This window comes from Artibeus jamaicensis, unplaced genomic scaffold, assembly GCF_021234435.1.
Source record: "Artibeus jamaicensis isolate MK-2021 breed Jamaican fruit bat unplaced genomic scaffold, CSHL_Jam_final scaffold_474, whole genome shotgun sequence".
Lineage (NCBI taxonomy): Eukaryota > Metazoa > Chordata > Mammalia > Chiroptera > Phyllostomidae > Artibeus > Artibeus jamaicensis.
Window position 1 is genome coordinate 11,714,070 of NW_026522046.1, and position 72,089 is coordinate 11,786,158.

The following is a 72,089-nucleotide window of genomic DNA, read 5'->3' on the forward strand; positions in this document are numbered from 1 at the left end:
TGCAAACAAACTATTTGTTTCTTTACAGAAACAAATAGTTCTGTAAAGATGGTGATTGTGATGTAATGCAATCTTTATTGTTATCTTTTTGAATATTTGTCTATAAACACTTGCTGGTTCAAAAAGAACATAATCATTCTTAAAAATATACAGCTAATCTACTTACTATCTATCAATAGGAAATGTCAATCTAGAACCCTCTTTACTTGAATGTTCTTAACTATCCATTCATAATCATTAATAATTGGAACATTTTACCCTTGCAATAAAAATATACCTTTTTATTTTACATGGACAGAGATTTCATGTGTTAAACACATTATGTGTAGAATGTTTACCTGCATTTTAATATGATTATTCAGAAGAACATGTTTTCTCCCTATCACTGGTTTTATTCTGCCAAGTATACATGATGATAACTAATACAATTGCTCAAACATTGATCATCTCAAGTATAGAGGTGCCATTTATAAATTGAAGTAGGACATTTGGTTACTCAGCCTTAAAGGCCATGGTCAAGGTCGAAGCTAAAGCCCAATAGGCAATATGATCTAATACTGTACTGAGAGATTGAAACAAAAATGTAGTGCATTCCTACATGGATTGAATTGACATAAACTGTATTGAATCATAGTATAAGTTAATCAGGCTGAAAATAAAAAGTGAGTCCATAAATACAAGAAGACATATATACTTCATCATATAGTTAGATAAGGAAAAGCACTGATACTATGGATGTGGAGTTCTCATTCACACAAACGACAAGTCTATACACTTACACACTCCAGGAATCATCACTGCAGTAATCCTAAAGGTCCAATTTTCCAGTCCCAAAAATTCAGCCTCCCAGCTGTAACCACCCCTTTCCTTGGTAGGTTTCTGAAGCTGTAGTTCAGCAACTTGAACTAAAGTTGCAAGGATGTAACTCTGCCTTTTCATTTTTCCTGCCTAAAGATTTTTTTTGGAAACCTGATCATTTACAAGAAATTTTCGGCAAGGCAGCCTCTCCAGCAGGACTGGCGCCCTTCCTGGGCCCGCCTGTAACTTCATGACGAATGCTTTAATAATCTGCCCGTTTGCTGCCTCTCACCCTTCAGTGCTTTGCTCTAAAGACATGTGTTTTTTAAATCCAGTTGAGGAAAAAGCCCTGAACAAAGCTGCTTTTTTTCATGATTCTTTCCATGGCCTGCCCATGGGTCAGCATTTAGCAATGCCAATGCCTGAAAGAATAGTTATTAGATGAGCTATTTCCTCCTGAGGCAGCATGAACTGTTTCTTTCATAAGGTAAAATGTATGCACGGTTCCATAATCAAACAAGTGGGGAAAATTGCTACTTAGCATAGGCACAGCCCAGAAAACAAATTCTAACACCAATTAGTAACGATATGAATTTAAGTCAGAATAGCCAGTTTGCTGGTGTGAAAAATCTCAGCCAGGAGAATGTTTCTTTCTTTTCTACCATATCAGTCCTCATGCAAAAATAATAGGGTACCTGGGAATTAGAGGACTTCCATTATTATTTTTAATTGCTGCCATGTATAGCCATTGCCTCCATAGCAGCATCTACCTAGGGTATAAAAACCTGCTGGCTATCTAATGGGCACCATCATTACAGCACCAAAAGCTTAGACAGTACTCAGTAGAAAGAGCACTGGAGTTGATCAAGGTCTAGTTGAGCTCTTCCTCTACCTGGCTGTGAGGAACTGAGCAAGACAATTACCCTCTCCAAGACTTCACTGTCTCCATGTAAAATGGGGGAAGTAACGTGTAGAGCTAAAATACCCTCCAAAGGTAAGAGATGATCAGTAACAGAGTCACAGCATAGTTTCCCATCAAGGCTAAATAACAATATGAGCAACACAGCCCCAAGTCTGATGCTATGGTGTGGGGCTGGCTAGGAGTTCACTGGAAATAGACCCCCTACTGGGTTTCACCCCTGTGTCCTTGCAAGAGTAGTTTTCTTTCTCCTGCATTTTAGGCTTTTGGAAATCAACGTTCCCAAAAATTACTTGAAGTCACAGAATGAAGTCCCAGCCAGAGTATGCACACCTGCTTCTCAGGACAAGTGCTACTTCTCTTACAGGCATGGGATTCAAGAACTGGAGGCTGAGACCCGTGGCTATTCCCATATTCTGTGGGGACTACATAGTGGTATCCTTCATGGAAAATGGATTCTTTTAGTTGGACCCAGTTAGTACAATATTCAGATTTACAAATTTGTACTTTATTTCCTCTGATGAATACATACTAATATATAATAAAGATCTAATCAATCAAAGATACTTTCAGATTTTGAGAGACTGAGTTGTAAGGAGTAAAAAGTCAAATACAGTTGACCTGCCATATCTGTGGGTATCTTAGCAACATACAAAGGTCTTGCTAAGGAACTTGAGCATCTGTGGATTGTGGTATCCAAGGGGGTCCTGGAACCAATTCCATGCAGTTGCCCAAGGATGACTGCATAGAAATTTAGATGATATAAGTGAAGTAAAGAGAGTCTGGAAGCATTGTTCAGTGAAGAAAAAAGATACTAACTATAGATGAAGAAAATAAGTTGAGCTGAATGAAGTAAAACAAAGAAAAATTTAGACAACATCAAAAAGACTAATGACATTCATTGAGTAAATAATTATCTTTGAGAAATTACCAGAGTTGTACTAATGTTAAATTATTAAAACCTCCAAGAATACGTGGAATTCAACTAAAAATTCCCTGTGGGAACTGGTTAGAGGACAGGGGCCCAAGCCCCTGGGGAAGAGGAATGCAGGGGGTCTAGTCCTGCAGGACTTCCGGCCAGCCACTTGACTTCTGGTTTTCACGTCTATCGCATGAGGGGTCAGACTAATCAAAAGTAGCAAACGGGAGATCAGTAGGCTGATCACTGAATGAGCCCCACTGAAACATTTTGGAAACATTATACAAAAATCTGGCCTGCAGGGTGTTCCTGAAAAATTGAAGTAGCACCTAACTTGGGTCAACTTCCTACCTGGCAACTGGTTATCTGCCAAGATGCTCCCCAGTTCCTGGAGTGGCCGGTGCCCGGAGCCTCCAGACACGCCCGCGCACCTACGCTTCACTGTGCAGCTGTGCTCTATCATCCCACTCAGTTCTCAGACTCCCTAATTCTTCAAAACTCCACACCTGCAATGAAAGCTCCAGCACCCTAAATCCTCTTCTTACTGTATCATTTCGATCATCCCATCAGTTGGAGAAAAGCACTTACAGATTTAGATCAAAAACTGAAACTAACATACTGATGATCTAAAAACTCTGGGCTTCTGCCTCCCCCACGTTGCTATGGTGTTTACCTTCCTGCTCATCCGCTTGGCTATCCGTCCAATTTGATTTCTGTTTTACAGTCACGGTTACATAGACTTTCCAGAGTAATTAATTTCAAAGCAGAGCATTAAACCGGCTCCCTTCGAACAAAACACATCAGAAAACAAAAATGCTTACTTAATAAAAATAATAGCTGGATGCCAAACACGGAATTCTGGAAGCTTAGACAAACTTGAAGCATTTCCTGCCAACACTAAATCTCTGTCTTTTGGCCCCTTTTACAACTACATTCATAAAAGCAAACCTATTCTGTTTTGACCAGACTGCGCACAAACAGGAGGTTAATAACGTTTCCTGACACTTTCCAATGGCCCTGCTTTGAATGCAGCAGTCTGTTTTTGCTGCCATATTTCTTTCAAACAGGGTGCTTTGTGAGAACTTTAGATTCATCAGAATACCTATGAGCAAATTTTTAGTCGAAAGTGTTAGCTAGCTGCTTGCATGTTTTTGAATGTGAGATATTTTACCATATGTTGCCATATCATTTAGATTATGTCTAAGTGATGCCAAAAATCTGGAGGGGAAAAAGAGATTCTATTATCTACATGGTTTCCCTTCAAGTCACCAAACAGCTAGTTGCTTCAGCTTACCCAGCTGTGTGGCACAGAGCACCTAAAACATCTGGGTGACTGGCTGAATTACTCATTTTCATCAAGATATTTTGTTCTCCTGCAGACGCTATTTGAGCTCTACACGTGGACGTGCACAGTATATGCTTGTGTTTCCATACACACACGTTTCTAAAATGACAGATCAAAGCAACTGCTCCAAATGTAAAATGCAGGATCAGACACCTCCTGGACAGTTCTAACAATCAATGTCTCTTTTCTACCTGGGCCCCTGCAGTCCTCAGGGAGCAAAGGTGAAAGGTCAGCCCAGGTGAAGCTGAGGAAGGGGACGGCACTCCCATTCCCTACAACCCAGAGCCAAGGGTTCTAACCCTGGGCACACACAAATGCAGGCAATGAGGCACCTTTAGAAGAATGTGGAAGGGGCTGGAGGAATCACAGATTTATACAGCATTATTATTTAAGGACCCTGTATTAGGCACCAGACTGAATGCCTCGCCCTGCATATCTCACTTGCTTCTCACAACTCGATGAGGCAAGATCTATTGCACTGGCCAAACAGTTCATTCGATCTTCTGTAAGATGGCAACTAAGGTGGCTTAGCTGTCTTTAACTTCATTCGAAATAATTTTGTTAGATTGTATTGTGACAGCTGTCATATCAGTGTGTATTTAATAAACATCAAAATTGGTGAGTTTTTGTGTAGCTAGAGATGCTCCATAGCACAGGTGGCAAACACAAGGTCCATGGGCCGAATCCAGCCTTTCACCTGTTTTATCCAGCCCTCCACCTGGTTCCTACCCAGCGACAGTGCTGAGCTCTCCTTTAACTGTTAAGGAGCAGTTACTTTTACACTGTCCTAAAATTACATTCGGCCCTTCGAAGGGCAACAGCGAGGGTGGTATGGCCCCTCATGAAAATGAGTTTGACATCCCTGCTATACAGTGAGGTAAACCAGTTGAAGTCGACAGCAATCAAATCAAGCCATTAATTGAGAACAATCAGTGTTATACCACATGGGAAACATCCAACATACTCAAAATATCCAAATCAATGAAGTTATTGGTGGAAATAAAAAAGGTATCTTTTATTTCACAGAAAAAAAAGACACACAGACTTTTGGGCCAGCCCAGTAGTATTTCCTGCCCCTCCTTTTGTACAAATAACTCAGAATAGTTGACTAGCTACTAAGTAGTACTGTTTGCATCTGAAGATGTGTCTGACTTCCAAACCCAACTTGTAACAGTGAGCTACCCTGTCTTGTCTGGGTCATGACGGGCCGCCCTCCTCCAAGTCACACAGGAGCACACTCAAAGAATGTCATCCCAGGCTAGGAAGGTGGTCCTCGGTAAGGCCCCGCCTGCCAAGCTTACAGAGTGACAGTGACGAGCAGCCCTGGAGGATCCAGACCTTCACTACCAGAACCTTAGTTAACCCCCAGACACCTCTGGCAGGGTTTGAGAAGGAGGGGGACCCGCAGTGACCCCGTTTTCATAGCCACAGCACAGGACACTAAGCTGGGCCGGCACCAAAGTGTCTCAAGCTGCCATGTCTCATGAATTTCCAAACAAGTCTAATCCCAATGGCTATCTCTCATTCTCAGCCTATACATGTGGATTTGGGGTTTATGAAATTAGACTGCTAAACTCCATGAGGGACGTGACCTCATCTACGGTCTTGGTATGTTTAAACTATTTGAGTTATGGATGGCTGCAATTATTTTTAATGCTCACAATGGTACTTTCAATATATCTTCATTAAACTCTGTGGTTAAGGAGGTATTCTCCTGAAGAAAAAAAAAAGATTTTTTTCTTCTTGAAATCTAGGCAAGCATGATATATCACACAATGGTACCGTGAAGCAGACAATAGGAAAAAAATGGAACACAGAAAACTTTTGAAACCAAACAAGCAAACGATTGTCTTCCCAATTATTTCGTTATGGCTGGCAACAGAATAGCACAAAAGACAGAACAGCCCCCAGAATGGCAGAGCAATCATAAGAGAATCAAGACACAAAGAGTATTTCTAAGAGACGGCAGAATTCCTACATGTACAGGAAAACCTTGTTGCTCTGATCACAGCTTTTTTTTCTCCAAATAGTATATAATTCAAAACAATTCCCACTCTTAAACTGTCTAGATTGTCTTATTGTTATTTTGTTAAGCTACAAGCTCATTTTAACCTGACTAATTCAAAGCCAAATTTTGCCAGCCCCTTATGTGATAACTATGAGATTTTACTTCTACTTTGTTCCATTTTCTGAGCTCTAACTATCTCCAAATTGGTTTCACAAATGCAAGTGTATAGAATAAAAGAAAATCACCACACTGAATGGTAATAACATAGGAAAATGTACATTAAAGATCTGTTCTTTTGTGAGATTTCAAATCTTCACTTTTTAAACTTCCCTTATATTTAGATATTAAACTATGAACAATTCAAAGTATATGATTTATAAGAAGGGGATAAAGAGATTAAATTTTTCACTAGTAACAAAATCCATTAACATCTAATAATAATAATGTCTCAGAGACAATACAAGTTATTGGCACTGACTACATGCAATGAACTTTAAGTATATTATCTAAGAGAGTCCTTACAGTGAGCACAAATCAAGGATTATCAACCTCATTTCATTGGCGGAGAAAGAGAGGCACAGAAATGTTAAACAACTTGCCCAGGCTGCACAGTTCCCACATGGCCAGGACTTGGACTTGGCCAGGACAGGAGCGTAGGCCCATGTGCAGGAGGACAACACTAAAGCTGCGTAAGTCCAGAGGTGGAAGTCCATCTCCTTTCCTCCCACCTCCACTCTTTCATCATAGCATCACCACTGTCACCACCCTGCCGTCACCATCCCAGCCCCGTGGAAAAACCAAACCTCTAGGCTTCCCACACCATTCTCAAGTTGCCTTCCTCAAAACATTAGAGAAGTCCGAAATCCCAATACAATAACGATCCCTTTAGTAGTCAAGCCAACTCCAAGAGGTTTTTTCCAGCCAGCACTTAAAGAACAAGAGAAGAGCGAGCAACCCCCGAGTATGGAGTCCTATGTGCACCTCTAGCCCCTCACTATTGGCACCCAGGTAAGCCAGAGCCTACCAGAGGCCAGTTGATTCCCGCTGCTGCACTCTGCTCTGAAACCTATTGTGTCCCACTACTTAGAACATTCAGGGGGGCCCTCCTAACCCTTTTCCCCAGCATTATTTTGATTGGACACTAATTCCCAATACTACAGATAAGTTATTGCTGGAGCGTAGTGAGTGCTTTGCTGCTCGCCAATATTCCTTGCATCAGGTTGATGAACCCAGTCCCCAGCTGTCAGCTGCAAAGAAGGCACAACTATGCTCCTCTCTGGAGAATTGCCCTTGGCCAAATGGAGCTGCCTCCCCTTGGGGGTTATGCCAGTGGCCAATGATCAGCTGCCTGGGGCATGAAAGGCTGGCCCTCTGCCTTGAGGGGCAGTCAGCTGGGGTATGACTTAGCCCTCACAAATCCCCGCTGAGCATAGACTCCAGCTAAGACCACATCCTTCCTAGGTTTCTCTCCCTGCTCTCCAGCTTCCCTCGCCCTCCTTCCCAGCGCCACCTCAGTAAATCATGGAAACAAGAATCCCTGCCTCAGACTTTGCTTCTGGAAACTGACAAGGCTTTTAGCTGCTCTTCCAGGCCCTGACCCCACCCTCTGCCTCTAAAATATCTTTTCTCAAACACAATTTTCGACTCACTCACAATCCTGCATCACCTCCCTCCTGCCTAGAAACTCCTCAGCCTGGCCCACTCCAAACTTCTCCACAAGGTGTTACGGCCTTTTCAATCACCATGTAATGTTTTCCCTACCTGAAGAAATGGAAAATCTTAACTTAGTTTCCTGAGCAACTTATCCCCCAAACTTAACAGGATTTTCTTCTGCCAAGGTAGCTGCAGGCTGTGTGCTAGGAAGAATGAATATGCCCTGGTTTGGGGAGCCTCCTGTATCACTCTATTTCTTTAGGGCACTGAAGACAGGCCTGCCCCTGGTTTAATATCTAGTAAGATTACCCACGTCAGGACAATTGCTCAGTGAGGATGAATAAGATTCATTTACAGGTTAGACTGTGAGCAAAATTTTGTCAAGTCACAACTTCTGCTTTGTTGGCGCTGAGTCCAGGCCACCCTTCCAACTGTGGAAACAGGGAGATGGGACACTCCTTTCATAGCGTAACTGTAGGTGCTCAGGCATACATACCTGTATGCATGCATGAGAATATGCAAACACACACGCATAACACATACACCCTCTGGCCTACTATGAACAAGTAGCTTGGGAAGGGACCATGGCTGGCAGGGTGGGATGGCTTAGACACTTGGAAGTTTTTCACTTTCAGGCAGAAGGGCTGACAAACAGTGAATTTCTTTTCAAAGTAGTTTGAACATTGCACTGAATGAACAGTGAACATTTAAATGAATCCCATTGACCAGCTTCTGACACTTGCTGCAATAAAAAACTATCCCATTGCTATTAAAAGACTCATTGTCAAATCCAGAGAAAGAAAATCAACATTCATAAGAGCCAGACCCCAAAATGCCCGATATTTTCTTTTTCACACATGCCTTTCCATGTATTTCAAATTCTCTTCCACTTCTCTTTGAGTGTAGACACTCTGTAGCCTTGTTACAAAAGGGGGCGGGACAGTGGGCGTGAACTGGAATCAGGAAACACAAAAGCGTGGACAAGTCCTTCTATCTCTGCATCTCATTTCCTTCATTTGTGAAAACAAGAATTGACAAGGCAGATCTCAGGTCCTCTCCTCCTCTAGTGTCCTGTAGACTCTACTGGAAACACAAGCATGCAGCTGAAGAGCGTGCGATCCAAATTACCTGGATCCACACCCCAGATTCACCACTTACCGGGTATATTTTTGGGTGAGTTCCTTACTAAGCCTCAGTTTCATCACTTGTAAAATGAGACTGTAATGAGTACCTGTCTCATCAAGTCGGAGTTGAGGATTTAATGACAGCGTATATAGACCACGTCTGGCTCGTAGAAAATATTTGATAAACATTTAACTGTAGTGATTCATCCTCATTTGCCAAAAAAGGCCTTATCGGGTTGATTTACCCACTAGAAGATATGAGACATTAGCAACCCCACATATATTGTAATAACACTAACACTTATGAAGAAGTATGTGCTAGATAGTATTTAAGAAATGACAAATTATCTCATTGAAACCACATCATAATTATATGGGGTTGAAATATTTTCCTTGGCTTTAGAGATAAAGAAACTGAGGAACAAAGAGGACTAGCAATTTATTCATGGTCACGCAGAATACATATTTTAATATTTCACAAATAGCTCTCCAAAAAAAGCCCTAATTTGTAGCATGGGCCATTTGCCTTAGTGTAAATCCTTCCACCGCAGTCAGTGACAAGCCTCAGAGGTGGCATTGCTGGATGCAGATTCGGGGAAAGCTGAGCCCAGCTGGCTCACGTGAGCGGCTCTGCAGGTTTCGGAGCCGTCAGCATGTGCGGTGCAAGCCGTCCTCTCCAGGGCCACTCGGGCGACCTCTTCCCAGCATATTCCCATCTTTCTATGTCCACAAGTGCAACTTTGGAATGCAAAATAAATATGCATTCTCCTTACGAAGCGTCAAATTTAAAAAACTCAAAACTCAGATTTGGCTTGTGGTTCAGTATCTGAGTTTGAATAGAATTGTGAGCTACATTATTTATTAACCATGCATCCATTTTCTTTTTATTAGCCAAAGGAAACAATTGTTTTATTTCACAAAGACTTAGAACTGATTTATTTCTATTATTTGCTTCTGTGTGTGCCACAGTAGATGTTGTAATTTACTTGCAAGACATAATAAACATAATGTTAAAAAAAGATTTTCCTCTTCATCTATAAATTTGACCTAGTCTTCAGCAATGTATAAATTTCCTGGTTGGTTGGTATGTTTTAAAATGTTTGGATTGCACAATTACCATATATGATGAAAAATGTATATTATGTTTTCTTTCTTATTGAGTACTCTATGCAAATTAATGTTTCTCAGCTGAAATTGCTGAATCATTTCTGCTGGCTTATTAATAACACATTACCAGATGTTTCTAAATCTCTCCATACAATTCTGATTTTTGATCGAGCCTGACATACAGAATTTCCCCCAAAGAGCCTTTTCTTTCTATTCTTAATTTAGAACATGCATTGACTCAGCAATTTAAAAATTTACTGTAAGGATAAATAAATAAGAAGATTCTTAGTTTCTAATCTTTTTGTGGCGGCTGAAATACCATTTCGCGTGCCATGGAGCAGCTATGTGAATTCATTCACAGATAACGTGCTGGTAGCAAGCTTTAAAGGTAGAATCATGCATCCCCTCCAAACCACGAGGAGTTTTCTTCTGCCTCCATGAATCTCTGGCGCTCCGGGCTTCGGGAGGTCCATCGTGTTCTCTGCCGCAGGTCAGGGCGGCCTCCCCAAGCCATCTCTTGTCAGCATTAAGAAAGGCTAAGCTCCGGGTCCAGGAGGCCTGCCATGATCTTCCCAGCTCTGGGAGGAGCCCGTGATCTCTTTCAGCTCTGCAGGTCAAGGACAACAGCTCAGATAAAAGTCAAGTTTCACTAGAGCATATTCATTACTGGTATTCTTCTAGCTCCCAATGCTTCCCTCTCAGAGGTCCTCCCCTTCTGGGAGCCTCAAATAAACTAATTGAGACTTTATGTTATTGTTAATAAGGGAATCCTTAACCCCACCCCCAAATGTCTTCCTTTCAAATGACAACAGCAGAGAAAGGTCCATGATTGGCCCAAAGAAGAAGAAGGTTGTTCAGAGATGGGATTTCAGGGACTATCATTCCAGAAAGGCTTTGCCAGGAAGACATCTCCCCAAGCCTTCAAAGTACACCATGTGCACAGCTCTCTACCCACCGAAAGTACCCATTGAAAGCATCACCTCTGGCCCATCCCTCCCACTCCCCACCCTGCCTTGGCCCCTCCCCTCCACATAAACCTCATAAAGCAAGTCTCCATGGGTCAGTGAAGAGGAGGTCTCCCTCCTCCCTTCAGAGGGGAATGGTGTCAAGCTCTTTCTCTCCTCTACCACTAATAGCAGCTAACAGGTACCAATCAATCACTGTGAGTTAGACTAAATTCTAGATGTTTTACACATATAAGGTGATGTCATTCTCATTGCACTCTTGTGAAGTACCACTACCCCCTTTTTTGTGTAAGGAACGGAGGCAGAGAGGGCACTCACTCCCCAGGTGCCCACACCTGACAGGTGGCAGGGCCTGCCCACTCCAGCCATCTGGCTTCAAACCTCCTGCTTTCACACAGCACACTGAACAGCTCTTTGCTGGCAGCGAGTAATGTTAGGCCCGGAACCTCTCCTCATTTTAAACCAAGGAATTGAACTCCGTCTTCTCCCAGATATTTCCATGCTGCCACTGAGTCTCCGGTCAAGTCTGGTCACCTCACTGCGTCCACTCATGTAATGGCAGAAACCCTCACTGCTGTCATCCTTTTCCACATCGCAGCCTTCTCCTGTGTTCACAGGACACACGGCCAGGTTCCCCTCCCCCTCCGTGGTGAAAATTGTTTAATATCTTTAACAAGGCTTTTTGTTTTTCAAAAGAGAACAAATCGGAAGAAGGCGGCTTTTGCTCAGCTTTGTCACAGAAGTGGGTTGTGTCAGGGGCCCTGTGTCTATTTCTGCCTGAGCTGTTATTTCTCTGGGGCTTCAGAAGAGCCATGTCTTTCCTGAGGCTGAGTTCCCTTCCCAGGGGAAATGCAGGGAAAAGCACGGCTCTCAGATGATCTTTTAAAACTTCTGCGGAGATGCTGCTGGCTGCTCACAGCCATTTCACAGTCACTACTTAGCACTGGTTTTGCTATTAATATCCAAACATGAGGGGAACATGTGAGGAAGGATACAGTTGGACGAGTCTATTTAAAGGAAGTAAAAATGAAAAAAACAAGATGATTTTTCAGATCATTTAACTTTCCAAACAATGCTTTATCAGCAGAGAGCAATACAGAAAGATTTGTTTAGGCATGTAACAGGTACTGATTATTGAGCTACTTAAGACCAGTTCAGCAAATATCGATTGAGGGCCAATGGTGCAAAGTTTACTAAACACTTACTTTTGTGCCAGGAACAGTGTTAACCACTGTACACAGATTTTCCTATCTAATTCTTACAAGCAAATCTCTGAGCAACTATTGTTCCCATTTTACAGATGAGGAAAACTGCGGAGGATGAGTAACTTGCTTAATACAGTTGATACAGTTGAAAAGTTGGTAGAACCAAGATGTATAGGCAAAGATTTATCTGACCACATAACCTCAACTCTTAACACCATTGTGCTTTACTATCCTCCAAATAAAAGAAAAAGATAAAGATAAACAGAAGGGTTTTTTTTTCCTCAAAGAGCTTACTGGTTGACAGGGGAGGTAACACATATTCAGAAATGTCCAAAAGGCAAGGCAGAGTGTAGTCTATCACCCAAGAAAGGCAGTTATCTAAGTGAGTTCAGGAGCAAGAAGGAAGACTTCTGGCTAGAGGAATCACAGCAGGCTTCATGGATGGGGTAGTACTTAAACTGACCCCTAAGTGATTTTAACCAACAGGTTTGTGTAGAGAGCATCCAAGGCAGAGGGAGTGGTGGGTTTCCAAGGTCCACATAAGCAGAAGACCGTAGAGAAACATTGAGAGACAAAGCCAAGTCATGCTCATTGATCTGTCCCCAGTATTTATAACAGATGCCCAAGAACATGTAAACAAAATTAGTTTGGGACAGACATGAAGAACGGGCTTTGGAAATCCTTGAATGTCACAATAAGAGAGGGTATTTTTCTGTGCGCCCTGTAAAATTATCCAATGTAAAACTATCAAGAGCAGGAAATAACCTTAGCTTTACATTAACTAGGAAGTTAGTCAAAGGATAGATTGACTTATAGAGGAACTCAAGGACCACATGCCAATAAATGGTCTATGCAAGAAGGAATAAAGGAGGTACCACTGAGACAGGGAAAAGCGATGAATCACCAGGGGAAACCAGGGGAAGAACTTCCCCTTCCCCTAAAATCCCTCCTTCCTCTCCCGACCGGGAGGCAGGAGAAAATTCTCCTATTGATTCAAATAGCACTGGGTGTAAATAGTGCCTTAAACAAAGGAAAAATGGGTAGTTAATTAATTGCCTGAATATTTTGTCTGTATGATCAACCACTGAATGAATATTCCCAGACATCTGCCTGGAAGTTTCTAAATATCTGCCTGATGGGCAATAAAGACCCAACGTTCCAATTTTTGGATTATGTTTTTTGCTTTTTTGTTCAGGGCTTTTGTCTGGGATAGATAAAGCCACAGTCTCCACCTTCAGATTACCACTAGGCATTAACAATTCACAGGCCAGCAGCCATCTAGCCCAACCTTCTGGGTAGACCGAGGGTCCACCTGCACTGCTCTCAGTCTAATAATGCTGCTCACATGCTCTGAATTCTGCAGAAAAACGAAGGAACTGCATGCAGAGCCTGGCCCTACACCCTACAGTTTCATAGTTCAGAAGGGTTTCACGGCATTTAGCACTCATTCCGAGTTAAAAGAAAGGAATCTCACCAAAATACTTCATATTGATACATTAGCCAAGAACAGCAAGGTAACTAAGTAGAGGGGCTACGGGGAGGGAAAAAAACATGACCTTCCCTTCTGTCCTAATCCTCCCAGAACAGAGAGAATGCAGAAGACTACTAAGCACATGAGTGCAGTTCCTTTCTCCTGGGACTGCTGTTCCCATAAGCCCACTGCGCCTTGACGGGGAAGAGGGGGACTAGGAAGGTCTTCCCAAACCTCCTCTCTGGGGAGTAAAGGCTCCTCACAGTAGAAGTGCACTCAGGTCTAACTTAGATGAGGACTGATTCACAGAAATCATGTCTACAATGTATCATTTCAATGAAGAATGTTTCAAAGCAACATTGGGAAATACATATCCACCCCAAACCATTAGTAATGTTTAACTCTTACATGTGGGATTACGAATGTTTTTAGTTATCATTTTCTTTACCTGTACTTTCACAATCACAATTCAAAATACATTTTTATTTATATTTTAAAGTATATTTTATTGATTATGCTATTCCAATTGTCCCACATTTTTTCTTCCCTTTATTCCCCTCCACCCTTCACCTCCCCTCCCCCCAGTATTCCCCACTCCCCCCTTAGTTTATGTCATGGGTCAGGCATATAAGTTCTTTGGCTTCTCGGTTTCCTACACTATTCTAAACCTCCCCTTGTCTATTTTGCACCTAGCATTTATGCTTCTTAAATAATTCAAAATTTAAAAACTGCTTTCACAAGAAGGCTAATTTCTTACTTTTAAAAATTGTGAAAATAACTATGAAAAATATATTGACACAGCTGAGTATGCCCCAAGGTTTTATGGCAGAACAGTTTTGCGGCAACACCGTGGGTCACCCGAAGGCAAGGCCGAGACACAGCTGGGACTGTCGGAGCCCTCGGTGGCCTACAGCCCCCCATTCCTGATGCTGCCCGGTCTTCTCTGCCGTGATCATTGCCCACAAATACTACACGTGGGGCCCGCAACAGACAGCCAGTTTCCCTCAGCAGTAAGGACCAGAAAAACGGATGCTGGCTTCATCCTCTTCGCTCGCAATACATTTGTCCTCTTCCGCCCAGACCTGCTGAAAACCAGACAACATTCCCGCCCTCTCCCATCAAATTGTGCCCAAGCTGGTGACCACAGAGGCCACTTCCTCATAGCAGAGATGCCTGAAACCCAGCAACCTTTTCTTTGGCCAAGTTACAGCATTCCTTAGCAGCAAGCTTTCCTACCAACATGCTGGTCTGCACTCCAGTGATCAGTCTGAACACTGGCTTCCTCAGCTGGTGTGTAAAAGCCACGGGTGAGAACAAGGCCCTGAAAGGACACGATCACCACAGCCGGCTGCCTTCCTCCTCCCTGGCTCACCTCTCAGAGAAACAAACCAAAACACTGTGCGTGTCTTTCCAGACTTTTACGTCCTTCATGAGCAGATCAGTCACAAAAGGAACGTGTCTTAAATTTAATTTACTGATGGCGTGCAAAATGAGGTCAGCGTGTGATTTTTCAAAATGTGAAATCATTTTGTCCATTTTTCACCGAGAAAGTATCTTTTTAACCCACGTGCCCATTTAAATCTGTTTTTTTACTATTAAAATATTTTCTTTAAATATTTTAAGGTGATTTATTATGACCTCAATAAAAAGTAGAATATCGACCTATAATTTTTTTTCTAATAGGCCACTTCTAAAAATGATCAAAGTGATATGTATGTCATACAGACAGAAAGCTACCTTTTAAGATTGAGATGGGACTTTAAAAATGAAAAGGAAACCGTGTAGGTAACCCCACTAATGCTTCTCTTTATCTTCATTCTTTGTTGGGAAAAGGGGTCGATGAGGAGACAAATATGATACGAGGCATTGATTCAAGATGCTCTTGGGCTCAGAAACAGAGCCGGGAGAATTAAAGCCACCATACGGAGGCCCAGGGTGCCACTGACACAGTCTCCCAGACACCGTCTCCAGACTCAGCATTAAGTCCCAACTTCTCACAGCCTGCTGGGCTTACGTCTATCTGTGGTTTGGGCTTCACCCAACAAAAGCATGGAAATTACGTAATCTTCACATGCAGCCTCATCTTTATCTTCTCGACTCCTTAAACAAACAAACAAAAAACAATAAAAGAATATGCTCTTCCTGTTTGGTTCAACTATGAGCACAACAGTTCAAACTATCTCCCTTTCAGTGAGACCAGCTGGGGTCTAAAAATTATTTTAAGAAAGGCAGCCACCATCATGTGGGGAGCACAACTATCCTGAAGAACAGAATCATAAGTCAGAGATACAATGCAGAGATGCTAACCCGAATGCCTGCCAGGAACCCAGCAGATAACTGGAAGAATGAGGCAAACCGAGGGTAGGGAACAGGGGGAAATGGGACCAAGGGATCCTGGAGTGTAGGCTCTCTTTGAAAGGTAACAGGTGATTGTGGCCTAGTGTGACGAAGAGTTCAGTGCTATCAAATCTTATTTTTCCACAATTGAGGGGCCTCTCATTTTTCCCAGATGTTTAAAGTTAGAGTCACATTAACCTTGGAGGCTCCAAGGTTAGGCGGGTACTTTCAGAACAGAGATTCAGTTGACTGCCTGGAGGGGCCACACCCAGCGAGTGCTGGGGGAACCAGATCCGGAGGCCAGGAAGCTCTCCAAAACCTTCCCATTTCTATCTTCACTTGTAGAATTTATCACAAGGGTAAGAATTCCTAAAAGTCATTTTTGGACAAGAGTATTTTGATATTCTTCAGATTATACCAACTACTAATTGCCTACGCAGCTTGTCCCTAAGGCCCAAATCAACTTGCCTCTCCTTAGGGAAGACACCAGCTAGGCCTGTTCCAAAAAGTGGTAACTGAAACAATTGGGGAAACCAAAAGATCACCATGTAAAAAAGTGTATTTTACACAAGTCTCTTTATCATAGAAAGGCTCAACTGGAGAAGGCCTCAGGTATCTGTAGTGTCTTAATTCCTTGATTTGCATTATTTATAACACACTAAGTTAGTGACAAATCTCTGATCCATTTCTGCTATGCACAGCCAGCCACCCTGCCACTAAACCATTTAGCCAGCTGTTAAAAGGGAATGGTCTGACCAGATCTCTTCCCTCTTATGCAATGAAGTCACAAAAACTCTTGTTATTTCAAAAATGATAACTGAGCTCCTTATATGTACCAGGCCTTAGGTATTGGAAAATAAAGATAGGTGAAGCAAAGTCCTTATTCTACACGAATTCTAGTCTAAGCGGAGTCAACCATATAAAAAACTAACCAAGTGACAATGTGAGAGGAAAATGTGTACAAACAAAACCTATACTATTGCAGGCATGAGAGTCCTTAATTCTGCCTGAGAGGTAGAGAAAGGGACATTTGAGCTAGCCTTTAAATGATTGTGAAATGCAGGAATGATTGTTCCAGAACATGACACCTTGTCTAGAATTTCATAGTCATAAAACCAAGTATCTGGTTACTAAGTGATTACCAAGTAAAATTTTGGTTGGTTTTTATCTCAGGTTTTCTTTTTTTCTTTTTTGTTTCGACTTTGTTTTTATGAAGAGCACCTGGAAATTTATAAACTCTTTTACTAACTCCTATATTGTCCTTGAGTTTAGTTGGGGTCAAATTATAAATGTTTTTCATCTCTTTCCCTAGCTGCTAACTTTCTTTAAATAGGATCCCATAAAGTGACACAATGACATTTAATAACAAACTCAATGCATAAAACTGCTGAAGTCTGAAAATATAAAAGCTTTATGACAATACATATCAAATAACACTGAATATGAAAAGTTCTAGAACATTAGTGGGATCGGCTGGAAATAAACCTACCCCAAATTAACCTCAGTTTTACACAAGCAGAAATGGCAATTACATAGAAACAGAGGAAGATTTTCAAACGCCAATACTGTTTCTGTTGTTAGAGGGGTGTCCCAACCCCACGGACGGCTGACCATCACTTACTGGCTATGCCAGCCTCATCAGTCCTTGTGACCTTGATTATGGTGCTTCCCAGGAGATAGGCCATGGGTGAAAAATCACGAACTTTTTGCACAAAAACCAGCTGGAAAACAAATCTGAGATTCTATGAAAAATGAGAATACACATCATGTATTTCCAGATTTATCATGCCACATGCCTTCAAGGTAATTATCATTCATCATTTTGGGTTATACATGAAAAAATAAAATAAAACATAGGAAAAATTAAATCAGATGCTTTTAGCCAGCACTTAATGAACTCCCCCTACTAGTGTTTACATTGCTAGGGTATCTATTTGTACATCATCTGTCATTTGTTTCCAAAGGGCTCCATTTTCTGATACGATACTTACAGTGTGTTATGAATCAGCTAATTATATGAGAACCTTTACTAGAAGCAAAACCAAAATTGCATGGATTTCAGGGCAGCTATTTCTAATCCTCATTTTCAATCACATCTGTCTCTTAAATCAGGAGAAGCAAAGAGACGCAGTTGGTGAACAGCCACCTACAGCTAAAGCCAATTGATGGATTTGTTTTGTTGGACAATAAAAGTTAATAAAAACTGTGAAGCAAAAGACTTCCATTTTCATAAACTAAACGCCACATATAAACACATTATTTTCATTCCTAGTTGATGATACAAGTTGGCCCGAACTTATTATCTTTACCTAGTGAATTGCTTGTGACAGAGAGAAATAATTTCTAATGGATTCCAAACAGTCTTTGTGGAAAGAGACAGACAGGTGGTTGTGGAAGAATAATCTACCATTTCAATATTTATCTTCGTGCAAATGGGTTCGGAACCTTATTTTTTTCACTTAATGTAAGGCATCCAATAATTGCCTCTGCTGTGATGGAAAATGTTCTGCTTTGATGTGTGACCTTCAGGCAAAGTGTGTTGAAGGGGGAGATGTTTCCCCACTGCTCTGCCCCCTTTGCCCTTCTGCCCTATTATCTGCCTTCTGGTGTTACAGTAGTTAGCGAATTTACGATTACCAGGACACCAGATGAAGGTAGTAGGGTGATCGATGTTTGAAAAAGGGTATTCTTTGTAATTTTTGGTGGACAGGCCATGTAAGTCGACACACACATTGGTTTGTTCCCATCAGACGAGTCCGTGGAGATGGGAGTGTTACTTTCCTAAAGGGGACATTTTCAACATGGTTTAAAAAAAAAGGTACAGGGCTCTTTACCAATGAGCTCCATGCCACGCGATTCTCCCACCAGGGTCTCCTCGGTGCTTTCCCAAGGCAGCCCGTCACTCTCACCGGCTGTGACATCCCACTCAATCTGTGTGTGAACCCTGATTGTTGAAAGCACACTGGGCTGAATGTGAGCCGTCACGTGTTGCGATCTAGCGCTCCAGGACCCATCCAGGAAGGTGGTGCTCAGATCCACCTCTAGGTGTTGTCCTGCTTTTCCTCACATGCGGCTCCTTCACTGACTCACCCCCGCACAAAGAGCACATGGAGACAACAAACCACACACGCCAACTTCACAACCCCAGCGTCGTGGACAGGAGAACCCCCCTTTCCCCAATCCCTCCTAGACCCTCCATTTCAGTCAGATGTTTTTCTGATAGAAGAGAGAAAAAAAATACTTATTTTCCACACACTCAGCAACCAGCTTTCATTTATCAGATCTATTAAGTGCTGAGAGTCTTAAGTGATGAGGAAAAGTGTTAGAGAAAAGCAGAAGCCAGCTCTCTGGCCTTTTAAGGATTTAGAAATACCTGTAAAAACACAGCACTTTCTCCCTCACCACTGAGCAAATTAACTGTCTGCACACCCCCCCCCCCCCGCCAAGGAGAGGCTACAAACTTACCAACAACCCAGGGAGAGATGTACGTTTTATAGAGTGCCCTGGGCTATCCATTATGTCAAAAGGCTCAGGAAAAATTCCACCCTCTTTCTAACCCCCCGTATTTCACCTGCCTCTTCCACCCTCACTTATGTTATCTGCCTCTTCCTCCCTACGAGCTCATCCCAGCCCCTAACGTGCCCTGAGGGGTCACCTAATCTCCAGACCCAGGCCCCTCTCCTTCCCCATCCCCAGCCCATCTTATCTCCGATCTCACAAGGAGACAAAGGCACGAGGTGAATTAACTCATTTTCCAGCTGCTCATGTTGACATTAGTCACATAATAAAGTAATAATGCAGATATCACTTAAAAAGTCATCTCTTCTCATTGGACATACACTGAAATAACATGAACTTCGTCCCCATCAGCAGGCATTCCCCAATTCTACCACGGGAAAGAATCCTGGTTTGGGCGTCAGGAAATATGAGCTATTTAATAAATGTCTGCCATCAGTAAGACATGCCTTTGTTTCTCTGTTCCAAAGTTAAAATGACAAGGGCTTGCCCTGGTGATTTCTGAAATTTTTCCCATTCTGAAAATTCTGTGACCAAAAAAGGGATCGATTTTATAATTGCTAGTCTGCGTGCAGCATGTATATATGTGTGTGTGTGTGTGTGTGTGCATGTTTGTATGTTTATAATTCTCTGTATTTTCTCTGGCAAGAAAAAGGGTTTTCTACAACCATTTATTAATGATGTGGTTTGCTAACTTGAACCAGAGACTGTTCACCAGAAGCTTTTAGTTTGAAAAATGCCTTAACTGTGGCCAAAACCAATGCTATAAAACAAAAGAAATGAGAGCGTCACTCCGCCTGCAGCCCGCTGACCTGTGGCCGGAGGCCGGCTCAGGCCTGGACCCCCGGAAGGGGAACAGCTGGGGCCTGCTGAGACGGCCCGAGCAGGAGCATACCTGCCTGTGTTGCAGGGAATCCGAGGCTCTCAGCAGCAGTTTGGCTGCCCCCCAAACAGATTATAAATTCGTCAAGGGCAGGGAACACATCCTTTATATTTTTTCTGTATCCATATGGTGCAGAAAAAGAAAGAAAGTATTTGGGGCTGGCAGCCCAGCTAGAAGCTGAAGAATGTTACCCGCCCCCGTCCCAGGCCGCCTCCTCCCTTCTAATCACAAGAGGAAGACGTTCAGGAATAGCTTTTAAGAACTGCCTCCCTCCTTCCTGCCTAAGAAGATATGTAGGTTGTTCATGTTCTCCCACACTTGAAGGGGAGACACGTGTCCATTGATGTACTGAATGAGACATTCCGGCATCGGAGCACAGGGCCAGCCAACCTGCCACACTGTGCCACACCCCATCTCAGTGATCTGCTGAGTGGGCAGCACCCCCCCCCCCCACCCCCACGCCCACCCCAGTGTAAGGCTCCTATGATTGAAGAGCCTGCCCAGAGACAGACCCTGTTCAGCCACCAGCTGTGTGGCTGGAATCTATGTGACTGGAGATGCCCCAGCCCAAATCCACGGGGGTCCGGCCCAGACCCCTGCACTGTGACCACAAGACTTGACAGAGCCAGCTCCGCCAAAGTACTTCCAGCCATGGTAGCTGTAGGGGTCTACTCAGGACTTAGAAAATAAAAGGACTTACTGAGAGATGAAAACACTAAATATCACACCCAAGTAGCCTCAAATTTTAATTCAGTCCCTGCTCTAGCACCTTTCAATGAACAGCACACAGTCGGGTGAATTACTTGTCACTAAACAATGGTTAAATTCTTCTAGCTTCTCCAACTAGACTAGAAATAAAGTTATCAACTTAAGTGATGGTTCTGTTATTTATTGTCACCATTTTTTTAACTTCTGTATGGTTGGCACTATTACAGATGTCCCCCATTTTCAGCCACTTTGCCCGCTTCCACCCAGCCCCCACCCCCCACCCTTGGCCTTCACCACACTGTTATCTGTGTCCATGAGCTATGCATACATGTATATATGTTCTTTGGCTAATCCCTTCCAGCCCTCCCCGCACCCCTCCACTCTGAGATCTGTCAGTCTGTTTTATGTCTTTGGTCCTATTTAGTTCATCAGTTTATTTTGTTCATCAGATTCCACATCTGAGGGAGATCATATGGTATTTGTCTTTCTCTGACTGGCTTATTTCACCTAGCATAATAATCTCCAGGTCCATCCACACTGTTGTTGCAAAGAGTTAAGAGTTCCTTTTTTAAAGCCACATAGTGTTCCACTGTACAAACATACACATCTTTTCTTACCCTCTCTCTCATCTACTGATGAGCACTTGGGCTATTTAAGGACCTTGGCTATAGTAAATAATGCTGCCATGAACGCAGGGGCACTTACATGCTTTCTGACTGATGTTTCAGGTTTCGTAGGATATATTCCCAGAAGTGGGATCACTGGGTCAATCGGTTCTATTTTCAATTTTTTGAGAAAACACCATACCGTTTTCCATAGTGACTGCACCAGTTCATCATCACTGTTATTATCCTTCCTAACATAATACATGTTCTTGGTTAAAAAAATGCAAATAGTATAAGGAGATAAAGTTTAAAAGTTGCATTTGCTTATTTTTTCCTCTCCTCGTCAACCCTACCAGGTTGGCCCTCTCTGACCTGCTTCCTAGAGGAACCCCCCCCCCTTAGTAGGCTCATGCAAATTTCTCATTTTGTCCCATATATCACTTACAAGCATATATGCACAGAAAAATAATGCATGTATAAATGCATACTGTTACACACATACCCATACTTGTATTCTCTATACAGCTATGCCATCATCTATTCTGCGGTTCTCTCTTTGCACCATCTTTTGTTTGGGGGCCAAGTTTATCACAGTTTACTCTTTCTGGATTTATTTAAGTTCAGTTTCCAATCCATGGAGCTGACTGCTCTAGTTGTTGCTGCCACTGCTGTCACTATTTATCGGTTGTGCTTGATATATTCAGTCTGCCTTTGTCTCTTCGCCTTTGCACTTCATGCACTGCTTTGTGCAGCTGAGCCGTCCCTCCTCCAACCATCTCTTGCCCTTCAGGCTCTGCATCCGCTGTGCTGGGCGCTGTGTCCAGAGATGTGCACTGTGCAGTGGGCTGTGCTGACTGTGCTCCCTTCCCCTGGTACCTCTCCAGCCTGCATTTCACTGTTGACCTTCTCTCCCTAAAGGATAGTTCTTGGGCCTTCATCATTCTCTAGGGGTCTGTACCTGGCTGCATAGCTGCAAGGTCAATGACCTCACTGGTTACAACATTCTAATTCAATTGACCACACCAGCTGGGCTCAAAATGGCCTCATCCTGTCATCTATCTCTCAAAGTCTCTGCCTCCCAGGTGTCATCACATTCCAGAAGAAGTTTATTCACTTCGCTCAAAGTGTCCAAGAGGAAAAAATTTCTGAGCTTAAGAGTCACTAAAGGAGATTCTCACCCTAAGCCCACCCTTCCGTGTGCAAAAACAGAGATGTATTGTAATAACATTATTCTTATCCCTCATTGTAGGGGCAAGGAACAAAATAAATTTTGCTGATGCAGAAAATATAGCTCCTCTTTGCACTGCTGCCAGCCACCAGAAAACTCTCCTTAGAATTTTAAATTTTGGTAACACCTTCCTACAGCATCGTGTTTGGATCACACTGGCCCCAAACATATTAGCTTTATTTAAACAGCAGAGAGCAAGATAGATAGGCTTTCCTGTTTTTAGAAGGTTGAGAAGGGTGGTGGAAGAACTGAATGCAAAGTGCCTCTGCTAAACCTACAACACAGCTGTATAGCATATCATAATGACTTTGCAAAAAAAGCATGCAAAATTTCCAAGATGTCAATCACCTGGGGGGAAAAATCATTAAAGCTCCCAACTGGCCAAGAAATTCCTTCCTTCTTCTTTAAAGGCCCACAACTGTTTTCTCCCCAGGGGCGGCGGGGAGTGAGGGAGGCGGGTGGGGGTGCCCTTTGCACAGATACTGCTGCATGGCAGCTAGGTCCCCGCTGTGTGAGCAGGGCGCCAGTATCTATCAGGGTGTTAGAGGGTTGCCAGGAAAACTCTGCGACAGGCAGCTCATGTTTCATCTGAGAATTCGATTGAAATTCTATCTCCCTCACCCGTGCAGTTTAATTTAATCGATAGAACATTACACTATGTCACATTTAGTATCAAAAATAAATGATACAGACCAGATATTTGAAAACCGGGCGTTTGTTTTTGTAGGCATTTTGACTTTCCAGTGGCAAACATCCCAACCTGCAGAGCTGGAAGAGCGAGACACAGAAAAGTGTCACTTCGAATTAAGCAGTCATTGCTTTACGTTGCTGGGGTTCTCCCCCACACTTTCCTCAGACTTCCAGACCCTTTAACTCGACCAAGGTTCTCATTAGCAACCAGGCCTATGGAGAAATGAAAGCGCTTTACAGCACAGCCTTGCACGTTTATGGATTGCCGTTAGGAGTCGAACATGACAGATGTCTTGAGTAGAAAAGAAGTATTTGCAGCTGATTATATCACCACTGTTCATTCAAGTAAACTGAAGCGGCATCACCGTTTAGAATTTCAAAACACAGAGTAGTTATTTCTACATATTAGTGGACTTCTGGGTGATGACTTATTGTCAGAAATAATAACCCTGAAGCATAAATCTAAATATAAGCAAAATCCATGGTTGCACAATGGGGTTTTTTTCCCCTCAGTGTTTTGAGATAAAGCAGAGAATGTCTGGTCTAGAAGAAATCTTACAGATCATTTTAAGCAGGCTGTTAAGTCTGCCTTTGTGTTTTGTTTTTGTTTTTTATGACTGTAAATTTTATTTTTCAATTACAGTTTACACTTAGCACGATTTTGTACTAGTGTTGGGTGCATGTCCTACGCTGTTTTAAATAGTAAGGAGGACCTTGAGACCCCACAGCCCATGCGCCAGGTGACACGGTGGGTGTCAAAGCCAACATTTTAAACCATCCCTGACTGATTTGGATGGAAGGGCCGTCTCTCCTTTCTTGGTCTCTAGAACATCAACGTTCCACCTGCTCATGAACCCTGACCTAAACCGTACTTTCGCCCCAAGTATAGGCTCTAGGACCTTGTCTCCCAGACTCATTTTTCCATGTATCGTATAATGTGCACTTCGCCCAAATTTTTTAGGGAAAAATGAGGATGCTCATTTTACATGGGTAGTACCTGAAATACCTTTTATCTGTTCTTGTGTTTTGTAATTATTTGTTACATACAATTTCTTGTAGCATAATGTTCAAAAATAAATTCCTAAAATTTATTTCTAAAATTCCTTTATAATACAAAAAAAGAGTAAGAATTTATTTTAGGAATAAATTCCTAAAATTTATCTCTAAAATTCCTTTATAATACAAAAAAAGAGTATCTAAATATAAATGAGTAAAACTTGAATTAAAATGAAAGACCTTTTCCTGGAAGTTTGAGCCAAAAAGGTGGGTTCGCATTATACACGGCAAAACATGGTACTTTCTATTTTGGACATTCCTGGTCTGCCCCCAGCTCTGCAGTACCTGGCATGGCATGTCTTTGAGGAACAGAAGTTCCTCAGTCCTGACCCAGGTGCTCCTCCGGACTGATTAAGCATCTGTTCCTTAGGCTCTGAGACAGCTGTCACCATGCTCACCGCCTGGCCCACTCAGGTTCTGGCCTTCCAGAGGTCTTCTCTGTCTTCTTCTCCCCTAAACCTCCCAGCCCCTGCCACGTCAGCCCATCAGGAGATCCTTCTTTGTTGCCAGTGGCTATACCATTGGCAGATTTTAAGCTGATCCCTTTTGCCCCAGACACACAAACAAATGCTAGGACTTCATGGGTGATTTCAATGACATAGCACTTATCTTGGTTTTCATGAGGTTGTTAGACTTTTAAATTAACAATGCTTTTACATGTTTATAACAACATCTACTGATAATAAGCATTCAGAGAAATGGAAATTGTCCTATGTCACTGGTGAGAATGTAAGTTATTACAACTTCCCACCATAATTCAAATACCTTAAAAAGGCACGTACCTTTTTAGCCTGCAATTCCACTCCCAGGATTTATCCTCAGAAAGTCATTAGGGATGCACATAGGGTGCTCACTGTGGCCTTTGTCAATGGGAAGTATTGCAAACCAGGTGAATGCTCAGAAGTACTGGATTGGCCAAAAAGTCCATAGTTTTCTCCATAAAACAAAAGACACTTTTCGCTTTCACCAATAAATTTATTGATTTTAATATTTTGAGTATGTTGGCTATCTCCCACCCATGTAGTATAATGTTGATTGTTCTCAGTTAATGTCTTGATTTGATTGCTGTCAACCTTCAACTGGTCTGCCCCAAACATGGAGCATATCCTGCAAGAAATCTCCAGCACTAAACTTTGCAAACCACTTTTGATGTATTCAGTAAGTCCCAGCACCTTCTCCATACACTGCACAAATCATTTTTATGTTTCTGTTGTGTTTTTGTGTTTCTTGAAATAAAACATACCATGTCAAAAATGTTGTGTATTTTCTTCCATCTTCAATATCAAAATGGCTACATGAAAATTTGCCAGTTTTCATAAGTTTTTTTTTAAATGCATACTGATATGACAGTTGTAACAATACAATTTAACAAAATTATTTTGAATGAAGTTAAAGACATCTAAATGCTAATAAAGCCATTTTATGGAAAAAAACAAATAAGCTTTTTGGCCAACCCAATAGAAGAATGGCCATATAAATTTCATTCATACAAATGAACTCTATAATCATTAAGAGCACTGTAGTACAAGAATGTGTGATATGGGAAAATATTCACAGTATAATGCCATTTTTAAGCTGCTTAAAGGAGAGTGCTATATAATACTATTAAAAATATAATCTATAGTCACAAACCTGAAATAAATCTTGGCAGGATATATATCAAAATGTTTGCACTGGTCATCCTGGGTAGTAGACTAAAAAGTGATATTTTATTCTTTTCATCTATGCTTTCCAAATTTTCTATGGTAAGCCTATTGTGCTACAACTAAAATGATAAAATATATCAATGCTTATTCTGAACCAATATATTCCAGCTGTAATCTATTCACTTATCTAAACCTACTATGTGTTAAACCCTGCTAGGCATTCCCATATATTTATAATTTATACAACGATAAGTAAAATTAAAGCTCCTGAATTTAGCCAGCTCACAGTCCAACAGGAGGGAGACAAATAAGAAACAATGCGATGAGTGTTTCAGGAGCACAAAGGAGAACATGATGAGCTATGAAGACAAGGCAGGTGTCGGCAAAAGCTGAAGGGAATAGGGCTTGGTGTATAGAGGCTCCAGGGTGAGCCTGACAGCAACACCAGGCAAAGCTTGCCCCTCACTCGTCAGACATTTTGAAATATTTCTATCGGCATGGTAAAGATGACCTCTTACTGAAGATTAAGGAGAAGAATGCAGGTTTTGCGTGACTAGAGGTTTTCCTGGCATAGCACTCACAGATCACAACCCTCGGCCCCATAAGTGGCCAAAAGAACTGCAGAAACAGCCCAACTCCAGCTCACAACGCTGAATGAAGATGCTCAGCCTCCCCACTAACTCTGTCCACCTCTTTGGGACCAGTCATAGGCAACCTCAAAGTTGTTCGCACATCACACTGGTTTCCTGTCCCTTTCTCCCCTGTCACTTAAGGACCACAATGCAGTATTATTGTGGTCATCATCTTGAATCTTCCAATAGCCTACTATGATCTAGCTGTTTATCTGGGGGGGGGCATGGAAAAAGCTAAAAAATCCTTTATTAGAACTCTTTGTGTTCATTTTGCAACCATCTGAACAAACAGTTGTACATCAGATCACGAGAGAAGGGAAAGAACTGAAAATGCTACTTCTGCTCAACTTCGTAGAAAGAAACAGACTCAAACTGGGACTTTCTCTCCTCCTAAGCCAGCAGCCTCTCCCTCTTCCAGATGCTGCCATGTGGTTTACTGTAAGCACTGAGACTGCCCCGATACCACTATAGCCCCCAAGCCTTCATCAGGTCTAAGGGTCCAGGCACCTAGAGCACATGTTTAGCATGGTCAAGCAACCAGATGCAGCTCCAGAAGCCCACCATTGAGCCTACTGTGACAAGGACATCACTTCAGTCCTGTGTCTGCACACCCTCTGGTCTGAAAGAGGCCCATGCTCAGCAGATGCTCAAGAGCTTGAAGATTAATAGGGAATAAAAACAAGCTTTGCACGCCTGTGGCATTTCCAATAAAGCTACTGACTGAGTTCAGTTGAACTAGAAAGTAACTAGTCCCACAGCTGTCATAAATCCAAGGTTTTTCTCCTCCAGGAATCAGCTTCCTCAAAACATTTTATGTACAAGGTCTGGTCTCTTAGGGTTAGTGAAGCCTTTTGCTCTAGAATTTAAAAATAACCCATTTCCCATTATTGCCATTCATTGCCATCACTGGGAAATGTCAAAGGGCTAGGAGTAACTTCCTCAGCTCACTAACTGCAGTGAAACATTGTGTTCTCAGGGTTGTTTATAACAGCCGGGAAACTTAGAATTAGGGAATGTTGGGGACTGAGCAGTGCCCTGTGTTGCTAATACTAACAGACAGTGAAGCTGACAATGTAACCTTTGAGTGCACTCGACAAGCACGTGATAAGATTGAAGTCCTGGCCGTGTCTCCCCCGCAGGCCACCATCAGCATTCCGAGGTGCCAAGTCTGTACGCCTTTTGATCACAGGAAAACATGAGGAGTGATTTTGCTTAATCTTTAAAAAGCAACTAATAAAATGAGGGTTTGCTAATAATTAACTATAGCCTCTGGACTTCTCTGCAGGAACTTTTAACTCTTTCTAAACTCCCTTACAGAAAGAATACATGACACATGGCATATCTAACAAGATATATTTCAGATATAGATATATTGTCTCTATCTCTATATAGATATATTGTCTCTATATAAAGAGACACAGTAGTACAGCCCACTTAAATATTCTTTCCAACATGTAAAAAAAATGATTACAATACAAACCTACCTACATGTTTCCCAGGATGAGAAAATTCTCATTTTTCCATGATCTGCGGGCATGGTCAAAAACTGGCAGAACCTTAGAAGGTTAGTCCATAGAGTGTTCTATGCCACTGATTGCTAAATTGACACAGTTGCCACATTCTGAAATTACATGTTAAGAGAACCTTGAAGAAACCCTGTCACGCTCCAAAAAATACTAAGAACGCTTTAACACTAGATCTCTCTTTTTTGTTCCTTTCCACCCTTTGGCTTCCAAAATATTAAAAACACATAATTATCTTAAAGTTCATGGGAACTTTGCCTTCAGACAAACCCTTCAGTTTGAACTTACAAGTTCATCAAAATAAATTTTACTGGTTATGAAAATAATTGTCTGCATGTTGTAGAGAATTACCTTCATAGTTTAATCAAATTGGTATTTTTTTAAAAAAGCAGATGATATACACATATAAACAAGCATGTATTTTCAGGTTACTGGAGCCTGCAAAGGAGGTAGCTAAAATCTCCATGGAACAAGGACTGGATGGTTTAGATCCCCCAGCCCACCACTGTCAGATCTACAGGCATTAGCATGGCTTTGGGGGTGATACCGGCGCAGATAACAGATGATTCACATCTGTCACCCACACTTCCTAGGTAAAAAATGTAGAATGACAGCTACTCTAGTAGGTACCTATTAACAAAAGATCACTTAAAAATAAATAATACTCTTCATGATACATGAAGTTCAACGCCCTTAAGAATTTTCCAGTTTAAGATACCTATTTGCCTCTACTGGCATAACACTGTTTTAGAACTTGAAAATATTGAAATAAGCCATAAAAATACAGGTACCTTTTTATTCAGTGCCATGGGAAACAGATAAGACACTGAACTATCACTTTAAGGATACCCTTTAACATATATAGACATATATACACATATATACACTTACATACACATATATACACATATATACATATGTATACATATATATTATATTTTGCCCCTCCCTTCTGCTAGTCCTGGGTAGAGTTAATCTTTATGGCCTCCCTTCCCCCTAAGTAATTCTCATCTTATCAGTGCTGTGCCAACTCCCCATTTAACAAGGCCACTGAAACTGGAGTGAGGCAGCCTGAAAGCAGGCACTGGGCCTGTCCCTATCTAGCTATGTGGCCCTGAGCAAATTGTTTATCACGTATGAACCTCAGTTTCTTCTCGGTCAAGGGCTTTTCAGATGCCCTAGTTTCCTAAAAGAGTTTCATCAAGATCAGATAAGTTTTGTGTGCTGTTCTTTCATAAGTGAACATCACACTATGTGAGCTCCTCACTTAGAATCAAGTTTAGCTGATGTGACAGACAACGCAAAATGACAGTGGCTTAAACACCGCCAAAGATACAAGTCAGAGCTTCTTTTTTTCCCTCATGTGAAAAAAATTTGGAGGGAAGCTTTCCAAGGATCAGTGGAATGGCTACAATGTGGAGAGGCCTGAATTCTTTCTCTTTTGATGTCTTTTTTTTCTCTCTTAATGATCCACCATCTCAGCACCTGAGCTCTGCCATTATCTCCGTGTTCCGGAAGCAATGAAGGGGAAGGAAGGCAGCCTCCGCCCTTCCTAGGAGGAGACCTCCCAGAACTGCACTTGACACTCCAGACGGCATGTGCTGGCCAGGGCTCAGACATGCGGCCATACTGAGCTGCAAGGCAACTTGAGAAAACATGTGCCCAGGTGCATATCAGGAATTCTATTAAAAGAAAGGAGATGGTGGTTATTGGGTATCAATTAGCAATCTCCAACAGAGACCTTTTTTTCCCTCACACTTCTGTTAGAAGTCTTAACTCTACAGCCACCTCACTTTGAACCCCTATTAAAACTTTCCTGCCTGGGTCACATTTCTGTTCTGTAGGATTTCGATGATGCTGACCATGTAATAAGTGGACTATATCAAAGTCTGTATAAGCAGATGGTGGTTAATTATTGCCAAAATCTCTGAAATGGTTATCTTTACAAACTCTTCCTACCATATCTGTACTGCTCATTGCCTCCAGAGCCCAAATTTATCCCTATAAGGCACAAATCTAATTATATAATTTTCTTGCTTCAAGCCTGCAGCAGTACCCAACTGCTAAGGAGACCATATGTTCCCATTTGCCCAGGATGGTCTTGGTTTATGTCTCTTGTCCCAGCTCTTGTTCTAGATTTTTTTTATTTACCAAAGTGGTAATATTAACATTTGTCTGAAAATAAACCATGCTGTTTTTAATGGACCTCCACATTATACTTCCAGCTCCTGCCATAGATTCTTCTGGTAGTGTGTGAGAGGTGTGTGCAATGAATAGATTTTCTTTGGCATTTAATTAAATCTGACAAAGAACCAGTGATAATTCAACTCTCTCTTCCCAGCGCCTTCAAGACCCAACTTAAGCGACAGCTCCCTTTCAAGGACAACACACAGTGTTATTCACACAAAAATTGAAGTACACTCTGACACATTTGGGTAGAGTCAGCTAACTCCTTCCAGTCCAGTGGCACTGCCTTCAAGGTTTAGGACGTCACCAGTCTGAGCACTGGGAAGTCAGGTGGAAACATGAAAATTGTAAGTTAAATATGAGTAAAAATACATGTGGGAAATAGAGACTGAGCACTTCTGCTAAAAAGCGTGTACAGAACAGTCTCAATGTTCTTATTACAAAAGCTTATTAACTGTATAATATAAACCTATTACTATACATTTTATTGTTAATATACTTTCATTTTGCAATAAGTCATTTAGCTCTCTCAGCAGCTAAACAAAAAAAAACAAAATTCAAGCTTAATGAAAAATTTGAGAAGATGAATTTCTCAACAAAGTTTATGACTAAAAAGAAACTCAAGCCAGACATCTGCTGAGAATACCATCCTCTGTGTGACATTACCAGCCACAAGGAACTGAGAAGACATCAGGTCACAAAACTTCTGTAGAAACACCAGCAGCTCCTGCAAAAGCTGATAAAAGATTTTGCCCAGACATGGTCCTTCCATACAGGCAGCCTTAGGTGAGTTTCTGTATCACACCAGAAAGCATGATTTTTCATTTAGATCAAATGGCTCTTGTAAATTACACTGCCCTTTTACGCCAAGTTCTCTTGTGCAAGTATAAAAATAAAGCGACAGTGTCAGTATGCTATGCCCATTAACAGGAGAAAAACTTTAAACAGTTAAATGGTACCAGTTTAACATCAGAGACTTCAGCTTTAAATAAAAAATCAGTTAACTCAAAAATGGTTCAATTGCTTTCCTTGACTTAAGTTAGTCCATTGTGACATAGTCAAAACATCCAATATTTTTGTGAATGTTATTGTAAATTCAGTTAAAATTTTAAATATTAGAAATAATTATTTGCTTTTATGGAAAAACAATGAGACATTTTAATGGATCCCTATATCATAATAAAAATATAAGAACCTGAAGAAATATTTTTGAAAATAGAAGCTATGCAAAATTTTACTTAGAACTGGTTGTGGTACACATGTAATTCATATGTTTATCAAAACAAGCTATGATTCTTCTATTCAAAATAGTACAAAAGTATTTGAGACCTGTATTTCTCAAAATTCACATCTCCTTACATACACATACTATGTGTATACTTATAGTGTATATTTATAGTATGTAGTTAAAATGGTTTAGCCACGTAAAATTTATTATGAAGTTGATACTAAAGATAAAAAAAACATGCATCATAGTGATAAGTACATTCTCATTTTGCTGCCTACAATAAATTAAATATTATAAAATTTTTTTTCAGAGGCTCAAATCTTTCTATCAACTTAAGTGCTTAACAATTAAATATAAACAAGTCCTCTAAATGTTGTTTGCATTTTATTTAAAATTAGCTGAGAATATTTCTTTATTTAAAAAGATTTTACTCATCCATTCTTAGAGAGAGGGGAAGAGAGGGAGGAAGACAGGAAGAGAAACATTGATGCTGCATGTGTGAGAACGTGGTCAGTTGCCTCTCATATCTGTATGTGCCAGGCCCAACCTGCAACCCAAGCATGTGCCCTGAGCTGGAATCAAACCAGTGAACTTTACGCTTTGCAGGGCAATGCCCAACCAACTGAGCTACACTGGTCAGGGCTAGAATTGAGAATATTTAATCAAAGTACTCAATGGATGAAATGTCAAAAACATTAGTTTTTGAACTTTTAATGACTTTTGATTACTAAAAACAAAGCTTACAACAAGCTAGACATAGAAACTTATTCCTCTAAAGCAAAAGGAGAACTCAGCAAATGAAATGACAAGGGTTGGAAGAGCATACACATTCAGCCTGGTTGGTGTGGCTCAATGGATTGACTGCTGGCCTGCAAACCAAAAGGTTGCTAATATGATTCCTGGTCAGGGCACTTGCCTGGGTTGTGGGCCAGGTGCCCAGTTGCGGATGTGTGAGAGGCAACCACACATTAGCGTTTCTCTTCCTCTCTTTCAACCTCCCTTCCCCCTCCCTAATTATACATTTTTTAAAAATGAGTACACAGATTCAGTTTTGAAATTCTATAATTATTCTTTAGAATACGTGCAGAGAGAATCATTTAATAGCACTACTGTTTTTATTGGATAAATTTATAGTATCCTATTCTGGAGTGAAATGAAATTGAGAAAGCCTGTAATTTTGCAGTATTTATATTTGGCAAAAATTCAAAAACATCATAAACAGAGACAATTTATTTGATGAGTCTTGTCTTATAAAAATATTTGTTAAAGAAAGGTACACTGAATAGAGTGGAGAAAACAGCCTGAGATGTTTACTCATTTCAGTATGAAAAAACTGAATTGAGAATATTCTCTTTAGCATAATTTGTTTTGAACATTCCTCAAGGCATTTAGGGACACTATTTTCTCAAATAAAAAAGTGGAAGAGTTCACTGGAGGTATCAACTATTCTAATCTATGTACCATAAAATAGAACTTGAAACACACTGTTTTATTAAAACATGAAAACTAAGCTCATACTGAAATATATTCTTCAGAAAAATGCTAATGAATGGTAGTAAATATATAAATAACCAAATTAAAACATGTGACTATACATCAAAAATATAACTACTTTACTCATTTTTATTGTCTACTGAAGTTTTTATTTTTGTTTTAATATACAAGAGAAATGATTTTATGATTTAGAAAGAATTTCATCTTCAAAAGGCTTAATGGAATTAATTTGATGGTCAATAAATATCCAAAACAATAAATTGCAATGATTTTTAGCACCTTCTTTTATTCTCACAAGTGTCCCACTGTGGACAATAGACTTCATGGCCACCCTAACTGTAGCCAGCAGGATAAAGCCATGCTTCTTGTGCTGCAGCCCTCTGAACCTTGCCAGCCTCCCCTTCCACATTTCCACCCCACTACTCTCCAGAGCTCAAGTCGCACGCTGCTTCTCACTGGCTCGGGAGCACAGTTCACTGGCACAGTTCTGCCCACATGCCTCCCTCTGGCTGTAGTGCCCTGTGCTCTCGTAACCCTAGTAAAGCCGAACTCAACCATTAAATCCACCCCTTATGTTTCCTTACAGCTTTCCCTGGCTTTCTCCTTCGGTCTCCCCACTCCACTGTTTTGCTTCAGGTTCTTCTTTCTGATGGAATGGGGAGAGCTGAGAAGTCATGGACTTGGACTTCCTCATTTTTGTGCAACCAGAGTTTGATGCATTACCTGACACATAGGACTCAGTCAACAAATATTTGTCTAGTAGACTGGGTTATATTGCAAAGATGGCCTTTCAGAATCTCCCTGTTCTATGTGCGTAAAGCTTTCCCAGGACCTGACCCACTAACTACTAAGCTCCAGAGGGCTTGGTTTTCTCTGGAGGAGGATGGTAGTTTTATAATCTACTGACATGCTCTTGCTAGGGCTCTGGGTGAGTAGGTAATGAATCTCAGCTACCTAGAAATTCATTTAACTTCACAGAATCTGAAATAGTGATACACTGTGCATGCGCATGTGTGTGTGAGGGTCTGTAGAAAATGGATAAGCCAAGAATAGGCCTACACACAAAACTCAACTAACAAGTCTAACTACCTAAAAGGTTAATGAGTATAACCTAACTACTCCCTGAAGCTGGCCACAGACTCCCTTCACTAGGTAATAGGGCCGTAAGGAAGACGTTCCATCAAAGTGAACCTATGACATATACCATGGTTGGACCCGTGTTATGTCTCCTTCAAACTAGGCTGGTTTTCATTATGGGTATAATTTAAAGGCTTCTATAGGAATATGTGTGCATATTGTAAACACTTGAATAGGTAAAAGAAAGTCTTGGAGCTAGGGAGATCTGTCATGGAAGTTTGACTTTACGTTTCCTCGATCCTCAGTCCCCTCATCAGTCACATGTGGATAATATTGCCTGCTCTTGAAGGTTGTTAACAAAGGGTAGGATAGTGTTTTTCAGAACAAATGGTAATGTTGTTGTATTTTTCATTCCAAAATCTATTCTTGTTTGACTCCCATGTAACCTGCTAACACTGGGTAACCTTAATACTTACTCTCTGAAGTCAGCAAGTCCCTATAGCTGCCAAACTCTTTTTCCAGTGGCCTTTTAAGAACAGCCCCTCCCCAGATCCACAGGAAGCTCTCCGGACCCAGGGCTCCCCTGCTGCTTCCCAGCAGGCAGCTGCCCTAAGAAAGCAAGAGGTGAACGGGATTCTGGAATCCCACCAAGATCTGGCTGGACTCCACATTCAGCCCCATGACTCATGTCCTTTGAGTTACTGAATGAAGTTAAAGTGTTGCCAAGAAATTTCGCAATTCACAACCAGTAGATGCAGAAATTATAGAATCACTTTCCTCAAATTAGTGACCATGGATATTTGTGCCCATAAGAACGAGGGCACCTTGGAAAGCTCTACAGCAAAATTTTATTTTGAGAGGACCCCAAAACACCAATGGCATTTTAGCATTTTCTAGTGCATGTGAGTGAAAAAAATGCGTGAAGAGGAAAACCTCATCCCAGGCAGAAGGTCCAAATTCACAGTCATCAACAAATGTCTTACATCTTTTTTTAATGTGAAGAGAAAACTGATGCATATAAAACTGAATAGAACTGACAAATGATTATATTATTCATCAACTGTTTAAAAAATAAATAAAAATTACATCTAAGTTAAAGATTTTATTTATTTATTTTTAGAGCAAAGAGATGGGAAGGAGAAAGAGAGGAAGAGAAACATCAATGTGGTCGTCTCTTGCATGCCCTCAACTGAGGACCTGGCCTGCAGCCCAGGTAAGTGCCCTAATTGGGAATGGAACCAGCAACCCTTTGGTTTGCAGGACAAGCACTCAATTCACTGAGCCACACCAGCCAGGGCTAGAAGTAACTTTTAAGTCTTTCAGAAAACATTTCCTTCCCCTTAGCAAGACAATTGAATGCTTTATCACTCTGATTCATTCTGGGCAATTTTCTTATACCTCAATTTCAAATGATCATTTTTTTCTTTGTCTTTAATCAGTTGATTAAACCAGGTACTGGCTGTCAATTTCATTATCCCTATTTTGCAGTTCTAAAAATTTTATTTGGTTGTTTAAAATATTTTTAGTATTCCATTTGAACTTGTTTTGGTGTTTTGGCTATGTCCTTTTGTACAATATTTTTCACTGTTGCCCCAGGAATGACAAAATATGTATCTCATTTTTATACTCTATTTTGATTTAATATTTTATCACTACAAGTAAAATCTAGAAACCTTATAATCATATGTCCCATGACCTTCTTTCTCCCTTTTCTGTTGTGGCTATCATAATGCTTTACGTTTGTATATATTGAAAACCCCAGTGAAGTTATACTATTTGTTGTAAGCTGTTATAATTTAAAGAACTAAGAGAAGAAATGTAGTATTTGATATTTACCATTTGTACTGTCCTTTCATTCCTAAAGTTTCAACTTTCCCTTCGGCCTAATTAACTCCCTTTAGTATTTCTCTTAGAACAGGTCTGCTAGTAATAAATTCCTAATTTTGCCTGCCTTCCTGAGACAGTATTTTCATATGTAAAATTCTTAACAGTTTTTTTTTCAGGGCTTTAAAAGAGAGTTCCTCTATGTTCTGACCTCTGTGATCTCAGAAGAGAATTGTCAATAATTCAAATTATTGTTCTCCTAAATTACATTTAGGAAATGTGTTACATTTGCGTTATCTCAAGATTTTTTTTCTATTTTTGGTTTTCAACAATTTGATTATAATGTGTTGAGGTCAGTTTTCTTTGTGTTTATCCTATTCTGGTTTTACTAAGCTTCTTAAAACTGTAAATGTATATCTCTCACGAAGTTTGAGAAGTTTTCAATCATTATTTCTTTAAATGCTTTTTCTTTTCCCTTTTCTTCTGAAACTCAAATGACAAAAATGTTAGCCATGTTGGTTGCTATTATCTCTGATGTCTTTAAGGCTCTATCCATTAAAATTTTTTTCTTTGCTGTTCAGATTAGATCATTATTATTTATCTTTCAGTTCCCTAACTTTTTTCTTTGGTCATCTGCATCCTGGATGCTGTTCATTTGTTAAGGAGGGCTTTTTAAAAAAATTTTGTTTTTGTTTTTTTCCAGCAAGAGTTGGAGGGGGAAAAAACCTTTCCTGCCAATAAACAGTTTGTCTCATTTCTTTTTCACAAGGGGTACAGCAATTAGCAGAGCGCTGAAAGGGTAGAGAATGAAGTTCAAAGCCAACAGTAAGTGATCAACATCCTTTCTAACCCAAAGCAGCTGAGGCCCCATGAGGCACTTGGCTCTTTTAGGCAGGTCTGGGGAGCTCAGCTTTTCTTACTATCTTTCTGCATTTGCCGCTACCAACCTGTCACTCTAGATTGTTCTCCCTCGCACCAGCCACAGAGTAAATTTCCTCCTCCACCAACTGGAAAGAATAAACCTGTACTTGTTATTTCACAGCATCACTGTAACTTGTGCTGCTCAGAGATCTCGATGATCACCAGCTCCCCAACGCAATATGAAATGGCAGATGCACTTGAACTAAAGGAAAAATACATTATTTTTTAAGTTGCCTTTGCTACCCTAGTGATGGGGACCACCCTGAAGTTTAGTCTGGAGAGGAAAATATTCAAATTCAAGTTCAGGCGCACATTTATCTCTACTTTCCCTGATGTGTACAGGTGTCATTGACCTTCAACCCCTGGCCAAACCATAATAGTTGTCTTGTGATTTCTTTAGCTATCCTAAAGAATTTTTAAAACACACAATACCTGACTATTTAGTCGGAGCACTGACCTCTTTTGCCTTAGATTGTCAGAAAATGACAACAGCCAACACAACAATAACTGTCAGTGAATCAAAATTATACCTATTGTTGTTTATTAGGTCCACTAAAATATATTTTTTGGTGTGTCACTGAATTTCAGTAATTAGTTTATGTGTGCTGTGAGATAAAAAAGGTTGGAAATCCCTGCTCTGAAGATTGAGGATTATTGCTAGGAGACAATTTTCCATGGATCTCTCAATGTTTCTGCACATCCTGTGAACAGATGCTGGCTGCCCTTTGCTCTGAACCATCTTTTTAAGGATATTCACATAGAAAACAGCCTTGAAATAGAGACATTGCGTCTCCTTCCAGAGCAAAGAGCAGGTTTGTTTACAGTATGGGAGATTGTCTTTATTACACTGGACAGGGGAACTCTCTCTCTCTCTCTCTCTCTAGTAAAGGTCAACCATGCTGACTGCACATTATGCAAAATTTGGGTTCCCTATTTTCAGAGTTCTTCTTCTGTAACAAACCCATTCCGTTTGCAGGTATCATCTGCCCTCTTCAAGATAACCTGTGGGATTTGGGACTTGGGGACTGGTGCAAAAATGCTGATCTTCTGGCTCTTATTATTGTCACAAGTATTGATTGCTCTTAGTATTGTCACAATACTGCCCTTTGCCTCTGACTCAGGAGTCTCAACCCTTCTACCAGTATCCTTGCATCTGTGGCAGCCTGCCCTGCCAGCTTGCAAAGAGAGTAAAATCGTAGGCCTTCAGAGTTCTTGGCAGTTACAGAATTCCTTTCAATGCCTGCCCAGCCCTCCTATATTATTTCTTTCTCCTCCAAGAGTGGGATGGTTGCCCAGTATTTGCAGAGCATCTGGGCACCTGCCCATTTCCCAGACCCTCTCAAGGTTCTATCCCAGAACTGTATGTCTTAAAACAATTAACACAGATGCCAAAAGTGGTCACTAGTTTCTTTGTTTCATCCACAGTTATACACATTTCTTTGCTATATATGTACCCTATCATGTATCTCAACAGCTGCAAGCAGAAGCGAGCTCACATCAGACCATTCTGTTCTATGGCCACAGTCGGCCTCTATGCTAAGCCTATACAAATATATTAACAAACCCCACTTGAGAATAAAGAATGTAAAAAGCCCATGTAAGACCATCTATAAAGTTTTATTATTATTAGCTCCTAAAATACAAGAGCTAAGGTTGGCCACCCCTGTTAGATTTTCCTTATTCATAAACAGAACCGAGTTAAAAGTAAATCGGTGGGCACTCAACTAAAATATTTATTTCGGGCCAGTATACAAATGTTTGTTTGTTCCACCAAAGGCTGAAAGGGACCAGGGACCATGTTTAATCTGCCAATATAAACATTGTGCCTCTATGCCTGGGTTGTATTTTACTGTCGACCTGGTCACCAAGTTGTTAGATACCAGCACTGACTCTTGAATGAGTTCACTTGGCCTAGCAACGCAAATGAAACTAATGAGCAGGAAATGCGTTACATAAATTCCCTAGCTATCTTGCATTTCTTTTGTATTATTTACATGGTATCAAACTCTGTTTGTTACTATGGATGCATAACAAATTACCCCCAAATTCAGCAATGAAGCATGCTCCCTCGTAGTGGGTCAGGAATTTGGATGGGGTGCAGGGGGAACAGCTGGTTTCTGCTCTATGATGTCTGGAGCCTCAGAAGGAAGACTCAAAGGCTGGGAGCTGGAATTATCTGAAAGCTGATTCACTCATGTCTGAGGTTTGGTGACGGTTGTCAGCTGGGGCCTTGGTTGCTCGCGCTGCATTAGTCAGTCTGAGCCGCCTCACAGCATGGTGGCTGGTTTCCAAGGGCAAGTGTCCTGAGAGAGGGAACAGATGCTAGCTGTACCCTTTTCATAACTGAGCCTTGGAGGTCAGAGCACCACTTCTGCCACATGTATTGATCAGAGAAGTCAAGTCTGCCAGGATTCAAACAGAGAAAATATAGACCTCAGCTTCCAGGGGGAAGCTGTCAGTCACAATTTCAATGCATTTGGGATTGGGATGTGTGTATCAGTGTGGTCACCTTTTGAAATACAATCCGCCACACTGTGCATTTGTGAGGAATGATCACAATCCTGCAAAACAGATGCTTTCACATGCTTCATCTTATAGACTGAAAATGACATTCAGGAGGGTTAAGCAACTTGGCCAAGACAACACAGCCCCTGGTGAGCCAAGGCCCACCTTTGACACACATGGAGCCTAAACAGTAGATTGTAAGAACCACCATCAGTAAATTTACCCAGACACAAGCTTCTTTCTCCTCTAACCAGAGGTGGTTTCTGTCTCCACCTGGAACATGGTTTTCAGGACTCTGTTGACCTGTCTGGTTGACCTGGCCATCATCTCTGAATTGTCAGTGTCTAACATTTGGCACATGACTTAAAGACCCGCCCTTTTTAAGTTTCTTCTTGTTTCAACAGCTTCTGGGATGGTGTTGGCAGTAGAAACAGAACTCACAGAAGTGGTAACAGGAATGAGCCCTGGAGACAGGTAAACATGGGTTTAAGTCCTGGCTCCAACACTTCTTTTGATGCAGTAAACACGTCACTTAAGTTTGCTGAGCCGCAGTTTAACTTCTGAAACAGCAACGATATGTTTCAAGAAGCTGTTTGGAGGGACATAGTGATAAAAATAGCAGGAGTACTTGTCCCCACATTCTTGAGTAGTCCCCTAGGAGCTTTTACCTTGTCGTGCGAAGTTCTCAGGTTGTCTCATGAGCATTTACACACGAACCACCACGTGAGGTGCACCTGAGGCTTCCTCTTCTGATGCAGACCCGACCCTGATGAACGGTCTCAAGAAGTCACCTGTTGTAATAACTATGGATAGTACCAGGTGGGTACTGGGAATATCAACGGGAACACTTTGTAAAGTACGTGACTGTCTAACCCCTATGCTGCACACCTGAAACTAATATAAAATATTGAATGAAAAAATATATACACACACACACTTTTGATTAAATGGGGAAAAAAATGAAGTTACCTGAGGCAGTGCCCCATCACTAATTCAGTTATAGGAGTTCCAGCAAAAAATGCTCTCTTCTGATGAAACTATGGCAGCAATCCCGTGGGATGTCGGAGAGGCACAATACTGAGTTTATCACTGGGAGGACCGCCCCCTCCACCAGTCCACTTGAATCCCACAGAAAAACAGTTGTTTGGTTCTGCTTTTGCTAGCAAGTCCTCTCTGCAGAGGGCTTGCACATTGGTCTTTGGCGCTATGTAGAACAGACACCATTTTTCCCTCTACGACCATCCCCCACCCTCACTTTCTCCAGCCAAAAGTTAAAACACATGCAAACTTATGCAGGTTCCTTCTTCCCAGATCTGTCCACAGTGTCACAGCCTCTCCTGATCACAGGACCCTTTACATGCTCCCTCTTTTCTGTGTGTTCCCCTTTGTCTGATTTTACTTCTAGTCAGCCTTTCCCATCCCTCTCCTTTCCCTTCATCCTCTGCTTTTATAAATCATGGTATACACTGCTGGGCATTAGCTTCATTTAGTTGCTTTCTGTAAGGAGAGCTGTGCACCTGGTTTGCCCACTCTGGATACCCAAATTTTATTTAGATTCTCCCAGTGAAGCAAATGTATGTGAACGTTGTAAGGGTATCTAACTGTAGATTTTATTAAAACTTTGTTTTAAAGAATGCATTGAAGCCCTGGCTGGTGTAGCTCAGTGGATTGAGCGCAGGCCTGTGAAACAAAGGATCATGGTTCGATTCCCAGTCTAGGGCACATGCCTGGGTTGCAGGCCAGTTCCCAGCAGGGGACGCACGAGAGGCAACCATACATTGATATTTCTCTCCCTCTCACCTTCCCTTCCCCTCTAAAGATAAATAAAAATTTTTAAAAAAGAATGTATTGAGAATGACTCTAGTCCCATTGTGGAAAAAGACCTATATATAATTTACATTCCAATAACTTAAGCTGGATGTTATTTGCAGTTTACTTTATATTTAATTCAATATAGTGCTGACGATAACTTACAATCAATCCCTCATTAGAAAGAAATGTTTTAAATCCCTTGGCCACGGGTGGCCAAGGGGCACGTATCTCTGCCCTGGTCCGATTTACACGTCGTCCCTCTAACTTTCCGAGGCAGCCCTTCCTTTCCACTGCCCAATGCCGAGTTCCTCTCTGCCAGTGTCAATCCCACCATCTGCATCGAACTGACCATTCCCCTGGGTCCAGACTTTTCACAACAATTTTTAATGCAGTCTCTCTATCTGCAATTACTCAAAGCTCACTTTTAATTCAAATTTCCCATCACTTCCATTTGTCAGAGGCTGCTTTCTCCACAAAATCGGCAAACTGCCACCTCTGGCTGCTGCCGGCTGCCATAAATAGCACCTCAGTCTCTACATCCGGTGCCACTGCAAAAAAAGGAGTGTTGTACAGCCCTGGGCGTTTTGGTGGGAAGGAAACTACTTCCACTTTGAATGCTACAAGAAAAGCTTCCCTTGTTGCCCAGATCTCTGATACTTCCTGTGTTTCCATGGCAAACTTCCCTCCTGGGTGCAGCTGCTTAGGAGGGTCCAGAGAAAAGTATTTAACCATGTTGTTCCCGATATGGGCATTTTATTCTTTCTATTTCGCCTGCATGCTACATTTCACTTTCTGTCCTTGTTCAAGCACCTCCTCCCTGCCACCCCCGCCTCCACACACACACATTCCTTTCAGCTCTCTCAGCACGTGGGATTATTCACTCAACTCCTTTAGGCAGGAAAATACTGGACTTACAGAAATGCCACTAGAAAAGCATTCTTTTAAAAAAACAATTCCTCCATTTCTAGCCTCTCTTGGTCCCAGTAGAATCGGGGGGGGCCACGAACCCCAAGCCAGGGCTGTTGGCCCCTCCAGAAAGTCAACTGCAGCTGTAAAAACAAATGCATCTAATGAGGATAGTATTTTTGGCATTTTGAGAAGACAGATTACCCTTTCCCCCTTAAATTATGTTCCTTCACAGCTTCAGCAACCCAGCTTAACCAAAAGGCTTATTGCTGCAAAGAATAAGAGGCCACTGATCATCTTCGAGTCAAATCTGACTTTTGCAAATCTTCATTAAGACAATCGTCATGAAAGCCAAGCTTTGGGTAAAGAGAAGAGAATACTCCAAGTGGCCCTCACTCATCTCATTTAACATAGTAAGAGCCAGGCCCAACCAACTGAGTGGGGGGGGGGGGGATCGTCCCTTGTGCCTCTGGCAGGGAGAGCTCAGGACAGAACATAGGAGGAGGAGGCTACGAATGCAATGGAGCACCATGCCCTCCCCACGACCCCACCTTCCCCCCAAACTGGGATGAAATCCTAGAATGCAGTTTATACAGGGTGGTAGGAAAGCCAAATCGAGAGGTGCTTTGGCCTCCTTGTTGCATTTGGGACTGGGAGCAAGCTGCCACAGAACAGCTGCATCAGAAGCACATGGGTCGTAGAATGCAACTGTACAGGAAGGGGGAGTGTGCTCATTTCAGCCCCCAGAGGCTCCCTCAGCCCTTATGTAGTATCCAAGTGCCCAGGAATCTCCACACGCCCCGAGAACGGAAGCAGGCCGTACCTGATGGTATGGGCCAGAGAGCCTACCAGAGGGGCACTACTCGGCGCCACGGGGGCGCCTGCTGGACTGGGTGGTCAGGTGGGAGGAACAGCTTGTCACAAGAATGGAAGTGGCACCAAATCAGCAAGAGGACAGTCAAGCCCAACTGAACCAAGAGATTACAGACCACGTGTCCATCAGCTGCCACCTTCAGCTGTTGAGCAGCAGGGCAGGCAGTCACCCGTCGTAACAGGGGCATCGCTGCCGAGAGGAGAGGACCAGGGCAGGAGAGAGGTGGGGCTCAGGTGCCTCCTCCCCACACCCACACTCTGTGGGCCTTCTTCTTCCCATATACTCAAAAACCGCCTCACAGAAGGAAGAGAAAGAAATCAGATTGTGAATGATTACCCAAAAGGTACTGTTACCCACATTGCCAAACTCAGCTAAATTTTGGGTTTTTTCTCCTTGGGGTAGGCAGTTTCTAAGATGGCTCCTAATAATTCCCACTTCTCTTGGTTCATGTTCTTGTATAACCCACCCTCACTGAGTATGATTTGGACCTAGTGACTTGCTTCTCACAAATAGAAAATAGCAAATGTGTTGAGACGTGACTTTAGAGATCAGGTGTAAAAGAGACTCTGCTTTCTGATTTGCTCCCCTCTCTTCCTCTCTCCTTGCTTGCTGGGATGAAACAAGCTATGTACTCTCAGCTGTCACACAGAGAGGTCTGTGTAGCAAGGGACAGGGGGAGGCTTCTGGCCAACCGCCAGAGCAGAATTTAGGCTTTCAATCCACCAGTTCACAAGAATTAAATCCTGCCCGACGGCATATAGGGGCTTGGGAGATTGTCCCTCAGCCTAGACTTCAAATACAACCCAGCTAAAGTAACCAATGCGTTCCAGTTCTCCAGTGTGGGCACTGAAAGCCACATCCCAGAAGCCACTCAGTGTCGACAAATCTTGAACACCTGCTCACCCAAGATCTTGTCCTCAGTACCTTGAGCACAGCCTTCTGAGAGGCTCTAAACCAAAGGCCACAACCAGATTCCTGACCTGGAAATTATTAGATAATAAATGCTTGTTGTTTTAAACTGATAAACTTTAGGGTAATTTCTTATGCAGCAATGGCTAATGAATACATTCATCAATCCCCAACAGGTTAAAAGTTTAAAAGAAAGATTCAATGAGCTACAGAAAAATAAATAAGCTGCATTTTCTACGTGCATCTGCCTGCAGTGAGTTAAATTAGCAACCTCACTGTACGTGTACTATACTTCTCAACAACTGATTTAAGGCACACGGCTTTCAGAAACAGTGAAGAATCAGGTGTGCCCCTTATCTTCACGAGGTTTAAAAGCATACCAACAAATCTGAACATAAAAGAAAAATTTTAAAACATTCTATCTCTAATTTAATCTCCCTTTTAGAGAATCTACATGTAGATTAAATGACTTTGTCAAGTCATTCAGTGAATCTGTTTTATAGGTAGGACCAAAACCAAGATTTCTCCCTATCTTAGAAAACAGGTATATCATCAAGCCAATGTAGAGTATGAGAGTGGAAACTCTCTAAGTTTTCCCCTGTCCCAAGAACGTTGGCTTCATTGAGCAAATCTACTATGCAGAGATCAGCTCCATACCATGCAGACTGGCGCTTAAATGCTAGCTCATGATTATGAGGCCTGTAATACAGTAGATTAAGATCCTAACTACACTCAGTGATGAGTCTCTGTCTACCACAGGCAGTGGCTGAGTGATTAGTTTCAGGCATGGAAAAATATACTGCAAAGGCCAATAGGAATAGTCCTGTCTCAGCTGAAATGAACACAGTATCCACAACCATGGGCATTTGTAGTGCTCTGTAGCTCTGGAAGACTTACACACGTTTTAAGTCAAAGATTCTTACACTTCAACTCTGAAAGTCATGTAGAGCTCAGAGCATTCTTATCATTCTCATTTGATAAATGAAAAAAGTTTAAGTTATTAAGATTTAAATAATTTTCCCAAAGGCGCAGAACTGGGGTTCCAACCCAGACATCTTCTAATGGCAACTACTGTTCATTTCCTCCCCCTCATCAGTGAAGATAGAGTGGAAATATTCACGAAATATCCAGTTTCCTACTCTTTCTGGGAAATGATCTCAGAAGCTCTGTGGACGACAGAGAGGATCTGTAAAGGTATATTTATGGAAACTGCAGGACAGTTATGCATCGTCAAGGGAATTTTTCCCCCTAAGTCCTGGAGTTCCTGACACATGGTTCTAGTAAGAATGACTGTGTAAGTCCAGATGCAGAATCAGGTTTTTCTGTTGAAGTATCATATGAACAGAAGATCTAAAATTATGGAAAACAAATTATGTTCAACATTTGAAAAACACAGAGCAAAACTACATTTGGTAAGTGTCCTGAAGAAGGGAGATGTTTTCGGTTCGACTCCACATCAGAGATTGAGTCTGCTTCCAGTAATCCACGCAGTAGAATTCCAGACCTGCCACGCCCAGTACAGCAGCCAGTAGCCACTCAGGGCTACCCAAACTTATTAAAGCCAAATGAACTAAAATTCAGTTCCCAGTCATACTCGCCACACTTTAGAGCTCTTGACAGCCACATGAGGCTAGTGGCTAATTATACAACAGTTCCATTACCACAAAAACTTCTACTGAACGATGTTATTAAACTCCTGAGAAGAAATAACCAAGTGGCTCCTTAAGTAGCTCAAATTCTGATGAAGGAAACACTATTTCCCAAGTTTCCTAAAAATACAGTAGTGTAACTCTGGCCAGGCTCTCTGACAGTCTTTTGAGAGGTAAGAAGTTATTGCACATAACTTCTGGAACCCTTCCAAATCAGTGCAAGCTACTTGTACATTTTTCTCGATCCTTAAAGGTGTTATGACATGTATTAAGTGTCATGCCTTTCCTTTTCCTCAGCTTACCAATATTCTATAGGGAATGCATTCAGCAGTTAACGTAAAATACTAGACAGATTCTACTGCATGGCTCTCCTGGAAAACACACCAGTCACCACAGCCGCCCCAGAATGGGCTGCCCTTTAATCCCTGAGAAAGGTCTGTGGACTTCACAGAGCTCACTGCTTGACCCAGTCGTTGGAGGGGTGTGCCTGAGAACAGGAGGGCAGAGGTAGGGGAGCAAGTACTAACATGACTGGAAGAACCAGTGATCGGAAGAGCTGTGCATCATAGCAGTGAGCTCTCAGGACCCACCCTTTTTAATTCAGGGTGCTGGCCTTGAGCAGGCTTGTCTGGCCTCCGCTCGGTGTCAACAGAGCAACCCAGCATGCAGCTCGGTGAGCTTTCTGGCCAGTCTCACTGCCCCTTCCTGACTGTCCATGAGAGGCAAGCTTCCCTGCACCTCTGGAGCACCTCTGGTGAACTGGACAGAAATGGTCCCAATATGCAGTAGGGATCAAAGTAAGGAAGGAAACTGGGAAATCTGAATCTTATAGATAAGTTGAGACATAGAGAGGAGAAATGAGGGACATAGGTCACCAGAGCAAGACTAGCGGTTTCTGTTTCTGTGAAAAAGAGAGAACATTCACTTCCCACAGGGATGCCATGGTGGCTATCACACCGGCACACTGAGTCACCAATGCTGCATTCCTGGGCTATCCTGGCTCTCAGCACCTCACATCCTGTACAGTGAGGGTCTGGCATTTAACCGTTTTCCTATGGGCAGGCTTATGCCCTCTGTACCACATGTATCTTAATCAGTGAACTCTGTATCAACGAACAACTCATTGACTCCTGGTCATTCTTCATGGGAGACATCCCAAAAGAAGCCTATAGTGAGTATGGATTCAACAAGATCATTTTAATTTGGTAAGTAAGGATCAAATCACTGCTACCATAAAATTTACCCAGGTTACCCTACCCTTATTTTATTCTTCAGTGTCTTAAAATATTTTAAAATTTTAGTCACACAAGCTGCAGGTGTGAAGAGCCAGCGCATAATGAGCTATCGATGCCTTAATAAAAGTTATAGTACAGCTACCCAGTTTTAGAACGAGACACCGAATAAAACCTACAGGTTTAGATCCCCGGATGTACAGAAAGAGCCCCACAAGGGGGAATTTAGGGTCAAAGACAGAACTTAATCTCCATTGAAACTGTGTATAGGGCAGGCCTCATTATCCAGTGGTAAAAAGATGACACTTTCTCAATAGGTCATTGGCTCTTTAAATCACAGTCTTAAAAAATCAGCCGCTGAAGTAGGTTATGGATCTGTGGGTACAGCACAGTGAAATATTTAATCAAGGTTCAGAAAACTTTCTGGAACAAATAAACCAAATGAATGCCTAGAAGTGGAAATGTTAACTAGCAGTGTGAGTTCAGAGTACAGCTGTGTCCCAATGGGCCGGGGCTCTGGCCCAGCGAGCAAAGTCTGTGAAAGATACAGAAGAATTATACTGTTTTTACTAAATTCAAAGTGTGGACTTTTGCCATGTTAATTTAGAGTTTCTGGATGAGACACAAGAAATAAAGTAAGCAAAATGGAATGGTTTTAAAACAAATATTTCTGAGGTTATTGAGTTGAAGGGAGAGGGGTTCGGGGTTTTTTGTATTTTTCCCTTTTGGCAGAGGAATCACTAGACATCTTTCAGGAGAAATGCCTCGGATTTATTTCAATGACCTTGTAGTCTGAGTACGATGGCACCAAAAATACACAGAGTTTATTAGTTAACATCAAATGAACACATTCTGTGTGCTTTAGGACAATTCATAAGCTCCTGTGGCACTTTGGGGCCACAAGACATTGCTGAACAAACCACAACTTTAGTGCTGGCCTGGGCTGTTTCACATTCGTGGCGGGAGAACTGTTCTAAGAACCATGCAGGACATTACTTTTTGCCAAACTAGTCATCACAATCATCCAGCAATATGATAAAGACCTCAAAGAGTCCATCATTACTTATGTAGGCTTTGGGTAAAAGATAAATCCATTTCAACAGGCTCTGATTAAAACTGTTCTTAATGGCTATCACATGCTGAGACTTACATTTATAAAGCAGAAAGCAGTTCTAATACGTTTTCCCTTCTATGTACCATAAGAGGCACTATTATGTTCCTCACTTTATAGTTGAAGTTTAGGCAGCTTTTAAACCTTAGGTGTCTGGAGTGGCAGAGCCAGGGCCTCTAGGAGAGGCACCGCTGGAGCCATTATGCTACAAGTAGATCTCAGTTGAACTGGTGTAGGGGAGAGGGTTGGAATTTTACCAAGTCAAATAGTTAGCAAACAGTAGAAAACCGCATGTAGTAAAATGCTGAATAGTGGGAAAAGCGATTTCAATGTCCTAGGCAGGGCAGGCAGCAGTAGAAGGTGCAGAGGGAGCTGGCCTTGGAGGGCTTTTGATGATACACATACTGGAGCGAAGGTCTAGACAGCGCAAGGGAGAGACTGGAAGGTCTGGGAATCAATGAAAAGGTCAGCCTGAGCAGATGGCACAGGACGGAATTAGTTGTCCACCTTTAAGCTTAGTCCCTCAATTTTTAGGCTCACAAGGCACTCAAGGGGCACACGGATCAACTCATGCAACGCACCATGGCTGACCTGAGGAAGACCTGGGCTGGAATCTCCATTGTCCAGTCTACAGTGCTTCCCATGGACTACCATGAAGATAGGTGGTACTGTGTAATCCTATTTCAATAGGACGTTGATTGAGCACCTACTATAGATAGACAAGGTACTAAAAATTGGGAAGATAAGGGTGAATAAAACCCCTGGACCCCAGGAAACCCATGCTAAAACAACGTAAGTACAAAACTGTTTGTGGAATGAGTGGACCCAAGGGAGGAGGGTGACCATCGATAAAGCATTAAAGGGACAAAAGGAGTATTCCACCTCTCTTCAGGCACAAAAGACTTCTGAACATCTGATATGGGCCTTGCAAGACAAGTGAACTATGATAGGTGAGGAAAAAGAGGAAAGGAATTACAGGCAGAAGAAACAGCAGAAGCAACTGCCTATAAACATGGAAAGGTGGTACATCCTCTGTCTATCGGAGGGAAAGGCCGCCCCGCACAGCTGGCGCTGGGAGGAATCAGGTGCAGGAGTCTGGGAGGCAGAGTCGGCTGCAGCGTTGTTTGATGATTTGGGTGACGAGTAACATAGGGCATTTAGATGTAATTGAGGAACCAAGGAAGAACTTAGACATCACAATGAGATTATGTGGCCTCTGATTTAAAATAAAATTGTGGCAGCAAAGTGAAGAATACATACCCATGACATGAGCTCAGAGGTTCCTTAGCTACCCAATGATGTGATGAGGGGAACCTGAAGTCAGCTGATAATATGGGACCAGGTGAAGGATTCACAGGGCACAGCAAAGGTAGACCAGCCAGGGTTACCGACTAGAAAATTCTGACAATTTCTAACTTTAATTACTTGGTGGGTGGTGGTGTCACTAAATAGAATGGCGGCATCGAGGCCAAAAGCAATCAGAAGTAAGCGCTACTTGAATTAGAGAAATACGGATAATTTTCTGAACACACGCTGGTGGAATCTCAAACACAACCGGGCGATGCTGTTTCTACAATGACTGTGTAGTCTGCCATGGCAGGTGGCTCCGGAGAGTGCTAACAGGGACCCAGGACCTCCAGGTCACTGGTTCAAAGTCACAGTTCTCAAGTGTCCGAAGCTTGTTCACATATCTGACAGCTGTTCAATGACTTATGTGAAAGGAATTAGAAGTCTTAGTTTAGGTTCTAGTAAGACAGGTGTTCCTCTTTATAACTGGCACCCTTATTGATAGAGATTTTTTTTTTTTAAGAAATTAAACCATGTCTAGTCCCCGGGTTGCCTGCTGAGATAGTTTTGGACTAATCAGAGACATTTTTTTCCCAAGAGCATTCAACCATGGCATAACTGATTTGTTGTAAATGTTAAAAAAAATTTTAAATCAAGGATGGGGGTTGGTAAAAAGACTGAAAAGCAATCATTTAATATAGCCTTTTCTGCTTTCATCCATCATTTATTCTTTCACCGTCACTTCCAAAAAGTTATCTATTGTTTAACAGGTCTCTGTTCTTACTTCTTTATCAACAATTTGGGTCCAAATAAAACATTGGGCCTACAATAGTCGATCTCTCTGCCCTTGGAAGATAGCACAGTGAAACATACACATATTGTTAAATGTCACCTTCCTTGTAGAGCCAAGTTCCCAGTAGAAGGGCATGTGTCTTGGGCATCACATGAGACACATAGGTTGTTCCCACACAGCAGGGATTCTCCTTGAGCTGTAGGGGAACATACGACATCCGTGGCCCCGCATTTACTTACCCTGTCCCTGTGTGTGGACTGGCCAGTGGCAAACCACCATAAAAGAATAAAGGCTCATAAGATATGTGCTTGAGTTTGTACATTCCTTGGTGTCAGTTAAAGCCACAGGAACTTTGGCTGTATTTTAAAGTTACACCCATTCCCCATTGCAATGCAGGTCTGTGAAATAATGCCTTAGCTTTGCCAAAAACCACAATGATTATCAACAGTGTAAGTAATCAGGTAAAAGCACTTTTTCACAGCCCACTGATCAGATAGTCAAGAAAGCAAAAAGTAGTAGCAACAATTGATTGCCGTTTGCAAAGGTAATTTCTATCTGAATTATATTATTGTCCCTGTAACAGTGATGCATAATGGGTGCCTGGCATCTCTGCAGTGAACATTTTAGGTTTAATTTAGAAATCTGAGTCATTAGGAAAGTTTTTTCTCATCATGCTCAAGGGGCCACCTTGGACTCAGCACTATTACAGTTTGGAGAGAGAGAGGAAATATAAACCAGCAAGGTACACATGATAAAAGTAGAAAGCATTACCTTTGGGCCAAAAGAATGGGAAGAAATTCAAATTACAAATTGCTACTTTCTATTGAACAGTTCATATAAGCATGGTTGTTTTACATTAAGTGGCCTCGGTATTTTCATTGTTCCAATATAAAGTGATATGGTTATTGATTTCTTGTTGTTGTAAATCCTCCATCTAAGAAGGAATTCAAATTGTAGGAAACAAGGCCAAATAGGTTAACTACACTGACCTTCACCTCCCCCACAAATACCCCCTATTCCACTTCTCCAAGAACTGCTAGTGTCAATTTTTGTTCAAACCTATGCTGCTGGAAGAATCTTATTTAAAATGAGATTTTATTACTCATCTCTTAATGTTAGAATCAGGACTGTATCTGGTGAAAAGCATTACTAGAAACTAATGTAGCATAAACACAATAAACTTGGGCTTCAAGCCTCCTCCTGAGAGTAGTAGGTATGAATCAATGGGTTGAAACCTACTTGCATATGAGAGTGACCTAAGGGTCTTTCTGAAAATACTGATGTTTGAGCCACCCCCTCCTGGAGTCATTTAACAAAATATCTGGTAAGAATGGGGCCCAGGCATCAGATTTAAGATCTGTTTCATGTTCTGGCGTTCCTATGAAGACAGGATTTTGTGAGTCTTCATCCAGAAACACTTGCAACTGTTTACACTAAGAGTAAGAGGTGTTCAAACATGCATGTCCTTTGGAGACACCTGGGGAATTTTAGGAACCCTGATACTTTGGGTCTCGCCCCCAGAGATTCTGATGTTCTGTGTACAAACAGTCACTCCCAGGCAATTCTAGTGCGTAGCTCAGTTTGTGGACCCTGCTCTGCAGCTCTGAAATTGATGAGTGCTGAGTCTGAGGGGGTCCATGATGAGCATTTGTAGGACAGGACTCGGTATAACCAGTAGATGTCCCACTAAAAGAGCAGGATCCCTTCCTCTGTTGTCAGAACTGTCAGGAGCTGACGTCTAGACTGTGCAGAAATAGCACATAAATGAGTGTCTATTTTGAGTAATAAGATAGAGTTGTTTCCACAGAAAGAACTGACTAATAATCATAATGGCTAATTATATGAGTGATTTCCAAAACCTATTTGGATGATAACTGATGTAATAAACTTCAAATTTCTTATACAGTGACATATTTTTTCTTACATCTCTTAATAGTCTGTCAGGCTCAGCATTTGAGTCAATAAAAAATGGGTTTTTAAACCTCAACACCTCAACAAGAATCACTGAGTGAAGAGAAAAGAAGCAAATAACAATGAGCTTGGGTTCTGGAGTTAAACCAAAATCTGAATTTCTTGCTCTGCCATTTATTAAGCAGCCAGCCTCGAGGACACAGCTGAACCTTCTCACCCCTGTTTCCTCATCAGTAAAATGGAAGTCATGCTCTCCACCCCACAGCATCCTAATGAGGATTTGAGATAAGTAATTTCTCTATTTAAAATGTTTTTCACAGAGCTAGTACGAGAAAAATCATAGCAGTGATTAGAAATACCATCACTGCCTAATCTGTGGTCTGTTCAAGGTGAGTATCGTACCAGAGTCCAGTCTCTCCAGACGGAATGACCACATATGAAGGTCAGATGACTGCCTCACTGCCCTCTCCTCAGAATAGAGTCTTGCAGTAATTGCATCTAATTGCCCTGTTTTTCAGCACTTTTGGGATTTTTTTGGACCAGGGGCCAAGTAATTGGGTGGTTATCCCTGATGCTGTTATTGGTACTTCCTAGCCACACTGGTTCCTTGGAGTGAGAATGACTGGATTCTCAGACTCTTTCATTCCTCTCTTCCACTTCTGCCTCAGTGAGGCTACCAAACCCATGACTCACAAACAGGTTTCTAAAGCTTAATAGAAACAAAAGATGCTGCCATCAATCTTCTTTACTCAGCACACCCAACAAGCCCATGGGGTATGTCCAGAAGCCTCTGTCCACCTTCCACCTTGCCAGAGTCAGAGTATCTGAGAGCCTGGGAAAGTAAGAAGTTCATTGCTCTGATGCCTTGTGTTATGTGTGGATGTGCCACAGTAGCTATGTCAGCAGAAAGAGCCATGTGCTTTCACGCCCTCGGTGTGCCTGAGCAGCCCTCGAGGGTGGCATTGCTCTAGAAGACTAAACGGGGGCCCAGGCAAGATGGAACTTTTCAGTAGCCACAGCTGGCAGAACTGGAAGGAGAACTAAGGCGCACTGACTCCTAGTTCAGTCTACTGCATATGAGGCAAGTTTGCTGCTTTCTAAGGTGTTCTCGGGCTGCCTGTAGAGAGCACCTCCATGGTGGAAGTGTCACCCATTTATAGCACAGATGACATGATATTAATTTTTTCCCTAAGAGACTCTCTACCAGATAAAAATTGCATGGGCTCTGGCCAAGCACATGACTAACAGCATTGAGCCATCTGGCAGGTCACACTCTGTAAACAAAACAGTGGTCTCAGGACATTCCCGATCTCCTCCCCAACACTGAAACTTCAAATTACATTACAAAGGAACTTTGTGAGCCACTAGTGAAAGAGCCAAACCCACTGTTATTGTCTTGAAATGCCTGGCACACATGATCCGCAGCCTGGGGAGCTGGTGTAGCATTGTGTGTGCCTGGGAGAGGGGGATGTTGGCACCCCAGCTCTGAATGGAAGCCCAGAGGAAGGGATGTTGCTCCTTTCAGCAACCATTGGCCCTGGGATAGACACATCAAAGAGGCAATCGGAGTCAGGTTCTAACAAAGGCAGAAAGGCAACATCACTACTCAGTGACCTGTTAGCACTTTGGGTCCCGCCTAAAGAACTATAATGTAGTTTCCCAAAATGTGGGACCTCCAGTTCTGGAAGCATCTGAAGAGGAACAGGGACAAAAACCCTTTAAAATTACATGGGGTTTTTTTTGAAATTACATGTTGTGTGTTTGAAAACACACAACCTGCACATTAAACCCAGATGCTGTACCCATCAAATAAGCTAACAAAGAAAAATATTGAATAAATGGAGTATGATTGGTCCATGAGCTTGGTGAAGACAGTGATGTTGATACTAACAGGCTAATATTGGGAAACGTCTGTGTACTGGTTATGAGCACGTTGGGCTTCATAGTTACAGGGACTTGAGTTTGAATCCTGGATCTGCTCTCCTGTAACTGGGTAGAGACTTAGGTCAGTTTCCTTATCTATGAAATGAGGAAAATGATACCAACCTCAAAGGATAGTAGCAAAAGATTGGATCAAATGAAATCCTGTAGATGAAGAACCTGGCATAGCTGAAGAACTGTCACTATTATTATAAGTGGACAAATCAACAGATTGAATAAAACCAGTCCTATCAAGCAAATTTGCTGATGTCAGTTAGAGAAGCATCACAATTAGACTCTAGACTAGGGGGCTGATGCCCCCTCCAGTCAGCCTCTAACCCTGTCACAGCTCCAGGACTGTTGTGAGCTCCCTTCGGGGCACAGCCTGCTCACAGCTGGCCCAGACTTCACCAGCTGGTGGGCGTCAGAGCTCTTCTAGAGCATTAACTGTTGCAGACGTGCTGACGCTCTCTGGGTACGAGGGCCGACCTGCTGCAAAGTCGTCCTCTTCCACAGCATGGACACCTAACAGCACATGCGTATTGTGAGCACAGAGCTGACGTCCCTGCTCCGTCACAAGGCCAGAGCAGGGGCAGCCTGCTGCCTGACCACAATGAGAAACATGAGATGTCTCAATAATGGCTGCCATAGGCTGTCTTGCCTTGCCTTTCAACTACTGCCATCCTGTTCGGACTTCTTCAAGAACCCTGTGCCAGCAGACAGCTTAGATAAGTTGAAGCAGCCCTTGCCTCCCCAAGAGAAAGGTCTGAAAGGACACGGCCAAGCCCAGGATTGTCAGCTGTCTACAAGGCTCCACGGCAAAGCTGAGGTCTCAGCTATGAAGTGAATAAAAGCGCCTGGTCTCCCGGGGCAGACTTGGGGCCCATGATTACTATCATTTTTATCATAAACATCACGTGCACTCACTATAGAAAATTTAGAAGATACAAAAACAATGTATTTTCCAACTGCCACAGCTAACTCAACTATTAATGTGGACATTTCCTCCCAGATTTTTTTAATAGCTGTTTCTTCCTATTTCTCCAGCATCCCCTCCAAATACGGGCACCAAAGCACAAAGCAGGCAACACTCAGATTAAACGATCAGTAGGTACTGAGTACAATCAGTTTAGGAATGTGCCCATTGTAAGGCGGTCTGAGTGTTTGAGATATCTCATACATCCCCAGCACTAGCTGGTTTTCAGTTCTCCTCCTCTTCCAGGAAAGAAAACTGGAGAATACAAAAGAGTTCAAGCCCTGCCTGGTGTAGCTCAGTGGATTGAGTGTGGGCCTGCGAACCAGACAATCGCAGTTCTATTCCCAGTCAGGGCACATGCCTGGGTTGCAGGCCAGTTCCCAGCAGGGGATGCATGAAAGGCAACCATACACTGATGTTTCTCTCCCTCTCTCCTTCCCTTTCCCTCTAAAGATAAATAAAATCTTAAAAAAAAAAGTTCATATTGGTCCTGTCTCTAACATATAGGCATCATGGACCTATGTACACAGTAAAGAATAAGTAAAATACAAATATGAGAAGCAATATCCATTTTTTCTTACCCCATCTATAAGTTTGTATTACAATAAAATGCAGTGTTATTTTTGTTACATTGCTTATGATATATATAAAATCATAATTTATGTCATTTTTAACATTGCAGCAGTATTTCATATTATTGCATTTCACCAAATGAATTGGTAAAATAAGGACTTTCCAGACTTTTCTATTAAAAATTTTTATAGTTGTTATTGTGCTATTTGTATATTTATCAGAATTTTCCAGTATCATTAAGCTTTCAAGATGTTTTTCATAATGGCCAGATTATTACATGATATGGATATATTATAATGTAATATTTAATCCCCTATTATTGAATATTTATATTTTCATTTTTACTCTAAATAATTCTGCATTAAATGTCTTTAGGCATATATCTTTGTCCTTATTTCAAGTTATGTCCTTAGGACAGATTTTTTTTCCCAGATGTGGAATTACTGGGTGAAGGGTTATAAATGTTTGGGGTTCTTGATATGCTCGCGCACCAGCAGATTAATCCCCAGGGATTACACCACTTTACAGTCCCACCATGGCTACAGAAAATGACCATTTCAAATGCCTACCAGTGGATTTACTCTTTTTAATTCTTTGCTGCCTTCAACAAGGACCAAAAAAATCTTGTTTTCCTCCACTTCTCTATTGCTCTCAACTTTTTACATGACTTTTGTCACTTGTTTTGCCTCTTTTGTGAACATTCTGATCACGTTCTTTGGATTTTTTTTTACTAAGATCTATAATTAAAATAGTCTCACTTCACTTCCACTCAAGTTCATTATAACTAATTTTCTCCCACTGAAAGAACAGTACATTACCTTTTGTGTTGAGGTTTAAAAATAAAAAAAAGGCTCATCTGTCATTTTTTTCCTGCGTAATTGGAATAGAAAAACTTTCTTTATAGAATGCAACCTGACACTTTAACTTGTTTAGAAAAATATATAACGGGTCTTGCTTCTTTTAAATTGCCTCATGTTTGTTACTGTTTCAGAATGTTTTACTTCATGAATTTTAATTTGATAGACTACATATAGTTTTGGTTTAAAACACAAGATTATGCATTTCTGGAGACATTAAAATAAAAACAGAAATTATGGTAAGTTGATTAACTTTCAAAGATTATATCTCTGCATTAATTTCAGACATTAATTTCAGACATAAACTATCCTTGAGGTGACCAAGAACATAATATGTTAAATTTAGCTGAGGCTTACAAAAAAAAAAAACAAAACAAAGGCCAGCATGTTGGTAAAAGAAACATCTCCAGACAGGTGGCCCAGATCAGATTTCTTCTTTCCCAGGAAGCCTTCTCGGAATTTCTTGGCACAATTTCTCTCTCCCTCCCCAGTATACTCGCAACCTGCTGTTTGTGACCCGGTAATATTAGCCATTAAGTTCTACCTTGAAGTGCTGATATGTGCATACACATCTCTTTCTCTATCAGGGTGACTAGTCTCTGGAGAGCAGGAACAACATTTCTTCCTCTGTGCATTCATCGGTGACCAGCGCTTTGGGTGCACAACAGCCCACTTCCCTTCTCCACGGGAGATACACTCCAAGGCCCCCAGTGGACGCCTGAATCCCCAGACAGCACTGAACCCTGCGTGTGTCTTTTCTTACACATACCTAGGGTAAAGTTTTATTTATAAATTAGGCACATTAAATTTTAAATTTAACTTATGAATTAGTAAGAGATTAATAGAACTATAGTAATATACTATAAAAAAATGTATGTGAATGTGGCCCCTCTCTCAAATATCTGTTGTACTGTACTGACCTCACCCTTCTTCTTGTGATAATATGAAGTGAAAATGTCAGACCGGTCCTTGAACTTGTATTATGATCCCTTACATGCAGTAAATGGCTTGGTGACACTCATTTCAGGGGATCCCTTGCTGAAATTTTTGTGTAGAATCAATGCTTTCTGGCCCAACATGTTGCTGTCAAGTGGAACACGTTTTCTGTTTATGTCTTCCACCCACGAATTTAACGCCTTTTTCATCTTAACTAAGCAATTATCACCACTTGTGGCCATAACTTTGCAGTTGGAGATGCAACAGCAAAACTAGCACACTTTTCTTTTTTCTTCTTCACAATGTCACAGATAGAAGATTCGTTCTTACCATAGATCTTAGCAAACTTAACCTATGATTGTTAATAAGAACTTGTGCCTTTTCACTTAAATAAAGCACTTTATGGCTTCTCGTTGGCACATGAATTGCCAGAATCACTGTGCTTTGGGGCCATTATTAAACAAAACAAGGGTTACCAGACTACAAGCACTGCATTGCCAGGACAGGGGATCTAATAATCAGGAAGGCTACTAAGTGACGAACAGATAGAGTACCCAGCGTGGAGATGCTCGAAAAGGATGATTCACACAAGGATGATTCCTGGGTGGATGACACAAGATTTCATCATGCTACACAGAATGGCCCAGAATTTAAAACATGAATTGTTTATTCCTGGAATTTTTGGACCATGGCTGACCTTGGATAACTGAAACCACAGAATGTGAAACCCAGATGTAGGATTACTATAGTAGGTGCTTAGGGAACAGATTGAATTAAACTGAACGTGACATTTAAAAAATTTGGAATAGTGGAACCCATGTAGGCTTTTGAGTCAGATGGAGCAGCTTGGAACCCACGTCCAGCACGTAACAGCCATGTGACCCACGCAAGTTAACTGAGTCTCCTGAGCTGCTTTGTTGTCCGATCTGGAAATACCAACGTCTGCCAAGGCAGGCCCTCCAGGCTAGCTAACCCAGCTCCCATTTGGGCCACATTCCTCCCTGGTCTGCCTTGACTATAAAGGCTAGGGAGCTAAGTCCTCAGTTTCTCAGCTTCCTTCCAGCTAGAAAGGTCATGGCCACAGTTCTTACTAATGAGACAAAACAAATAGCTGAGAAGGTTCTAGGAAAGCTTTGCTCTCTAGATAAAGAGGTTCACGTCCCTAGACAGAGCAAGATGGCAGTGTGAGGCCTACAGGTGCAGCGCCTACTTCAAAATCATGAGGCTGAACATGAAGATAATTGCTAAAGTGTAAAGGTGGAGGCAAAAGCTAGAAAGTCTGGAGTCATTATAGCATCCCCAAGACCCAACTCAACAATTGCTGTCCCTGGATCTTTTATGTACAAAAAAGTATCTATATTTGTTTAAGCCCATGAGCAGGTATTTGTATTTATTATTTACCCCCAAACACCTTCCTAAATAATACCTCTACCTTTCAGGATTACTGCAAACAAACATAAATCATTTATATCAAGCATTTAGCAAAGGACCTAGTATTACATTGTTGGCATTCAACAAGCGGTCAGTTTGAACAGCACTAGAGTGTGTGACATGCTAGTGGCTGGCAGGAAGTTCTGAAACACAGGGCGAGTGAAAATTCGGAACAGTGCTTTGGAGGAAAAAGGAGGACACAGGAGGCCATGTTGCGGTCAGGAATCCATCCTGAGGGGAATGGATGGAGCCTGCCAAGGACTGAGACTGGGTGGCGCTTAAAGGTCTCCTGGTTCTCAAAGTTCCTGGAGGTCAAATCCCCATGACCATCAATCCTGCCCAACCTCTACCCCTCAGGGCCAGAGCCTATTCAGAATCTCTGCTTGATTTGTGTGAACACAGGAGTCTCATGTAAATTGTTCCCTGCCTAGGCTTCTGTTCATAGTTAGTCCACTCTTACATTGACATACAGTCTGACAATCTCTGATGTTGCTGTCACCACGAGCCCCAGTGGCCAGGTGCACGGATGCTCAAGATCTGTCTCTTACTCCTCCTGGGTACCTGCCTTAGGCACCTGTATTGATCACCAACCCAGAGCTTCATAGACAGTGGGCTTTTGGTGCCTTGGCTACCAGACATGTGTCTGACCTGTCTTCTCCTCCTCCCAGATCTACTTTGAGTTTGCATATCCCTAGACTAGCATTTCCCAGAGGTGTAATAGGGAATGTTAATTCCTCGAGCTATTAATAAGGAACTCAAAATAATATTGTATTATGGTCAAACAAGTCAGGAAAAAAGTTATACAGGTCCCTTTCATACATGACTTGTTTGTGACTTCTATAATACTATGACCACACACACACACACACATACTGTAGTGCTTTGGAGTGTTTCCCACACTTGTCTGCAAATCTCTCTTCGTCCAAATATCTTTTAATATCTTAAAGGCTAGTGCATTATGGGACATACTTTGGGATATTCTGTCCTGGAAAAGCAGACTCTGACTTCATTCCCATAGTTGAACATCCCCTCCCCTGTTGCTAAACTTTCTCTTCACCCTATAGATTTTCCCTCATCCCTGGCCCCAGCCTGGCTTTTCCCTTACTTTTCTTCTCACACCCTGAGCTTCAAACCTAGATGCCAGTCCCACTGGCCTTTATCACGCTCTAATCAAGTCATGCTTCTCATACTTAGGCCTTTGCACAAGCTATGCCCCTGCCCAAAAAGCTCTTCCACCTCTTCTCCACCCTGGTAACTTTTATTATGCACATTTCAAGGCCTAATGTGAGTAGCATATCCACTGTGAAATCTTCCCCAATTACTCAGGGCCAATTAATTATTCCTACCTTTATGTTCCAAGAAAACTTTGCAATAGCTTCTGCTGAAGCATTTATTACATTGGTAACAGGTTTGGGCTAACCTTCCTTTCTCTGAGCAGATGATTAATATCTCAAGTAGTATTTGCCCACAAATCTGCTCCACGTAGTCAGCAGATCTTAAATAAATGTAGGTTTTGTGAATGACTAACTTGAAGTCCGTAAGGACTCACCTCTGTATCTTTATCAAGAGTACTATGAATTAGTGTCAAGCCAATTACCACTGCAGCTACCAAGGTCCTACTACAAGCCCAGGAGTAAGATCAGGATGCTGAGTAAACTCCTATAGGCCCCACTTACACTTTTGCCTCAAGGGGGAAAAATAAATTTTATATTTAATGACTAATCAAATGGAACCAAGCAATTTCAGTTATAATATAAAACTAGTAACAGTAGTCCCTCTATACTTTATGTATCATGTGAGTGATAGGGGTAACCTTGTCTATGGTCAATTCCTACAGCCTAGTCTCCCAGGTGAGGAGTAGACCACTCATATGCAGCCATAGAAACCAGATACTGCTATGTATTCAAAGCAATCAGTTCCAGCCAACTACAAGGTTTGGTTTGTAGCCTCACCAATTGCACCAGGAGAGAGGCAAACTCTTCCCCAACTATGAAGACTGTGGTGAGTCATGTCTTAAACTGACCATTATCATACCAACTACAACCTTGAGGCTTGGACCCCAGCCCCCTAGTCCTGCCAAGGGAGGGGCTGATCCTAACCCCTGGGCTAGCAGGGTAAGGATGAAGTCGAGATCCTGCCAGATAATTTTGCATCTAATTCCAGCCCTGGCTCGTGCCGGGGGATGCGGTTGGTGCTTCCTAGTCATGTAGCTGAAAAGCCTCAGTCCTAGAACCTGGTTTCCAATCCGGATACTGATTCCAAGCCCTGCTAGATGATGGCATGCTGCCCTGAGATGCCATGGGCAATGGGGGGGCCAAACACCTGTCACGGCACCTGGCAGTGTGCTGTCTGGCCACTTGCCCTTGTTCACCCAACAAAATGTTGTAACAATTTATTGTGCATTTATTGAGGAGGAAAATCGGGTTTGTTGGATTAGTTAGCTATTCCTCTCCCTCTGTGTAAGAAGTGCCAGGAATACTGAGAAATCGTTAGCTACCCCTCTACCCCCAGGGGGAATGCGCCCAAGCAGCCACAGATACCCAATGAGTCAGGGGCCTCACATTCTACTTACTCATGTCAGCTTCAGCAGACATCCACAAAATACAAGTAACTTGACGCCAGAGGCCAAGCCTAAACCTAATCATTTTCCAGTTGACTTTTCAGGTTGGAGAGTGCTGTACATCATTTCCATGCAATAGCTTTGCATAAATCTGTGACCCAAACTGACTACTTAAAAGTCTTTTTCAGCATGAACTTTTAATCAATGCTGTCTTTTTTTTTTTCCTGGTTGCAATCCTGTCCTCCTATTGATGAAAATTGATTATGCACATCCAAATATGAACAGCAGAAAAATACAGAAAGGGCAACAGCAAAGGCAGCCAGAAGATTTAAGAAACAAGAAAACTGATCTTCATGAACATATTAAAAAAACAACTAGAATGAAACCTTCTACTTCAAGAAAGATAACACCTCTCTGCTGATCTTAAGTCGTGGATAACTCAGTTTAAAAACACCTACTCACAACTCTTACTCTCGTCTGTGCACTATCCTCTCCACCTTCCTTTACTCAAATAACTCAGACACATGTGTCAAGGCATCACTAAATCATCGACTCCCAGGTTTCCATGCTGGGCTACTGACACATCCTCTATGTTTCTGTAAATCCCTGGGCATATGCAACTCACTCTCATGACTACTGAGGGTTCTAAGCTGTCCTCTTGCTTGTGAGCTTCTCCCAAAGGGAAGGGCCCGAGTCCCCATCACATGTTTATTCCTCAGCACACATCTAACCTATGCCAAAGCTAATGTACCCAAACTGAATGTTTTCACCTTTGTAAATAAGTGCTCAGATAAATATTTAAATTGGGACAGAAGATCGTGATTTCAGTTGATTTTTCACCTGCCTGCAGAAAACTATGCATTTTGGGGTAACAACACCCAGCTACAAAACCTCAGAAGGGCGAAATCCCAAGTTGGGTACAATAAGGCCATTAATTCTAATCAATGATATCTCAGATTCCTGTCCAAAAGAAAGTTGGTTCTGTTGCCTTTCTGTATGTCAAACGAAAACTCTAAGTCCTAAAAGTTTTCAAGTGATTTCAGTGTTTGGGGTCATTCAGCACATCCTGAGCAGGGGACAGGTGGACTTTTTCCTTAGTTTTAAGTGACCCTGAACAATTCTAACCTCACGATATCCTAACTAGTCTCCCTTTCTCCCATTTCTCCTGAAACATGATTTCAATCTGGGGCTTTCTCTAGAGCTGTCTGGCCTTAAGCAATAATTTAACATTACAGGTCAGTTTTTCTCTATTTGACCATCTATAAACCACCTTCACATTTTCACATGAGAAGCTACAGAACTCCAGACCAGCCAAGACAGGGGCCAGCGGGACTGACACCCGGATGATTCAGGCAATAGCAACTCAGCTTTGCAAATTCCAAGTACAATGCATGTTGATCAGAGAGTATTTCAGTTTTGAATAACAAATTGAGTCCTAATGGGATGGTTGCAAATGTTACAGAAAATGTCAGCCAATTTGAAAAGAACCAATTTCCTATTAAGAAAAATTAGTAGGAGCCCTGGCTGGTGTAGCTCAGTGGATTGAGCACGGGCCTGTGAAGAAAAGGGTGGCTGGTTCAATTCCCAGTCAGAGCACATGCCTGGGTTCCAGGCCAGGTCCCCAGTGGGGGAAACATGAGAGGCAACCACACACTGATATTTCTCTTCCACTCTTTCTCCTTCCCTTCCCCTCTCTCTAAAAATAAATAAAATATTAAAAAAGAAAAAGAAAAATTAGTAGGATTGCAAAAATAAGAAAGATCAGACTCTATTGTAAATCGTACCTTTAGTTGTCAGGCGAGTGTTCATAGCAAACTTCTGAAGCAGAAGGGAGACAGCACAAGGAAATCAAAAGGAGAGGATCAGCCGGTTAGGAATCCCTGGCACGCACTTCTGAGAAGGAAGGAGTTCCTTCCCTCACACTCTTGGAGCCTTGGGAGTTCAGTAACATGCTGGGATCTTTTCTAAAGCCTTGTTTTGTTGAATCGGTACCAGTTACTTCTGAGAACATCCCAGAAGAGTTTCTTTCCCATTAGTTCCATTTATTTCCCCAAAGCTACAGAAGGATGCCAAAACACCAGCAATTATCCAAGACCTGAAATTCTCAAGTAACAGATCTTGCTGCCACATCCATTCTCCTGAAACATGAATTTTATCATGCCATCCCCCACTCGAGGACTTACAGCAACTCCCTCCTGCTCTTCGATCCATCAATCAGCATCACTGAACATTCTGTTTGGAGAACAGCCCTCCACTACATACAAAAATAGCTGAGCAAATTCATTTTTTTAAATTTCATTGAGCACCTACTGACCAACCATGCTGTGCACCGATGACTAAGAAATGGTCCCCATCCTAGAGAAGCACTAAGTTTCCTGGAGCTGACAAAAGGGGAAACGATAATTACAACACCCTGGGTGTTGCCAAAACTAAAGATATACATGCAGAATTCTGTGGAGCCTAAGAGAAGGCATCAGAGGGCAGCAAATGCACTCATCAGCGAGGCTTTCAGGAATGAGTACACAGTTACCAGAGGGTAAACAGAGAAAGGGTACCCCAGGCCGAGTGAATAGTGGGTACTGCCTTGACCTGAGTAAAAGAAAACAGTGAGAAAAGCTGACCATTGCTACATAGCATTTGGTATTTCAGTATGTGTTAGAGATTATATAGGTTTTAGAATAGTAGAAATCCAGAAGGCAGAACCTGGGACAGTCCATCTTTGCTCATGTGATTCCAGAGGTCCCACCAGGCAGAATGGTGGAAAGAGGGGAGAAAATACAGATCTGAGAGAGCTGAGTCAGAACCACAGCTCCACTAAAAGGTGTGTCAGAGCCGAAGTAAAAGGCAGACATTTTCACCGCCTTTCCCCAACCCATCCATTAAAACAGGGGCTAACTTGTCTTGCTTCCCCATAAGCCCAAGGAAAGACCGACTCTTCAAGACCAGTTATTTGGGGCTTAGGAAAGTGGAGTCAGGATGGGGGCAGGGAAGAAAATGACTCGCAAGGCCCACAAGCCAGGCCAGGAGCTCTGAGATAAACAAGGCTCAGGACACCTGCAGGGTGTGGTCCCTGGAAGGTCCAAGAACTCATCTTTAGGACATTCTACAAACCCAAGAAAAGCACTTCAATTATTCTGAAACTGCTTTTTATTATACATTCCTGTGTCATTGTTTGTTTTGTTCTCTCTTGATTTTTAACTAAAACATTGCCCGAGACCAAGATACATGGTCACAGCTTCACAAAAATCATATTAGCTATGTTGGAATCACAGTAGCTCTCACAGGACTTGAACCTCTTCACTTTCTTATCTACATACTATAAACATACATATCTGAGAAGTCTGATGAAAATGAAATGAATAATTAATATAAAGTTCGGTAATCAGAGGATATTTTCTTTTCTACTTCAGGTCCCTTCATTTAATTGTTTATTCATTCAACTTATTGTTTTGATCACCTGCTACTGGCGTACCTTGTTAAGCGTTTCTTGTCCATGTGTGTCCCGCCCATCTGAAGTGCTCCGCGTGTGTCCGTCTGCCCCGCCCCATTCTCCCTCTTCTTTCCCCAGCTTTATGGACATGTTTTCTAAGTTTAAGGTATGAGATGATGATCTGACAGATGTATACATTGCAAAATGTTTTCCACAATCAAGTTAATTAACACATCCTTCCCTTTGCATAATCACCATTTTTCCATTGCTGTGGTTGTGGGGAGGACATTTTAAACTAGGCAACTTTCGAGTATTCAGCACAGTATTGTTAACTACAGTCACCGTGCTGTACATTAGATTCTGAAAACTGAAAGTTCAGACCCTTTGACCAATATCTCCCTATTTCCCCCACCACCCCAGTCCCTGGTAACCACCATTCTACTCTTTGCTTCTATGAGTTCAGCTTTTTTAGGTTCCACATATAACTGACCTTTTACCCTCTTCCGGTAACAGTGCCCCCTCCCCACCCCAGCTGCAGGTGTGGGCATCTGACCCAAGCCAGTCCTGATTTCTGCCCTGGGCCCAACACTCGGCCAGGCCAGAGTGCTTCTTCGGTTGTTTCGAAGTGGAGCTGGAAGAGGGGCCTTTTCCTTCTCAACTTAAGGTTTTAAAAATGTAATCGTGAGCAGCGAGCAGCCCTATTGCTAGCTACCAACTTAGAGAATTTTGAGAGAATGCAGCCAACCCTCAGAGAGCTGAAAACAGAAAAGTCAGAGAATCCCTGCCCTTTCTGGGGACTGATTAGAGGGATTCATAAACGTAACCCTATTAGCTAAGTTAATTTCAGGTGGTTTTCTCTCAGGTGCTAATTAAAGAGTTCTGGCTAACACGGCGGCATCTTCCGGAGACCTCACTCAATTCTCTTTCTTCTGTCTAGGGCCATCCTGAGTTCTCTCCTAGTGCCCACAACACTTTGCCTCTGCTACACAACTTGCCTCTGATTGTGTTCACCATCGTCGCATGACTCTTCTTCCCAAATGTTGTGCTTCTCAATGCCAAAGGCCTCATTGTGAGCACCCAATAAGTGTGTCGAGTTAAACTGAATGTTCTTATAAGCTATTAGAGCTAGAAAGGATCTTAAATAATCAGAAGTTCTCTGGAAACTTAGAAATGCTTAATTTTTTTCTGATAGTATTCTCTGTGAGGAAGTAGGAAGATGGCCATATCATCACAATTCTTCCTAAGTAATCACGAAGTGGCATAATATCAAAACTGACCGTGTATAAATGTATATGCATATAAATGCACCCAGACATACATTATTATAAGGGAGTATTCATGGTCAGGATTCCCGAGTCCACCTGAATTCATTGTCTCTAGAGACCCCAAAACATGTCCTCTCAACTGCATGTAAATTCAGCAACAGATATTAAACACCTAAGAAACACAAGTACCTTTTAACCCAGAAATTCGGCTTCAGGAAATTTTCCTTAAGAATTTGGGAATATTTACAGGGCAAGGATTTTCATTACAACATAGAGAAAATGCAAGAAATTAGAAAATAACAAATTACCTATATGCAGGGATTGGTTAGAGAAATTGATGGCCTGTTTGTATAATGAGGTTCCATTTTTTTAAAAATCATACGAAAAAGATGTTACACTATTATTTGTGGGGGGAAGTAGGTAGCAAAATGGCACACATAGAATGATCCTGTGTTTTGTGTGTATATTTAAATATATATGTGATATATATATATATATGCATATGTGAATGTAAGGCTGGAAGAATATACACCAAAATGTTAACCATGTGTCTTCCTCAATTGTAGCATTATACATAAGTTTTACTTTCTCTTTTTTGCCTATTTTTATTTTGGGAGTTCACCATGAAAAATACACACACAGTGGTAGACAAAAGTAGGTTTACAGTTGTGAGCACATAAACAGTATATTCTTGTGTTATTACTATTATATTACTTTATATTATTTGTCTTATTATATATTACTTTTATGTAATTAGAAGACAAGAAACAGGAACGTGTTCTCAGAGAACCCCCATATTGCAGAGGAGGAAACTGAGGCCTGGAGAAGAGAGGCAGTTTGCCCGTGGTCCTACGGTTAGTGATAACAAAATACCACACCCAGGGCAGAGTGCTTCCCACCACCTCAAGGCCCACCACTGCGGGTATTATTGCGTTTTTAAGTTCCAGAGCTGACGTCACTCTGCATTTGGAAACAACCACCCTACCACAAGCACATTTACATGGGAGCAGTAGCAACAGACACGCACCTTGAATTTCACGTCATGCATTGGTTTCTCTGACTTAAAAAATTGTTCTGCCATTACCTCCTGACATTTTTCCAGGAGGGGATTTATTATGAAACCAGGGCCGGATTCTTCAATTAATAGAGGAAACAGGCTTAATAACAGTGAAGTCATATTTTTGCAGCTGCTCTAGTTCTCAACTCCTGCACAGTTTAATTTGCTACCTTTGTGGTTTCAACAAATGGAAAGATTGTGTGTGTTCATTTATAATAATTGCCTATGTGCTTCCACTAAGTTGCAAAGATTCAGTGATTTTTAAGAATCATAACAGGCCATGACCTATCAAATTCAATTTCCAATGGTAAAAATCCCCTGACCAAAGTGGATGCGGATGATGAACCAACGTGCTCTGTAACAATCTGTTTCGAGCATCGGATTGACCTGCAAGTTTTCCAAATACCGCCTGATGAAAATGAGTTTTATTATTTTCCATTAGCAGCTGCTACAGCAAAATGAACGGCAGGTCCACAAGGGAAATAAAAGTGCTTCCCCTTTCGCAGCAGCCTCTGCTGCAAACGTGAACAAAGCCAGCGCCGCCTGGTCCTCCCCCCTCCTCCCAGCCTACCACGCTGAAATTTCCACACTCCGGGACCATCTGGTCAGCAAATCCTGCCCGAGTCCATGACACCTAATTAAAGCTTAATGGCATTTAATTAAAGTATATACAGAGCACCTACTATGCACTCAGCATTTTGCCGATGTTGGTACGGTACAAGTGGGAAGGTAGCACGAGGGAAAAAAAAAACACTGAAAAGGTACTTCCTGCCCTGAAAACCAACACTGAGCCTTCCAATTGGTTCTTCCCCATTAAAATAATAAGCACCTGCATTGTTAATGCTTTATGTACATATGTCTCTAGTGCTTGAACCAGCTGTACAAAATAGAGGTCATGATCCCTATTTTTCACCTGTGGTGGGGGAGAAACCAGAAGAAGTCAAACAAAGGACATAGCTGATAGGTGACAGAGTCTGGCTTCAAACCTGGGTCTCACTGGCACTGTAGCCTCACCTTGCGCAGTTCCCTGAAATGACCCTCCAGTCTGTGGATCAGAGCCAACAAGATGTGATGCAGTGTTGTCATTCGCACCCAAAATTTGCTGTCCGGAGACATGTGTCCCAACCGCAGCCCCACCATCTGCGAGCTCCGTGTGACTTCAGGAAGCATCCAGACCTGATTCTTTACCCGTATGAGAGGAGTGTTAACACCTCCCTCATATCAAGGACGTGAATTTTAAACAAAATTAAATAAAATAATACAGGTTTAAAAAAAGTTTCCCAATACAAAGTAGTGCCAAGAAATGTTACTTACATTTTAACCATTAAAACTACTTTAAAATTGACTAAAAATAAATAAGGAGAGAGGATGAGAGAGGTTTTAAAATGGGAGAGGGGAATTGTGTGTGTGTCCTCCAACTGGATTTAAGCACCTGAAGATGTTCCCTGGTGAACTTCACCTGCCACCTGTGTGCACATCTTGTAGGAAGTCTCTTTGGTCATCACAGTGATTTGCTTTATCCTTGGTTGTTTCTTGCATTTACAAAACCATTCAGTGCTTTTTTGGCTTCTACAATGAACCACAAGGTCCCTCACAATCTTTCCACTTTTGGCATTTGCATTGGGCAAAATAACCTCTTTTTGGCAAATACATATATATACATGCATATAAGTGAGGTTAATGACCATCTAAAGAAGTCACTTCTCCAAAGACTTCCATCCATTTCCTTTCAGAGACAGAGTATTATACAAACAAACAAAAACCACACCTCCCTCCTCTGCTGGTGGGTTTTTTTTCTTCTAGCCTGCTAAATTAAGGCTTGATGCAGAGTTCTTTTCTGACCTCTCTTCTCTCACTACTGTCTCCCTGGTGATCTCATCTAATTCCATAGCTTCCATACCCAGGTAACACATGGGATTCTCACATCTCTCTTTGTGACCACAGCCTCTTTTCTGCAGTTCATGATTTGCATTCATAGTGTTTGCCAGCCAGCAACACCCAGATACATCCCTGACACCTCAACCTGAGACCTGCTAATCCAAAACCTATGTGTCCTCCTCTTTTCCTTGTATTTCTGTTTAAGGTACCACCTCCTTCCCAGTCAAGATCAAAGCTAGTGACATCTTGACCTCTTTCTTCCTTCATGCCCTTAACTCAAACCTATCAATTCTCTCTGTGCTACTGTAACAATATCTGCCCCCCTTTTCCCACCATTTCCACCACCATTCTAGTCAAATGTTCATTATAGTTCATTTGGACTCCTCTTAACAGAAGTGAGTTAGAAGTCAGCCTCCTAACTGACTTCTTTAGTCTCTCTTCACTCTACTTCATTCCATACATTGCTGTCTAATGAATATAATTCCCAAAGCACAGTTAGATCACAGATTCTCGCTAATCCCTCAGTATCCATTGCCTACAGACAGAAGAAAACAAAAGTGCAGGAGGTTCTGCACGCTTTGGTTGCTACTAACCTCGCAAGCCTTGTATCCTCTGCTCCTGTAAACATCCCCATAGCTCAACCGAACGAGACAATTAGAATGAACAATGCCAGCTTTTTATGTAGCCCCCTTTCTCCATTAATTTTTTTCTGGCTACTCCCTCACCTTGAGGGCCCCTCTTCCTTAATAATGACTTTTAAATCCTCCTTCCACTATTAGGTCCAACTCAGATGTCATTGTCCTGTGGTACCCTCTCCCTCACTTGCACTCTTATTGAATAGGACACCCTGAAGCATGGGGCCCGTCCGACTGAAGCGAGGCTGTACCTCTTCATCTCTGATGGAAGGACCTGGCAACGCTGCACCTCCATCTCCTCCCTCTCGGCCTGTACGTTATTTTGTCACCTATTATACTGCTGCATGTTATAAACCCAACAGTACGTAATTATTTCAATTACCTTTCAAAGATACATAAATATTAAGAAAAACACAAGTCTTTACATTCACCTATATATTGCAGCTTCTGGTGCATTTAATCTTTGGCCAGGCTGTCCATCATGGAGCTAGATCTCTCTGTATATTCTCTCTGTCTGAAGCCCCATGACTTACCTGGTTTTCCAGTCTGGCTAGTAGGAGAGGAACAATTCCTGGCCCCGTGTGAGCTTTGAGGGTTGTTCCGGGGTTGCTGTTTGCTCCTTTCAGGTGGTCCCTTCCCCAGCCCGAAGGCGGTTTGCTCACGTGCATGCGCCCATCAGCGCACCTTCGGCAGGGCTCTGGCGCGCTCCTCTCTGTCCCACTCTCTCCTTCCCAGCGACCCGCCCCAGCAACCAGGGCCTCCCCAAACCCGGTTTCATTTCTCAACTCAAGGTGAACCTTGGTCTGCCTGGTTTCCTTTCCCTTCTCAGGGCCTGGAAACCTCAGGAAGTAAAGGTAAAGCAACCAGAGGGCTCACTTCCCCTGTTTCCCATGTCTCAGGGAGCAAGGCCCTTCCTTACCGCATTCCGAAGTGGTGAAAACCGTTTTTCCGTACACTCGATCCGTCTTCTCAGTCGCTTCAGGTGGCAGAGTAAACCCTAATTCTATCACTCCCCCTGACCAGAAGAAGCGGTTTTATAGAGTCCCAAATTTAAAATCCCTTTCAGCTGTTACTTAGAGGCAGTGGCTGAACCAGCTGTGACCAATCAGTAACTGCAGAGGAGGTTCAGGTGCCAGGCGTAGGTGGGCGACCTTGTAGACAGTGCCAAAATCAGGGCTGGTCCTGTGTGGGGATTCCACGGAGAAATCAGCTGCAATTTTCTCCAAGAAAATAATTCATGGCCTAATATAAACAACTTTGGGTACATATCAGAATTGAGCCACCAAATCTGTGAGATCAATTGTTCTTTGAGCTGAAGACCTCAAGCTTAGTTAAATTAATTACAAAGAACTTTCACATACAAACTATTCAACTTACTCCTCCTTCAAACACGTATTTAGGAGACTATCACATCTGCGATGCGTACGTTTTCCAAAAAGCCAGCATGCAGGAGAGAAAGTGTATGTGTACATACTCTGCAGGTTGGGCCTACACAACAGAAGGGAACCTTTCCTGACACCTTGCCTAATTCCTTTACTTCCTTCCATCTGTGCCTTGTAGCCTCCAGTTTTACCCAAAACTTCTGATTCCTTAACCTTTTCTCTGGCACACCTGAGACTGTGATAGTGGGCAAATAACACAAACACACCCTCTGACATTCTATCCTCATCATTTGACAAGTTTCAAACCCATTAAAATCTACTGAAAACCATTATCTCCTAGATCTCACCTACTGCTTTCACTCTGTGATTGGAATAAAAAGTGCGCGGTAGACACTCTGAGACACCCACAGAGGAGGCTCCCACAGCCTTCGTGAAGAGGAAAGGCAGACACGCAGGCAAAGGCAGCCGGCAGGGAAAGAAAGGCAATGAGAAAGGAGGGATTTTAACTCCTCTGGGGCCTGCGAGCAGGGATAAAGGGTTTTACAGATGAGTGATCCGAAACTTTACAAAGCCGAGTAAACTTGCCCAAGGTTAATGTGCACTGAGTGTCAAAATTAAGATTCTGGTCCAATTCTGTCAATGACTAGAATCCATACACCATACTCTCCCCAAGCCTCTCCATCCCCACTAGTTTGGGCAATTCCAGACGGTGTCACCTCTAGATCCTCCACACAGTGTTCCTGAATGACAGCGTATAGACTGAGGAGTTCTAGAATTGGGGGTTTTGAGATTTAAGCTGTGGCCGTGGTGGTAGTAGTGGTATTTTCTTGATGTTCTTGATGATCTGGGTCTAGCTGTGACCCTCTAGTTGTGTAGTAATGGTATGTCTGACTAAAGCACATTTGTTTGGAGGCACCCCTTTCTCTTCCCAATTATTTAATAATATTTCTTGAATAATGACACCAACCCAGGACTGAAATGACTTCCCCCCAAAACTGCCAGGTACTTCTGAGTCAGGAATGAAGGTCTGAGAACCAGGAGTGAGGAGTGTGGTTTCACTAGAAAGCAAATACAGTAATTATTCATTCAGACTTCTTTGATTAGATCTACGTTTCAGCTTAGTAAGGATAG